This window comes from Seriola dumerili, unplaced genomic scaffold, assembly GCF_002260705.1.
Source record: "Seriola dumerili isolate Sdu_G_001 unplaced genomic scaffold, Sdu_1.0 BDQW01000189.1, whole genome shotgun sequence".
Lineage (NCBI taxonomy): Eukaryota > Metazoa > Chordata > Actinopteri > Carangiformes > Carangidae > Seriola > Seriola dumerili.
In genome coordinates this window covers 2,490,995-2,557,169 of record NW_019174444.1, presented here as the reverse complement: position 1 = coordinate 2,557,169, position 66,175 = coordinate 2,490,995, and the positions used below count along the sequence as shown (strand labels likewise).

Here is a 66,175-nt window from a genome sequence, read left to right as displayed (position 1 = left end):
AAGAGAAGTGGAGAACAGATTCAATACAGTTGACTTTAGACAGAGTGGCCACTGTGGCTGCAATTCTTCCTCACTGTAGATGATCTCTGAGTCTTTATTTACTGCGTGTCGTTTGATCTGGGTGTTCTGGACAGACTGTTCCATTGTGATGGAAGGAAGGATCTACTGACACAGATTTGATGGGAGCAAAAGGGGGCGTAGGAGGGCGAGTAAAGTAACAGTGAGTTTGGATGGAAAACTCCACTTTCTTGCATACGGACATAATAATGGTAAATCCCACTGAACACAGCTCCTCTGAGCCATTCATGAGACTGTTTCCAGTTCACTCTGCCAAGTGCAATCCTCTGGCTCGGACTTCCTCCTACTTCTCATTAGAGCCACAACGAAGAGAGGGAAGCACTGCAGCTAAACACACACACACACAGTCACTCAGAGAGACAGAGAGAGAGAGAGAGAGAGAGGAGGAAACTAAACACAATGGATGCTGGCGCATGGGAGCCTGGATTTCCTGGGTTTCCCACACACAAGTGTACAATCACAAGCTCACAAACATATACACTCATTCGGAAACACCAAAACATGCTGTCACACACACAGACACACACACAGACACACACACACACACACACACACACACACACACACACACACACACACGTGAACCATCATGCGACATGCCAAGATGCTAGGGTCTAACGAATAAATCCATTTCCCTATTCACAACATTAAAACGGTGAAAGTGGCCCGAGACTCCGCTGCCATGACTGACCCCGGCTCTGTTTCAATGTTTTTCTCCCAGACCTCAATCTATGATCTGCGCTGCCTGTTTAATAGGACATGGATTATCCGATTAAGGAAATCTTGTGAGAAGGAGAGGAGAAGAAAAAGAACAACTTTGCTGGGGATTAGCGTCATTGTGCCTGCTCACATCACATTCCTGGCTGCTGATTCTCAGCTCCAGGAGAGGACACTGGTTAAACCAGACCACGCCACGATACGTGCCCCAGGACCAGAGACAACACTGGTTGACGCACACAGAGACCAGAGCCTCCATCTGCTCTGGTTCATCAGATTTAAATCCTCACTAGACATAAACACAGGTCACTAGATGACACATGATGATGTGCAAGTGTTTTAGTGTGAAGTGATATAAGATAGAGGTGTAGGATAAGGCAAGTGTCTCAACAGAAAGTATGCAACTATTGTGACACCTGTATTAATCACTTAAAGTTATGATATGTAACTTTTCCACATTGAAATGTCTAAACAACTAGACCCATGTTCTATGGGTTCTATATGTTCTATATGTTGTTGAGTTGTGTTCTTACATTATCCCAGATGTTTCCATCAGTCCTCAAAGCAGAGAAAGCTGTGATTTTGATCATGGTAATGAATAAGCAATTAAAGATGTCACCTTGGGCTTTAGGACACATGCCATTCTTCAGAATTTTCTGCCATTTCAATTAATCAGTTGATTTAAAAAAAAATCATCTGTTTCGATTTATAGATCTTTATCATTTTACTTTTTGGGTTGCCATGTTGTGAAAAACTCCTTTCTGTGACGTTCATCTTCATCCTCAAGATCTGCTTAGCCATATAACTCTTTAATTAATCAGTAACATTCCTTTAATTATTATTCAACATGTTACCTGCTGAAACAACTTACCAACTTTATTTAAATTTCTACATATTCTTTCAAAGTTGGTAACAACATTTTCTTTTGTTTGACTCAAGTCCACGTGCCTCATCTGTCTGTTAACTGCTGACTTGATGACTCACTGGAAAGTGAACAAGTCATTATTAAAGAGTCATAGGTTTCTTGCTTGATAATAAGCCTTCAGGCCCAAAGTTGCAAATATTAGAATCGTTAAAGGGTTTCTTTTCACCAGTAACTAATCAAGTCTTCAGTTATAAATGTAAAGTTGTTAATAAATTGATTCTCATTACTCATTTTGGAAGAAGGCAAGTGATCATTAAAGTCTCGTAGATGAACAAATTTATAAATGTTGAGAGTTAAAGTTACAATTCTTTCCCTTGGATTCTGCAGTTAACAGAACAATATCACCACAAGGTCCAGAAGCTGTTCTGGAACTTTCAACTATATGGCACTATCTTCCTCAGCAGATGGTAAAATTGTTTTGTCTGCTGCTGTTTTCAAAGTCAACAATAAACTTTGAATTTCAACTTTTACCACAGATGGTAAGGTCTTTAAGTGAGTGCTCATGGGAATGGGAATTTTATGGAAAGCTATATTTCTTATAAGAACTCGAAAGAAGATCATGTGATACTTTCGAAAGCTCCAGAACAGCTACTCGACAATTTTGTCAACATTAATAAATGATTACGCCTCATTAGAGAATTGTAACACAACCTGCAGTTCCAGCACCAACCCTAACTCTGTTTCTCTGATCCTTCTGAGTGATGGAGGTACACACTGTATATACAGTATATTTACACTATGATGGAAGTAAATGAAACCTTGAAAGTTAATGCAAACACTTCCTACAGGTTGATGACTCATAAACCGTCTGTCTGTACAAAGGCTGTGGTGGAACAAGCTGTTACTACACCCTCTGATGTAATGTTAGCATGGAACTGTGGTGCAGGAAGTAGTTCTGTATGTTGCTGTCAGAAAGGTGAGAAAAAGACAAAGGCAGACAGACTGGTTGGTCAGAGGTTCATCCTACATCCTTCTATTGTAAAAAAAAAAAAAAAAAAACTCCACAAATTTAGATTCAATTTTGTTCAACATGATTCCTTTAAGAGAAAGAAAAACTTGATTATTTACCTGTTCTAAGCTTTAATTTCTAAAATTTCAGTGACAACTGTAAAAATGAGATGTTCTCAAACTCTGGACGGATGGTGTATACATACACATTAACCTCAGGGAACCTCTGGGTGTCGGCCCATGAAGTATTCATGCAGGTGTGCATTCTTTCTGTGGGTGTGATCTCAAACAACCGTGTTTTTCTGAGCTCATCTGTCGTAGATACCCCCCTTTTGACGCCCTGCAAAGGGCAAGGTTTAAATCATGGATCCAGGAGGGTTTGTATCTACGTGCGTGTGTGTGTGTGTGTGTGTGTGTGTGTGTGTGTGTGTGTGTGTGTGTGAGCAGCTCCTGAGACAACAAGGCTGTTTTTCCCGCTGCTCTTGTCAAAGGTAAACATTCCAGTCTTGGGACGTTCAATGCCAAGCGCCGTTTGATCTCCATCATGTGACATCTGAAAGAGATGGAAACCCCCCCCCCCCCCGCCCTTATCATCATTCTCCCAAACACCAGCCCCACAGCAGCCATACAGGGGATTTGCGGGTTTGCGAACTGGTTCTCGGAGGCTCTGATGAATCCTGATGTGTACATGTGATTTTGAAAAAGAAGGTCTGTCCCTGACCTGAGATAACTCTGCTCTGTTTGACCACAACTCTCTCTCTGATCTGATGACAGCAAAGAAAAGAAAAACCCTCACACAACCTGTCAGATAACACATGTGGCTCCTCCATGAGAATACTTCACATGTTTTAATCCCTCATGTCTCTTCTTCTTTGCATCAACCTGCTAATTATACAGAGGATCCCGTGCTTTTGCTTTGCCACAGCAGCCACACAGCCATATTAGACTGACGTGGTTCCCAAGAGCATGACTCAGATGCAAACGTAAACGTCCGAACAGGCAAACACAGTCAGGATCAAAACAGGTAAAGAACAGCATATCTGATGGAAAGAAAGTGGAAAATGACAGGTATGTATAATAGGAGCAAATGAGGGAACAGGTGAGTGTGGAGGAGGAGCAGGTCAGGTGATTCCTCCAGCAGGAAATGCATGAAATGACAGCAGAATTACAACATGTTTGCACAAACAACTGGACTGAACGAATGAGAGGACGAACAAGCGGTGAGAAACTCAAAACCATGACATAAGACATCAGGCTTCACACACCAGTTTGATGGCTTTTGGAGCTATCTTTATTTTTTATGAGTTGTCGGGTTCAGGAACACAGTGAGAGATGAACATTTAGGGTGGATTGAGGATAAATGTCATGTCACGGAGCCACCCGATCCTGCTCCCAGCTGCCCTGAAGTCCACATTCCCTCGCAAGGATCCAGACTGCAGGCGTCATCCTCAAATCACAGTTCAGCTGAGGACACGCTGAGCCAAACACACCGCATGTACGTCAGGAAAACACGTGACTCTGGTTGTAAAATTTTAAACGTTTGGCGCTTCAGTGACAGAACATTATTTTTGAAGAAGTATTTAGAAAAAGAAAGTGAAGAAGTATCTTTACTTTTACTTTTTTAAATGCTTGAATGTCACTGTTGATACTTTTAGTTAAGAATGAAATGCACTTTTAATGGAGCGGTTTCGCATTATGGTGCATGTACGAACACTCACATGAGCTCTGTTCTGCTGCAGTATGAGCGCTTTTCCTTATTTTAAAGCTCCATATAGTATAAAAGTAGATGTCCATGTCTTTTTTGACTATAAAGCGGGTCTAGGTTCTTTATTAATACTGTGAAAGGATCTAAGTATCTCATCTAAAGCACTCAGTCCACAGAGAAATGCACACAGCCTGTATTCAGAAACTAAGCCTTAAAACCAGCCGTCAGGTATTCTGTCACTTTGTGATGTCACATCAAAGCAGTCAACGCTCTCTGCCATGCCCCAAGCCCCGCCCACCTGGACCCACCATCCAACCTTGCAGGATTTGGCATCTCTGAGTTTTTACCTGAAATCTGTTATATTTTTATTGGATCACTCAGAGAACAGTCAGCCAATCAGAAGAGAGGCTCGGTGCCTCCCGTGCTTTATTTTGAAGTGTTCTGATCAACACTTCGAAATAAAACACAGGAGAAATGTGAAATATGTGATCTTTAAATGCACGTCTTACTTGAATCACCTGTTCATCATAATGTAACACCACCTATAAAACAAAAGTCATTTGCTGATGAAGGCTATAGTGTACGGTTGAAAGCTCTGGAAATAGCTAAGTGCAAGTGGACATTGCATTTTGAACATTAATTACATTAATAAACATGTGTCAACATTGTAGCTGCTCTAAATCTACCCTTACACTTTATTTAATTGTAACATCATAAAAACAACATATGTATATATTTTGATATAAAAACATCTGCAATGCATCCCAGTGCAATCCCCCAGTGTAAACTTGTGTTTTCATGATGAGAACGGGGCTGTTCAGTCGTGCATCGAAGGACTTCCTGTTCAGTGAGAGTGAGAAAAAACAAATGACATCCTGTGCTGCAGCTATAGGCTGCACATGAGAGCACACGTCATGTTTTATTGATAGAAACGCAGCCTCTCTCCGTCACTGACCCTCAGTCGTCACAAACTCGTGATGTCGCTCTCAGACTTTATTTAAACTCAAAGAGCTTCACTTTAAAGTAAATACAGTGCGTCAGGCTCAGGTTTGGGGAAATGTGTTTAAGATTATGCACAAAATATTTCCATTTGATGGAACGGTAGAGCCATAAAAACAAAGTGTGTGTGTTTTAATATTTCCCTCAATGTAAACGACAAATAACCTCAATGTAGATATTACATGTGATGATATATGATACTGTCAGACAGTGAGGGATAAGAGGATTTTTACAACCTTAAAGCTACTTACAGGGAAACAAAAGGGAGAAATTCATATAACACAAGTACCAGGTCCTTCAAAACACTAGACAACAACCTAATCCAAGTTATCTGAAGTTTTCTAAACATGTGGTTTATGTCGGTTTTCCTCTTGGACTCCAACTCATAAATCATGTATGTTAAAATGAAAAGTAGTCAGTGTTTAGTCTGTCACTTTTCAGAACACAGCGCTGGAAAGTAACTATATTTACTCAAGTACTGTGCTTGCATTTATTTTTATTAGTTTTTAATATGTATTAAGTTGTTTTCTTTTTAACTTACACGCACAAATCAGGAGTAGCAATCCTATTCTATTCTACACTACATTGTACTTTCTACTGTACAACAATTTTACCTGACAGCTATAGTTACTAGTTATTTGCTAAAGTACAATGTAGTACAGTCGTGGAAATAACTACAGTAAATACATTTGCTGGACTTTACTACAATTTTAAATTACTTTACTTATATAAATTTTTCTCCAGCACATTTATCTGAGTGTAAATGAAGAATAAAACTGATGATGTGTATGGATCAGCCAGTAGTTATACCACCAGCAAATGTAGTTGTAGTAAGTAAAGTAAAAGTTCTTGTAGTACAAAATGATATTATTACATATATCAGATTAATTGATGCATTAACAGCTAATCAGCATTTTGCTGTTGTAGCTTGTCATCCTGTTTGCAGGATGGAGCCAATTTAACCACTTTATATATCGTTAGGTAGTTTAATCATATTTCGTTAACTGATTAAACATTTTAAATGAAAATCATCATCTGCAAAGTAAATAGTGATATAAGTGAAATATTTGCCTTTCAGTTAAATATACAGAATAATGTGGAATAATGTAGGAATATTGAAGTTCAAGAAGTAGGGCCTATAGATTGTACTAAAGTGTCAGACGCTCAGAGTCAATAGACTTATTTCACCCTGGTCAGCAGACGTTACTCCATTATTTATTTATTAATACTTATTATATAATACTTACTGTGTAATTCTGACAATACAGTACAAACAAGTGCAATATTTCAATACCTCTTTTCTCTGTTGTTTCAGGCATGTGCAACTTTCAACTGTGCAATTACACCATATACTGTTGCATTTATATTCATATTTTACCTATCACCTATTTCTTATAGAGATATTGTTCTCATATATCATAGTATAAATAAATGTTTTTTTACATTTTATGTTTATATTTTATCTTTATAATCCTATTTCTTATTCTCTATTCTTTGCTGTTATTGACGCAGTAACTGTAACGTAACCTCATTTCCCCTTGGAGATCATCAATCAGGAGTATTCTGATTGATTCTGATTATTCGACACAGTACTTGAGTAAATGCACTTCATTACTTCCCATACAGAAATGTAGTAAATGACGTATACTGTATGTCTCTATATTAAGAGTGATATTACCATATATGTCACCTATAAGCAGATATATTATTATCACATATATAAGTTTATAACATAAAAAATATGAAGGCTATATGTACGTATATAAAACATATCTATGATGTATTTATATATGGTATAACATTTTGTGAGGATATATGTTAATGATATATATTTAATTTATATATGCAAGTTAATTAAAACAACATAGGCCTACAGATAAAACCTCTATGTTTTTCTTACTAATTTCTCATTAATTTTAATGTTTATCCTCCAATTCTGGGGAAACTGGTCTCAGACTTTTGCAACCCACTGTATATAATATCAACATATATTAATAGGCTTTGGGGTGGACAATAATAGGGAGGGGGGTCAAGAAAACGCTCTCACGCCACATCAGATTACACTAAAAGCTTTATTTAGCCCGGGGCTTTGACAAATACAAATCTGGGCGTCACGTGAGTGCGACTGTTAACACCAGTTGACAGATGATGCAATCCTATAAAGCAGTTGCATGGAGCCGATCACTGATGCGGCCCAGTGCACCAGAGAAAGTCAAAGTGGGGGGGGGTGGGTTGTGACAATAAAGAAAGGGGGGAGGGGTATGCATTGAGTCTTTCTTAGTCCTTTTGCAAATGGAGGGAACATTAACAGAGACCCGTCCGGGGTCAGCAGTGACAGGACACCAAATGTCTTGCAGCAAGCCGTGAAAACGTGCATGTTGTCCACCGTGGGACCATCAAAGCCTCCAGAGAGCGGCGATGCGAGGGACGTGTCTGTGGTCATGTCAGCGCAGCTCCCATTCAAAGCTTCGCTCTATTATTATCCCAGGAAACGGGTAATTACAACGGGACATCTCCTGGACGTAGCCCAAAGCGGCAGGGGGGGGGGTCACATGCCACATGCCTGAGCCGGTGACTCACTGGCGTAAACGGTGACCCTCATTTGCGCAGCTAGCCTATTTCTGAAAGTTGGGGATTTATTGTCCCCTGTTTGCAGCGCGCGGATGTTTTCTCATGTCAAATGAGAGCCGCGCTGGTTCGCTCTCGGCGGGGCCCAAGCTCTGTGCGCGCAGCGTGGGCGGTGCGTAATTTGCGCTCATTGTTAGTCCCCCCCCCGCCCCCCCAAAGTTGTGTAAGAAGTTCGGGACAGGGCAATTAATGGAAAACACTTATGAATAGACAACGTTGTTTCTAAACAGAGGGGCTCATTTGTGTCAGAGCAAGACAATCAGAACTGCTTCACCCCTGAAATCGATGAAATGAAATGAGCGACACCGCGTGAACTTATTCTGATTTTAACTCATGAAAACAAAGACAGCAGGATTCAAGCAGGCGGCCTGTGTGTTGGTACCGGTATCTGGAAATGTGGGGTATAGTTTGGTGTTGCACCCGGGTGAGAAAAGGGGAGGGGGTCCTTGATTGCGACATCAAACACTGGTGTCGTCACTAGTGAGCGATACGTGCAGGCACTGCCTGTTCCAAAATAAATATTGACGTGATTGTTATATTCAAATGAGCTGCCTAACCGGACATGGGCGGGCCAATCAGAGCCCATCGTATCATTACACCTTCTTTTCAGAAATCATTCATAACGCTGATGCGTCAAACACTCACAGAGGACCCGGCTATAAATACGGCTGCGCGCAAGGCACAGTTAGACATTTTCCCAAAATCAAACGAAAGACACAACTGAGCAAGAACCGTGGGAATCCGGCTCATCCCTCTGATTACCCTCCACCTTGCTCTACATTTTGTTTTCTATATTTATTATCCAGCTCACAATGTTTGCCATGGGTGGATTATATGTGCAGCACGTCGTGGTGGCAGCGGTGTGCTCCGTGCTGGCCACAGGGACGCTGGGGTCCCCGGTGGTGGGGCCAGAGCCGATCCGATGCGCCCCGTGTACTCCGGAGAAGATGAGCCAGTGTCCAGCGGTGGCGCCCGGATGCACCGAGGTGCTGCGGGAGCCCGGCTGTGGATGCTGCCTCGCCTGCGCCCTGAAGGCTGGTGAGCTGTGCGGGATCTACACGGCGCCGTGCGGCTCCGGACTGAGGTGCACCCCGAGACCCGGCGACCCCCGGCCGCTGCACTCCCTCACCCAGGGACAAGCCGTGTGCACGCAGAGCCCTGAGCCAGAGCCGACCCCCGAGCCCCAGACTCAAGGTAAGGCCTATCACCTCCACATTTATGCATCTGCTTCTACCACATCCAGCAAATGCGCTTCACTACGACCCCTCCAAAATCTTTAAACCTTCAAAACCTGAAGCCACATTCACTCAGCCCCGCTTCACATTCATTCAATCTCCTCCTCCTCCAGATCAGGGAGAGCCAGAGGCTGAGATGGAGAACGCTGCCATCGTCTCGGACCCCGGCTCCAGCCACTACCTCCCCGGCCACAGTAAGCCCTACGACCCGAGGGCTGCAGCGGACGCTCAGGAGAGCATGAAAGCCAAACTCATCGCCATCCGCAAGAAGCTGGTGGAGCAGGTGAGTCGAGGACAAAGGATCAGTTTCAATCTGTAAAATCCTCAGCGCGATATGTTGCTAAAAGTTTTTTGGGGGCCGCTCAGAGGAGAGGAAAGGACTAGCGCGCCACAAGGGGGAGCTGGTGTGCTGTTTGAAAGGATGAGGGAGAGACTAGAGAGAGAGAGAGAGAGAGAGAGAGAGAGAGGGAGAATGGGGATGCTTCAGTTTTATGTCAGCTTGATGTCAGCCCACTTGTTTGCTGATAATAATAATAAATTAGTGTTGATCATTATCATTATTATCATTATTATTATTATTATTATTAATAACCCCTCTCTCACCTGTGTCCTGTCGGCAGGGGCCCTGTCACCTGGAGCTGCAGAGGGCCCTGGACAAGATCGCCAAGTCTCAGCAGAAACTAGGAGACAAGTTGACCAGATTCTACCTCCCCAACTGTGACAAACACGGGCTTTACAAACCCAAACAGGTCGGTGTCTTCTTCAACATGTGTATGTGTGTGTGTGCATGTGTGTGTGTGTGTGTGTTTTGGATTCATAGAGCGCCACTCAGCATGAAAAAAAAATTGTGTGTGTGTGTGTGTGTTTGTGTGTGTGAGAGAGTGTGTAGCCAAGATTATGTCAACCACAGCTTTTAAATGATTGTGAGAGTGTGTGTGTTACAGGCAGGGATTTGTTCAGTGTGTTTGGTTTGAGGCGTGACCGTACATGTATGTTTCTTGTTTTTTAGAATTCTGACTTTAATCTCAGACAGTCAGTATTCTGAAGATTAAACATTAAAGAGACTGAATTCTGACTTTAAAGTTTTTAAAGTAATCCTTTTCTGTAGTTTTTTATATGCAAATGTAAATTAAATGATTTCTGCCCCCCCCCCCCCCCACTGCAGTGTGAATCCTCCCTGGACGGACAGAGGGGTCGATGCTGGTGTGTGATCTCCTGGAACGGCAAGAAGATTTTAGGCTCGACCGACCTCTCTGCAGACGCAGAGTGTCCCTGAAGGGATCAACCACTGATTCAGATCTCACACACACACACACACACACACACACACACACACACAAAGAAGAAGAAGAAGAAGCCACTGATTTTTTTCCTTTTTGATAGCTGTTTATTTATTGATCTTGTCCATGGTGGTGTTTAATTCAGGTACACTGTCATTTCGGGACTGTGCGTCCCCCTCACCCCACCCCCACCCCCCTCCTTCAAACACCCGTCCCAAAGAGAAAAAAAAATCTATTTTTGTTTTTCTGAAAAAAGGAGATTTTTTTAATATTGATGCATTTACTTCTACTCTTCAGCCTTATTTATTTCAATTCTACTACTTTTTATTTGTAATTATTTCATGAGTATTTATATCATTTTTTGCCTTATTGTTATTATTATATTATTATTATTTTTGTGAGTGTATAAAGTGTATATATGTATCTTGGCCCTGAGTAACTCCACTGCTGAGTTGAGCTCGCTCTACCCTTAAGGAGTTGTCTGGAGGTTTGGTTTGGGACAAACCAAGCAAGAACAAAAAGCACTGAGTGACCAAATGTCATTTAGAAGAATTTCTAAATGTTGTTTTTATGATTCATTTTCACATCGTTGCCATTATTATGTCCTTTTTTTTGTGTGTGTTTGTTTGTTTTGTTGTTGTCTTTTTATTTTCTGATGTCACACATGATCAAATCTTGTCTGAACACAAAACTCTCAGTCGGGAAATCCTTAATACAGTCTCAGAAAACATTTCCCATGGTTCCATGGGGCTGCAGATAGCATGACAGGAGGTGCCTCCCTGCGCTGCCTCTCAGACGGGTATTTCTACATTTACCTACCTCCAATATTTATGTGTCTGCTGTCAGTCGTGTTGATGTATCTGTCAAAGAAAAGACTTGCTGTTTGACTTTACAAGTTGCCGTTCTCTCTGACCAAGAACACATGACCACAAAGAGCGAGTCCGGCGGCGACCCGCGACGCGCTCTGCTCTATCTACATGCTGCTGTTGGAGAGAGAAATATTATTAATGTGAGTGTATTCCAAAGTGACTAACTGCTCACTCGTGTGTATGTACACTTTTTGTAATTGAGATGTAATGTAAGAAAAAAAAGGTGATATATTTAATAAAAACATTAACCTCAGCTATGTGCCTCTGGCCTCTCCTTCACCTCAGGAGGGGTTTTTTTTATCCATAGGTGGCAAAACATGAGAATCACAACAGTTTCATCAGGATGTGATTGTGAAAGTCTGTGTGTATTGTGTGTGTGTGTGTGTGTGTGTGTGTGTGTGTGTGTGTGTGTGTGTGTGTGTGTGTGTGTGCGGATTCACTCCCGGAGCCACATTTTTCTATTTCCAGTGTGTTTGTGTAGAGTGTTATCACGGTGATCTAAAGTGGAGGTCCTTGTCTAACTTTAGACGCTTCGCCGGGACATGCAGCTCTGCGCTGCCTTTTGACCCGCGCTCTGTTTGCCTTGGTCGGGCACAGGAATTCGCCTCAACCTCTCGTGCCCACTGCCAGCCTGCCTGGCACCACCAGATTTATTTTTATTCTTTACAAATTGAACCTGTGCTTTATCCTTATTGACACATTCCAAGACTGAGGGGAGCCTGATTGCATTCAAGGACTTCAGCAGGACCAGATGTATGTGTTTGATCGGCTGCAGAAATTAAGCTGATGAGAGGACGATTGAACTTTAAGATGCTGCTCATGATGACATGAAGTGTCATGAAGTTCTACATTTTAGGCCTACACCTATTTTATTGTGCATTACCTTCTTACCAACCATATTTATTCCAGTTACTATTTATTGACTGTTGCACTTCATTTTGCTTGTCTGGTGTTTTTAAAGCGTATGTAATGTAAATGCACAGAAATGACTATTAAAGGAATTCTGAATCCATTCCTTCGCAGTGATATAAAAAACATCGAGACAAACCTCGAAATGAAGGTTTGGACTATCTCAAGTAGAAGATATATTAATATCTTCAAGTTCAATCACAGGTAAAAATTTGAGAGTTTTATGATATCCTGTTCTCCAAAGGTCATTCATCTTTCCAACCTCTATTAAAGATTAAAGATAATCCTGTGAACTAATCATTCTTTGTTGTGCTTACTTGATTTATCTAAGGCAATCAGTTTCCTAAATCCTACTGAGTAAACACAACTTTTCACCTATGTCAGACTAACCTGTTTTACTTTAGTTGCTACAACTTGGAACAACTTCATGAAATGAAGTAAACACAGCGAAATTTTAAGTAAACTTTACAAGTGAATATGAAATCAACATAATTTACAATTAATAGCTATATTTACTTTTTCAAGGCAATCAGTTTCCTAGATTCTTTTTAAAGTAAGCTCAACTTCTCACATTCTACAGTGAATGAAGATGCATAAGATCTCTAAAGATAATTCATTAAACTGTGCCAGGTGTAAGACAAAAAAAGGAACATTTATGCATATGTAAGAAATTGCACTGTTTCTATTTACTAAACAATTTTCATCTAGATAAAAAAAAAAAAAATGCAGATTATAAATAAACATAACATACTTTGCTAAGAAATGCATATTCCTATGTTGGAAAAATGAATCTCCTCCAACTTTTTGGATGATCCTGGACCAAGTAGCTGAATTTTTACCTTTGGAGAGATTAACTTTGGAAAAACGTAACCACTATTGTATTTTTCCAGACCTACGGTTTCCACTATTATATCTATATCCATTATATATATATATCCATTGTAAATTAACGACATATGATGTTGCTGTTAGCTACATCTCAGTCACTGCTGTTTGGTATTGTTGTTTTGTTTCTTTGCTGAGGTTTATTGATAGATCCAATAGTTATTACTGATTATTGTGAAATAAAAAGAGATGGAAAAAAAGAAAACAAACCTCAGAGACAGTGTCTTAAAATGTGTTCACTTTTTATTTAAAAAAAGACATTAAATACAAATTATATCTTGAATCAAAATCATTTCCTTTCTCTGTGTGACTTCTAGTTTAGTATCATCAAAAGCTTGAATCAAAATAACTCTTTGAAGGATAAACTTGAAATAAAAAACAAAAAAACAAAACACATTTACCCGTGAACAAGAGAGATTCTTAACGTGACCAGCAGGGAAAAAAATAAAAAGTGACATTATTACAGGAGTGTGACCCTGGTTCTGCAACTAACAGACTGAGGCTGGGATGGCCGGGTGTGTATGGAGAGAAGTGACTTAGTGAGAGGTGAGAGGTTCACTGGCCTTAAGAGGCAGTGAACTCAGATGACCAGAAGAGACCTGAGTGCCTGACTGACACAGATTCTGCCCCCCCGAGGCTGAAACTCGCCTGCTGGGGCACGGAGCTTACAAATGACACTGCTGAGCAACAGAAGGAAAAGGTTCATTAAAAAATATAACATTCATTAGTGATTATATTCCCCAAAATACACTGAATCATATAGACTTTACTGTGCAATCGGTGAGTCACTGAATTGTTCATAAGAAAACCTAGTTTGGATCAGCTTATAATTCTTTTAGATAAATAATTTTTATTTTTAAGTACTGTACATGATGTCTAGTCAGACACGTAGCTGGCCAGGAAATAATAATAATAATATATATAAAAAGACACACTTACAAATATCAGGGAGGGAATAGCTTAAACATATTTGTATGTATGTTCCTCCCCTTTACATCAAGTCTTTGAATAGATGGGATATAGCACCAACAGGCTGGTTGTTAAGTTGTTGCTGTCTATTAAAGGAAGTGTACAGCCGATTTTCATGCTACCGAGCTACTGGGCTACCAAGCATTCTTTGTCGGCACTCTCTCCACTTTTCAAGTCTTTACACAGGATGTGGGAGAGCATCGGGCAGGAAGCTCCTCAGGGAGGACCACGCCTCCTCCCTCAGACCCCCTACCACTTGTGTGAATGCATATTTGGTGCTGTGTCCACCTTGTGGAGATTTGTTGGCATACGATCATACGAGCATTTTTTTTTTTTTTCAAAGAAACAAAAACAACAACAACAACAACAACAAAAAAAGAAAAAAGTTGCATTGAATGGAAATTTCTGAGGGGAGTTTTGCTAAGTTTGCTGTCAGAAGTCCTGGTGTAGCTTCGTTTTTTTTTTCTTTCTTTCTTTCTTTTTTTTTTTCCTCTCAGGTTATTATTGTTTTCTTACAGTATCACACTGTTTCATCTGACATTACCTCGAAGGAAAGGTATGCAGATGCAGATAGGTCCAATTGTCTTTAACTGCATGCACTGACGAGTAGCGGCGCAGCTAAAGTGCTTTAAGTGCTTGTGCTTGAAGCATAAGGGCAGCTGGCACCTGTGGCGGGGCAAGACGGTCACACCGAGCTCGCCCCGTTTAAACAAGTCTACACCAGGTTGCACCACTGACAGGAAGAGGACCAGAGGTGAGCAGGGTGCTGGAGGGGGGGCTGCTTGGGTTAGTGGGTAGGAGGCAGGGACAGGATTAGGCACATAGACGCAGACAAGGACAAGGTTTTTGGGGGTAAAGACATATAGGACTGCAGGACCTCAGCACCGGAGCTTCATGACGGACAAGGGACAAGGACAAGGACGGAGCGAGGTTCGAGCTGTAGTGTGCTTGGACAAACAGCACCCCGGGACATGGGTGTGGACAGGAACAGCAGGGGGCGGGAAAGAGACAGAAGACAGACTAATCTAACCAAACTGTTTCCTAACACCGTAGGGCAGCGTGTGAGCAGCTCAGAATAATACCTCACCAAAAACCTGTCTGAGTCTGAAATACTTGCCTCCTGTCAGCTTGAAAAGCGGCTCAGAGAAGGTGCAGTTAGCTCGGATCCACAGGAATCACAATGGATTGAATCAACAACTTAAGAGTCACAAAAGAAGCATCAAAATGTCCACGGAAACTTCTCTGACCACGACTGCACTTTAGTGTTGGCAAAAAAAACAGCTAAACACGACCTACATATGTTGCTCATTAATTTAGCTTTTTCTGTCTGTTGCAAACTTCAAATATAAAGAGCTAACCTCATAAGGTATTTATTAGGTAGCCTGATAATCAGACTGAATTGTATGTTTGCATTATTGTTTGCTTTTTGGGAAATGGGGTTATATTGTATTGCATAACCACTAATACCCTTTTACACCTTAATTAGCAGGTAGAAGCAAGTTTTTTCAAACCTGCAAAAAAAATGAACTCCTTTTACACTGCCAGATGAGGTTCCCGAAAGGACACACACAACTGTAGAGAGCAAGAGCATGCATGCACGCACGCACACACACACACACACACAGACGCAGGGGAGGAAGAGTAAACTGCTAGCCGCCGTGCAAACTGGTAAAATGAATCCGTCGGTGCCTCCGTGCAAGGCGCTTTAATTGGTTATTGTTTTTAAAACTTATTTCGGGGCTGTCGCTCACTCTTTCATCCCTGAGTGCAGTGTAGTCATGGTGTTTCTGGTGTAACAGCACCGTGCTGACAGGTGACAGGTGTGTTTACAGTGTTTGTGCTCTGAAAAATGGAAAAGGGGTGGCGAAAAACTTGCATGTTCACCCGTGGTGTTGTGTTTACATCAATGCCGATCGGAGCCGAAGCCGATAAATACCTGCATCTACTGCAGAGTCATTTGACCCGGGTGTGAGTGCCGATTGAACCCTTTTCCATTGCTGACAAAAGCCTAATGTTAGTGGGTCTTAGTGGGTTTTTTGACCAATGGAAAAGGGGCTCTTGTAGCGACATTTCATGGACACTCTGGTGGCAGATGCCAAGAAAATGTTTTGGTTTAAACTAAAGAAACATGCAACTTTAAGAGTTGTTATTTCTATAAATCGTTGGGGTGTAGGTTGTTGAAGGAAGATGACGACTCCATTGATATTCCAGCTCACAAAGCTCCTCAAATGCTGAGAAGCCATTGATGAACACAATCAACCAGTGGAAAAATAAAAGAGATGAAGGTCTGGAACCAGGCCAATATTTTGGCAAAATCTACAGCTTGATCCATGTTGGTCCATCCTTTCAGTTTGTTCCTTCACAGCAGAGTCCATGTCACACTATCCACACTTGGCAGAACTAGTTTACTTTACATTTAATGTGAGGCTATCAGCCAACGAATCAACAGCGAAGAAGTGGATTGTGTAGCAGGAGCAGTTTCAGAAGTTTGTATGTTTTAATGCTGTTTTTTTTTTTTTTTTACTGGGTCATCTTCAAATCATTTTTAGCTGCTGTAAATCCAAAACAACTACAGCCGCTGTAGCTACAATTTTCTTAGAGCCATGTACATTTCAAGCTTTCAATACTCAGAAGGTAAGTTTTCAGTAAGGTATTCCTTTAGTCGAGGACCACAGAGGGTGGGGGAGGGAGAAGGCTCAGAAAGGTCGATGTTTAAGGCACTGTAACTGCCTCCGTTCCCTTCCCAGGGAAAATCCAGAGGCAGCAAGGAGGGCCTTTTGGTGGCCATCATGCTGGACAAAACATCAAAGCCTAACTGTCCCATAATCCTTCACTTCAAAATGGACCCTGAGCCAGAGAGTGTTTTTGTTTTCTGCATTGTTGAATGGAGCGGGGGCTCGGGATGGGCAGTCTGACATCTCTAAACTGAGCTTACAGTATTTATACAAATAAAGCATCCGCTCACTCATGTCTGTGTGAGCGGATGCTCACGTTATGTTACATTTCGTCACGTAGGTGCTCACACATAAAGACACACGCAATTAGCACACACACATGTACAGACAGACAAACACATAGAAACGGTGGTGGTGCGGTTTTTTCAGGGTCAGTCACAAACAAAGTCCTCTTTAAAGTGAGTGGAAAAGTCCCTCCTTCCTCTCTCTCTAAAAGAATAGTGCAGATGATAGGATTCTCTCTTTCTTCCCCTCTTCTCTGTCAGCTTTCAGCTTTATCGTTTTTTTTTTTTTTTAAGGAAAGGATAGAGGTTCCCTAAGCACAGGCCAGATAGCTGTGATGGACAGGAGTCTTGGCCGGTCGCACAGGCTGTGCTCCACCCTTTCCCCCCTCCCCTCCCTCTCTGACAGAAATGGGACCTGAAATCAAAGGTCCAGAGCTCCTTCAAATGTTTACATAAAACTACATGCAAGAGCAAAGTAGGCTCTCTTTCTTCCTTCCTTTCTTTCTCTCTGTCTTTATCCCCTCTCCTAACCCCAACCCCTTTATTCGCTGTCTTCCTCTCTCCATCCACTCGATGTCCCTCCGTCCCCCTCATTTGCTCTCCAGGTTGTAGCACTGCGTCTCGCCCCGCTCCCTGCCATCCAAGCCGGGCAGAGGCTGTCCGTATTTGTCCACGCACCAGCAGTATCCCCGCCTCCTGCCTTTGGACGGACGGCACTGCAAAAAGAGGTGGAGAAAAAAAAAAAAAAAATTAAATTGCTTTTTAGCAAACATGTTTGACATGCAGAGATGAGCGAGAAGGACTGCACAGACAGGTGACGGACACATGATCGTCACTCGACTCGCTCCAAAGACCAGCATTTCCAGGGTGAGGAATTATTCTCCTGACAGCTTTATCAACACCGCCTTCAATGTGCATGTGTGTTTTATAACAACACTCAATCTCTCTGTTGGCTTTTAGATTTTGGATGACTGTCAGGAGGCCGAGTTGTGCCTCAGCAGAACTCCAATAAGACAAACATCTCATCGATCATGGACAGGAACGCTCTGCTCTGCTGCACATAAAAACTATCAGAGATAATGAAGATCAGAGCCGGAAAGCTTTGTCCATGTGCAACCAGCATGCTGCAGAGTTTGTCCTATACACGAGCTGTGGAGCAGTTTATTTCTCAGGCGTTATGTGCTCCTGACCAGTGATTAAAAAAAAAAGCAGATCATTTTGATAGAGAGGGGCTGGGAATGAGTGAACGAGAGTGAAGGAGTGTGAAGGTAAACATGGAGTTGCTAAAATATTTGCCAAGGCCAGATGGAGGGCTGCAGGGAAACCAGCGCTGCTATTCTGGGAAGCTGGCAGACACTCAAAATCATCTGGAGCTGATTATGGCTTGCGCGTGCACAAGCGAGCGAGTGAGCATGTGCGCACATAAACACACAATCTTTAAACATGTAGGTGCACACAGAAACAGGTCGCATGCACTGTGCGTACGCGTACCCCCCACCTGCTTCCACACATGTGCTCACACGCATGTACGCAGTAATATCAGATGTCCCGCAGGGGGCTGGGCTTTGTAGAGTGGCAACTTTATGAGCTCCATTTGGGGTACACATGAAACGACACAATCAGTCAGGCCAGGCTAAACTCTGGCTCAGAATAATCCTCCTCCGACCCATTGCCGCCCCCCCCCCAACGCCCCGGGGGAGTGGTGACAGATCGGCGAGGTGAGCAGCCACAGCCTAGACACGCTTGTCTCTCTCTCTGCAGTGCAGTACAGTAATGTAGTCCATAAGTATATATACATAGTATATATATTTGGTTCTGTGTAAGATTAAAGTGCCTCCTTTTATATATTTTATATTTTACTACAAACATCTAATACTTCATATCACAGCCGGTCATTCTGGAAACAATGCTACTGTGTTTTACCAATATAAATGCACTTTTCTGCCCTCCGCTGACTTCCATTCTTTTCTGTATGGTATGAAACTTAACTTAATATTGCAATAAAAGCACTGATTTTGCATTTATTTCCATTTATTAAAACAAATACGTCACAGTTTTGCTGACAACATCACCACAAGTGCTTTAGATTTTTGTCACTGTTTTCCATTCATTTCTGTAGGATGTAAAAATCAATTTGCAGACTCGCAACATCAGTTTCTTTTGTTTATTTGCTTACTTTGCAAGAGTTAGATAAGATGATCAATACCACTCTCATGTCTGTACATTAACTGTGGAGCTCTAGCCACGAGACGATTAGCCTAGCTTAGCATAAAGAAAAGGAGCAGTTAGCCTGGCTCTTACAAACACCTCTAAACTTCACTAGCCTTAAGTACCTAAATATAAAAACAATAATTTGTGGTTTCTTGTCCAACAACAGCCTGCAGCAGTAACGTCCAACAGTCATGTTACAGTAACCACAGTTTATCCACCACACACTGTTGTTTGTTAAGAAATACTTCATTACATTACAGTGTATAGCTCCCTCTGACTCCTTTGGGAGATATTTCCCAAAATGTAGTAAAGTCAAACCACAGTTTCCCACACGGTAACCAACTAGTTTAAGTTGCCTTGACCTTAACCATAATGGTGGCATATCACCCAATATGACTCATTTCTGGAGCAGACACACACTATCAAATGACACATTTTGCCATTGAGAAATGAGAACATGCCCATTCTCCATCCTGGATGAACAGCGTGGGATTCAGAGCACTTTTTACCCTGCAAAAAAAGACTATAATTTCTAAACAGCTTATCCGATGTGGATGTAAACACCCTCAAATTAAAGCTGAAATCAGCACTTTAATCTCAAAGTCATTGTTTAATTTAAATTCCTACACCCAGAGGGGGGTGCAGAGCCAAAACAAAACTCTCCTAATACTTACAGACTGCATTGTAGGCGGCTGTGCAGCGACACCGAGGAAGACAGACAGACAGGCTTTAGAGTGTGACCAGGTGTCTGTTTCCGGCGTAGTCAACATCCACGTGCAGCCTGAGTGCATGATCAAAGGCAGCTTTATAGAGACAGAGGCCTATTAAAATACCTCGCCAACTACTACTGCAGCAGTCTGGGGGCAAGTACGCAGGCCAACACGCCCCGTTCTCACACACTCACATCATCCAGGGACTCTTTTTTGATGAACTCAGTTTTCCTCCTACCTACATCTCCTCGTCCTCCTCCTCCTTGTCCTCTGTCTCACTCTGTTTTCTCTCTCTCTCTCACTCTCTCTCCTCTCTCTCTCCTCCCTCCATTCCCCCTCATGGTGCCATCGTCTGAGTCTGCGGCCAGCTTCTATTTTAGCCCCGACCCAGCGGACGAGTCTGCGGAGAGGAGCTTAACATTGTGTTCCTCTGCTCTGGTTAATGATGATAGAGTCCTGCATGTGCCTGGTGTGTGTGTGTGTGTATTTGTGTGTGTGTGTGTGTGTGTGTGTGTATGGGAGGGTTGAAAAGCCAAAGGAGAGGCGGAAGGGAGAGGAAGAGCAAAATGTGCATGTGTGCATTCCCCTGTTGCTTGGCTACCTTTGAATTTCCGTTCAGTCTCTCTTTCATCTGTGAACTATTAGCAGTCATCTCAAGCAATCCTTTCTTGCCTGCTTCAATCCACACACACACACACACACACATGCAAACACACACACACACACACTGTAGGACAAGCCAAATTTCCACTGAGAACTGGACGTCACTTTACAGCTTCCTAATGAAAACTTAAAGACTTGTAGAAGTAACACTGAACACAAAGCGACACTGAGTTTAAACTTTTTGTTGTGGAAATGTCGTGTTTTTATACATTTTACACAATTACACTGTTCTCCTTTTAAGAAGGTGTAATCAAGTCTATTTGACCTCTTCTACATTGAGCAATGTGGAACTTGGAGCATGTTTGTTGATGGTGGGGAACTTTTGATTAATGGTGCAAATTCACATATTGCATATTATTTTTTTTAAAATTGGTAATATGATATCAGGTTGTAACCGTTAGGTGCTGTCCACATAGAGTGACCTAGATTAGTTAGAAAAGACACAAATACTGGAAACAGCAACCAATGTGTTGTTTTAACACACTGAGTAATAAAATACAGTACATCTGCTTTGTAGCGTCCATGTTGTTTCCACGTTCTGACTTAAAAGCACAGGAACACAGCGAAGTCTGAAGAACAGCTTCCCAACTCAGGAAATGGGAACATCCGAGGCACAAGTGAACGCAGCATTACTTCTGTGCAAAAATGATTTCCAAAGTTCAGCTGACGTTAAACACATGAAGTGGATATCTGGTAGGAATCCCTAAGACTTTATAAACACCATAGGTTTGGAAGAGAACCACACGGTTTGGCTAACTCAAAGTGACGTCTCATATTAACTTTGGCTGAACTTTAGTCTATAATGTTACAATATATATTTTCTACGTTTACTCCTGGCATCCACACTACTCCTGGATTTTTGAGCCTCTAAAATGGAGACTTTTGGAAACGCCACTGGCACTGTTTTAGGCTACATTCACATTACTACGTTTTCATTTAGATGCATCTCTTTTGCTTCGTTTTCACCTCTCATCCCGGTTTCTGAGTTTCCGAGCACCAAAAAACTGAGACTTTTGTAAACGCTCCTGGACCCATTTCAGTTTGAAAATTCCGGGCTTGTGTTGTAGTCTGGAGCGGCTGACCTTGGTGTCTTTGCTAGCAGCTGTTGTTCAGTTAAATTCTACATTTTAATGCTACAACTTCTTTGCTGTTCCTCGTTAATAGTATTTTTTACAACTAATCAACTGCAGAGTGGACAATCTGCTTCCTGTTTACACCGGCGTGCACGTGGTCGCTCATGTATGCATGCGTTTTCAAGTGATAGCATGGACGGAGATCATTTGAGATACGGAACTAAAATGGTCGTCTGGTCATCTGGTTTTCGTTTTCGAAAACGCTGTTTTCAAATGAAAACATAGTAGTGTGTACGAAGCCTTAGTTTGAAAAGTCCAGGGTTGCATTTTAGTCTGGACGGACAGAAACTTAGACCTTTGGGAACTATGATGCAGATACCGTCGTTTTCTTCCTGATTGGGTGAAACTGCATCTGTTATCTGGTATTCTTCCCAAATTCGTGGATTCGATGGATAATACTCCTGGTACCTCTATAATATGTTGTCATATTTGCTTTGCGACGACTCTCAATCAGTGTTTCCGCCACCAGGACGGCCCTATACTCACGTGTTTACCTTCAGTAAGAGTTCTACCTCGTCATCAGTCCAGGTAGAGAAATCTCTAATCATACTTTTCGTCATCGCTGTTCCTTGTTCGTATTCTTTTCTGCAACTAAGCAACCAATCTGTATCAGTCTTAAATCCAAGCTAACTGTAGTTGTCGTGCTCACTGCAAAAGCAGGCCACAAACTTTTCAGAGCAACTTTCAACAATACATAAGGTGAGTAGCTGATACTCAAAACACAGGTCCTCAAACATGCTGACTGATCCCAGCACCCTGGACCACAGGGTCTTAAACCCGGGTCAGCGCAGACCTTGTGCCCTATATTCTGAACCTCTCCGGCCCGGCACTGGCCCTGCGTGGTCCACATGGCTGTCACTAAAAAAGCCCACTTCATCCACCCCACGTGTTCATAATGCTACCTTTATGGGGTGTGTATACATGTGTGTTGTGCGTATGAATGCGTGCGCTTGTGATGCAGGTCTTCATAGCTAATAGCAGCGCCTCTGGGCTTCACTGACATTAAAAAGAGCCTGGTCTGACCACAGGATAAACACAAGCTCATAAAATGCAATGCATGTGTGTGTGTGTGTGTGTGTTTGTGTATAGGGGCACATGTATATGTATTTGTTTAAAAAAGGTGCATCTGTGGGTGTGTTTGCAAGTGCACTGGGAGCAGCTGCAGGATATTAGTTTTTCTAAAAAAAATAATAATAAAAAAAGTGAATTCAACTCCAGAACAATATGTTTGGTCCTTCAGGAAGTATGGAGCCACACAAACTTCAAAATAAGAGCCTAAACATTACTTTACACAAAGTGCAAAGAACAGGGACAGACTGGACCAGCACAGATCGATATAAGTAATGACTGGATGTGGTGAAGAGATACAATGTGACATGAAGGGAAGAAGAAAATCATTTAAATTGGACAGGTGATGTCTCTTTATTAACAGAAAATTGATCAGTGATAGGTCTGACAGATCATTTATCAACTAAAACTACCACATATTTGCATATTAAAAATTCTGTAATACAAGTTGCTTCTTTCCTTCACTTCATATCACCGTAAATTTAAAAACATTTGGTTTTTTTCAACTGTGGGTGAGAAAAAAAAAGCAATTTTATGATCTGGGCTTTGCAAAGTTGTGATTGATAAATCGCATATACAGAAGTACAAACATGAGGCTTAAAGGAGTGTAAAATATAATCTGGGCTTAAACAAAAAGAAAAAAAGCAATAACAATCAATAATGACAGTATTATTAGGTGGAGATCTAAACATATTGTGGTTGGGTATTAAACTTTGAGTATACAATGAAATTTGTCCATAAAATCAAGTATGGAGCAGAAATGAAAGTTGGGATTGGGAGTTCAGGAGATTGTTACTGACATATCCTTTGATATTCTTCATCTGCATCACAGTTTTTATTTCTTTATTTTGGCAACTCCTTGCACAGCTGCTCCTGCATTTCAGTTTGTTGTAGTTTGCACAATGAAAAAAGGGATCTTGTAGAACATGTGTTTGTTTTTATAGTGTTTGGTATTAGTGCCAAAACTCAGGTATCATATTTTGCATTGAAATTGAAAAATATTACTCTCTCCTAAATATTATGCAACAGCCATGGCCAAAAAAAAAAAAAAAAAGACTCCATATCCCCCAGCGAGGAGGAAGAAGGGATGGATTAGAAATCCAAGGAGGGAGCAGAACGAGGGAGAGAGACAGAGTGAAAATAGCTGTCTGAGTCCCCGAAGGTTGGCCAGTTATTATAAAGCCATTGTGGTCAGTGTGTACGTTTCCACAGATCCTTCTGAGTCACGCTCAATAAGTCAGCCCTTATGGGCCTGGCACTGTCAGGACCCAGGGAGGGAGGGAGGGAGGGAGGGAGGAGGGATAAGGGTACGCAGGCACCTGGCTCACATCCTTAACCCACTGCCTCTTCTTCCTCCTCCTCCACCTCCTCCTCTCAACACATACACACGAAACTCTGAAAGAGTACACAGACAGACGCAGACACTGTCGTCCCATTCACAACCCTCTGCTGGGTGATTCCTGGCCAAACAAGGAAGGAAAAGCCAGGTGGGCGGAAGGGCAGGACAGAGAGAATGATGGAGCGGGCAGATGGGACAAAAGACGGGTGGACGACTGTAGGCAGGGCACAATGGGGGTAATGATGGGTGGGTGAAACGATGAAAAAGAGAGAGAGAGAGAGAGTGAGACTTTGAGGGGTGTAATGAGTGGGTCAGTGTCGGGCATGCACGGCCTGAACTGGGATACTGAGCCAATTCATATAACTGCTGCTAAAAATAGGTTTCTCTGTAGCTGGAGGTAGGGCTAACCCTGCTCAGACTACTCCTACAGGCCTAAAGCACTCACATTACCCACAATACACACACACACACACACAAACATACATGCTTTTTCCTCGTGATAATTGACCCATAAGACATTATTTTACCCAAAATCTGTAAATATAGCAAACAAATAGCAAACAAATAGCAACAAGTAGCAACAAGTATTCCGATGGGATCAAAACATTCCTGCAGCATAATTCGAGCAATTTCTGCAACTTTCTTTAACCGACAATCATGTCGCATTGTCCGCTTCACAAAGCAATTGACCAATTGTGAGGAAGTGCAGGAGGTACAGTTTTTTCTCATGCAAGGAGAAAGATATATATTTATTTGAACCATTATAGGGTCTCTTTCCTCTCTACGACAGCAGGCTGTTTGCTCCACCTTCGAGTGCGTCTACTTTAAATGCGCTCAGACGACTCATCAAGTTCATCTTGAGCCAAAATATGGTTAAACACACTGTTTCTGTAGCTTGCACATTGGTGACTAGCTTGAAGAACAAAGCCATAAGTGATAACTGCAAAGAGAGCGACAGTGTGAGGCCAGAAAAATGACTGTTTGCAACACATCATGTGGAGTGGAGAGCGAGGAAGCCAATTATGCTGCAGGAGTAGTTTCTATTGTTGTTTTCGATCTTTGTCCTGCCACCATTGGACTCCATTGTAAACAGCATGAATCTAATTTGACCACATAGTTTCAGTTTTCAGTTCAGAGACTTTTCCAGGAACCCAGAAACCCTACAGGAACTCTGGACTTTTTCCCTGCATCTCAACCAGATGGACTTCTTTCCAAGTTTTAGGTCCTAACCGCTAAAAAGTCCCCACTCAGGAAGCAGGACTTTCTGGTAGCCCAGGCTGTTGGACTTAAAATCACTTACTGATTCTGCAGCTTCTACCTAACTGCAAACAAGAAGTGGCGGCAGTTACAATCAATATCCGGTATAGGGAGGAACAGGGATTTAGCAAGCAAAGAGGAACTAAACTGAAATTTAACATTTGCTGATTGAGGTCAGTAAAACAACCACACAAAGAAACACTTCTAGCTCTTAAGGAGCAGTTGGAACCCAAACCTGAAAAAAACATACACTAAAGGAACTCTCTTCTTCCTCTGTAAGTCTCAGACAACGACTATATGTAGTGTTTCGTCATGTGTGAAAACTGTTATCTAATCTGTTAATCCTCAGAACAGCAACACACACTGTTCCTGAGTATTTTAGTTTCTGATGACCTTTCGTTTCTGGAACCTCTTGGTTGAAATCAAGATTGGTTCTCAGTCACTTCCTGGTACTATTTGGTGGGTAAGGTCCGTATGAAAGATGAAACTAGCAGCTTTAACCGTCCACCTTTCAACAGTCCCCGACTATACGATATTAAAAGATTTTGGCTGGAGAATCTGCTTGAAGATACCGAAACAGCTTGTGTGCTCAGTCCTTCACCCCACCAAACCACCCCACCCACCCCCCACCCCCCATGCTTGCTCCCTTCTTTTCACAGTATTGTCACCCTAGACGGTTCACACGGTCTCCTCTTCACTGTGTTTCCGGTCATAAATCTCTGCAACACACCGTGAAGGCACATCCCCTCAGATGGATTTAACACAACACCCTGCACCCCACCGGCCCTCTGAGAAAGGGGTGACAAGGGCTGGCACACTGCTGCACGTGCGCACACACACACACACACACACACACACACACACACACTCACACACACACACACACACACACACACACACACACACACACACACACACACACTCACACACACTTAGACCAGAACTGATACTTTCCTGGTAGGTATTTGTTGATGAAATCCAGTAAAAGAACAAGGAAGAGTCTGATTTTAATAAAAGTAACAATGAAACCGCACTTTGGAGACTTTGGGGAAAGAGTGAGGTAAGAATCTGAGAGGATGATTTTATTCTGTGTGTGTGTGTTAGTGTGTGTGTGTGTGTGTGTGTGTCTGTTATGGCTCAACGCTCGAGTTGGTCTCTGACTCATGGTGCTTGTGGGGTTTTTTTGGTGACTCATGCGTTTCTCAGAATGGGTTTCTAGCTCTGTGGAATCCCTCCGATAAGGCTCCCAACCTCAGGAAATGGGATGGTGGTATTTATTTGACACGCTGTATGTCTCTCTCAGAAATAGCCCCTCCCATCCACGCACTACCTTCCCGTCTTGCCACTCCTCCCCTCAGGTCAGCACATGTCACCCACCAAACTACTCCAACAAATTTCAGCTTCCTCGTTTTTTTTTGGGTTTTTTTTTTTTTTTTTTTTTTCCCGTCTTGCAAATGAGCAGGCTATGGGTGGCCCCGAGTCGGCTGCACCACGGACAAGAAAAACTAAACCAGTGACAGCATGTTTGTTTTTTTTACCTCACCAACAGCACCCCACACCTACACACCCTCACCAAAACTACCGCCATCAAACAAGCGCCATACATACACTCCCCTGCCGCCACATCTACTGTGCCACACACACTCCCAGACCACATTCTTACATCCCTACCCCCCACACCGCACACCCACAAACACACCTGACCGACTTCATTTCCTGTGAGGCATGAGTCAGACGACTGCAGTGCATTTACTGGAGTAATACATGGTTATTAGCCATTCTGATAATATAGTGTTGATGTCGCTGTCAAGGCAACCTGAGCTGCACAAAAAAGGGGACTGTGTATGTGTAGGTGGGTGGGATGAGTCCGTGAGGATTCTTTGGAAGTGTTCAGGCATGCGGTGGGTCTATTTGCATGTCCGCAGGTGTGTGTATGTTTAAGTGTATGTTTAAGTGTGTGTGTGTGTGTGTGAGACAGACAGTGTGTAAGAGGAAGAAACAGCAGGGAGAGCCATTCACCTGTTTTTTCTTGTAGAAGCCCTTTCTGTCACAGTTGGGTATGCGGAAGCCTCTCGGGTTGAGCACGTTGCTGATTTTAAGACTGTTCAGGATGCTCTCCATCTCCCGCCGACATGGTCCCTAGCAACACGGCAAACACACCCCAACGACACCAAAATTACACACTCATCCTTACACAATCACAGAACACGAAGAACATGAGAAGTGTTCATGCAGTCTGAGAAGATTATGGTAAACATTAAAGTATAACAGTATAAAAGTTAACCTCCTGCACCCTACATTACATTTCCCCCCCACTGTATGATCACATATATTCAGAATCTGCCAGTTCATACACACCCTTTCAGATATATCATGCTTACATTGAACAAAACTGAAGGTGGGCATAACTTTTATGGCTGCAACATCACACCAAAATGAAATATTCTAAATATCTTGTGCATAATTTTATGCAAATATCCTGAAACTTGTGATTTTGGCTAAAATTTCAAATAATGGTCTGTAAATCTTAATCATTGGGCTGCACTGAAGAACCCACTGTTTGGTCCAGATTGAACAGTTTTATTCCCAAAATGAGACATCAGTGGTACCTTCTCTAACAAAAATGTTCAAGTGTGTGTAATTTAAAAAATAATGATGTTTAAATGACACTAGATAGCCTAAAGGGACCTGGTGGAGTTTCTAACCACAAATTGCTCTGTATAGCAATGTTTTCATGAGAGATTCCCCATACTGTTTGTATCTTGTGTTTTTTCTGCACGTGCATGGGGCCGCACATGCACACCACCTACCACGGGTTGACAGCGATAAGCATTTTTGTCAACAGCACAGGGCCAGGGTGGCCAGCCATGTGCTATGGAGAGTCAGTATTCTGCAGAGTTTAATTCCAACAAAGGGGATTTCACTGATGAGTCTTTTGATTTCATGTCACTTCTCTTTTATCAGCTCTTAAAAAAGGCATAAAAAAAAAAAGAAAACCTGCAACCTGCTGGTTCTCCATGGCTTAAGCTACAGTATAGTTGGCCTATTAACACTGACAGATGGTAATAAGAGATTAAAGAGATAATAAAATAGGTGGTAATGAAGAAAAGAAGACAACCAAGCCAGTGTAATCATGTTTTTTGAGCTAAGACACAGATTCAATATGTGTGTTAAGCCTTTAGGACACACACAGTGTGATTTTGGTGTGAAGCAATGAAAAAAAAAACGATTAAAACGCCACCAGATACCTTTAAGTAGGTATTTGAAACATGATAAAGACAGGAAATCATTATCATTAAATTTAATGATAGTAATTCATGAAGGCACTGAACCATCAAATACTGCAGTATGAAAAGCTAAAAAACTGGATACTAAACCAGAAGCTGTCAAAAGGTAAATACTACAAGTTAGCCAGAACGCTACCTAGCTAGCAGTTTCCAGCTGCTCATCACACTTTTTTCCACCAATGATGTTTGATTCATGATGTCTGGGCAAACACTATTGATTTCAAAAATTAATTTCAATCAAATAAAGATTTAATTACTGTATGTAGGCTATAAGTTAGCTTGTGAGCTAACTAGCGAGAGGGGTCTGTCTGCAGACTGCAAGAGAGGGGCGTAAATCAGGCAGAACCACATGAGATGTCAAAAAAAGATCTTGCGATCAGATTGAATTACTGTATTAAGCCTGTTTCTCCGTGATTTCATAAACAATTGCCACTAATGCACATAAAGAGAAATAACAACTGGATTATAAAAGTAAGGTTTCATGAATAATTGCCACCACTCCCCATAAAATATGATAAGCTGTAGGGTGATCGACGATCATCAGAGTGATCACCGATAGCTACTGCCAAGAAATGTCAAGATGATATTTGGCTTTTTCCCATTAATTGTATTGTATTGTAATTGTATTAAGTTATTATTATCATTATTCGTAGTACTGAATTAATATTACATCTAATTTGCCCTGCGATAGTTTCACATATAATTGATGCGCGCGCACACACACACTAAGCAGTTTTAAGCAGAACTTTGGGACACTGAGAGAGAGAGAGAGAGAGATGAAATAAACAGCTGTTTCTACATACCTCCTCCTGCTGATCTCTAGTGAATATTGTGAATGCTACAATTAATTGATGCTTTATTTATTTGTGATGACATTTTGTTTTAATAGCCAGCAAATGTGAAAAGTCACTCTGGGAAGTATTGGAGGAGTGACACATCCATATTACTACTGCGTATCCTGTCTGTCGCAGGGGCAGCAGTCTGTGCAGAGCTGCCCAGACATCCCTCTCCTCCATACAGCTTTACTAACTATTATAGAGAGCCTCTCTGTTTGGACTGAGAGTGAGCTGCCAGCCACCTTAGACTGGTTAAACGGACCTGTTGCGTCTCATTCACGAGTTGGAGCTCCTGTTAGTGCCGGAGCCTCCGAGTGAGATGTTTTGGATGGTAAATGAGTGCTTTTAAAACATATTCAGTGGTCCAACAGCGCAGCTTTAGCTCATCAGCATGGCTGCCGAGCTTAAACCCCTTTCACGTTGGACCAGAAGGCACAGCAGCAAAACGTAACATGAAGTGGGCGTGGCATGAAGTGGGCGTGGCATGAAGTGGGCGTGGCATGAAGTGGGCGTAACTGCAAGTATTGCAGCCTGCAGATGGATCCTCTTGTAACTAGCAAGCAAGTTGAGACTAACAGTTTTCAGTCTCTCCATGACAGACTCTTGTTTCATCGAGTGAGTGTGTGATGTTAATGATTTCTGTTTTAGATTGGCCAACATAATCAAATTTTAATTTGTCCAAAGGTAAATATTGTTTAAAAAATACAGTAGCTAGCTAGCTCTCAAGCTAACTAGCTAGCTACACAGCTCATGATCGAACTAGCTAGCTCAAGAGCCACTGATGACATCATTTTATAGAAAATCAGTCATTTATTTTATGTTATGTGGTAATTTGTGAGGGACCATTTATAATTTTAATCATACATTTGATGTATTCTACCATCTACTGTATCTATGAACCTCTGCCATTTGATAGATAGATAGATAGCATGTGAAATGACAAATGTCATTGCCTCTGGGTGTGACTTACATACTCAGTCTCCCTCTTGCTCTCCAGGGAGAAGTTGTGCATGTCCATATTGGCTCCTCCTGACACGGACTCCACCTTGTAGCTCTGCGTCTTCCTGTTCTGATCCTTCTGGATCAGCTTGTTGTGCAGCGTAGGCCTGGTGTCTATCGACCCTCGTCTGTGTCCGCCCTTCACAGTCGCCACGCCGGGCAACACAGTCATCGTCTGGGTCACGTTGGCACAACCTTCTTCTACCTGATTTTCACCATTCTCTGTGTAGGGAAAGGTAAGATGAGCACAGTTTATAAACTGTTTCATACTTATTGACACATGTTGAAGTTGAAGTCCGATTGGTAGCTTCTGATTTGGGTTAGATTAATGATGAATTTAGAGGCTGATTCTCTGTTTTTGTGCCACTAAAATTGTGAAAAAGTGATCATATTAGAAATCTTAAAACTCTTTAAACCCACACATAGATTTGTGAATCCTATATTTTAGCTTTGTGAACAGCTTCTTCTGCATTGAAACCACATTACACCATTACACTTCCACATGTCAGATCTGGACTTGATTAGGAGTAAACTGCAGGGACTGTTAAAATTCTCTTAATCTTAATGTCCTATGTGCTCTGAATGCAGAAAAAGCAGTGAAATCACTGTTTTTCTGTGTTCACAAATAGAGTGCAGGCTTCACAGATTCGAAAGTGTCTCTGGGGTCTTCTTGTTAATCTAGTCCAGGTTTGACAAGTGTAAGTGTGGTTGTTTTTAACTTAGACCTGATCTTATGTGGTTTTGATGCAGAAAATGCAGTGAAACTGAAATTGGTTGTTGTGTTTTCCCCCAAGAAATAAAGGATAATAAAGGATTCACAAATCCCGAAGAGGGTTTTAAACAATCTTAAGGCTTTAATTATGAGATTGTGCAATAATACTTTTTCACAGCTGGTAACTATAATTTATTTTTGTCTGAACTTTCCCCTTAAACTCTGAATCGGAAGCTACAAATCAGCATCGTAGATTTGTTTTTTGTTTGCAGTTCTTATAAAATACCATGATACAATATGATGAATGGCTGCTTCTCTTGCACTTAATCCAAAAGAGAATTCTAGGCTGCCTTAGAGAGGCCTGTTTAAAACAGACGAAATAAAGTTAGCTCATTGCCTTGTGGGCTGTTTGGAGCCAGAAATGAAGCCAAGTAATAAACAGAAACATGACGATTTCATATCCACAAATTTCCACAGTATGCAGACCAAGAGATAGAGTCACAAAGAGGAGTCTAAACAAGGCTTTTTAAGGACGCTGTGAAGCAGAAAATGTTGTGTGTGTTTACATGTGTAGGTTGGGGAACAGGGGATTGGGCCTAAAAGAGGAGGAGGTTAGGGCAGTAAGAGGTACAGTGGGAGATAAGGGAACAGATATATTAATAGCCCGTGGTGCTGGCAAAGATTCCTGTCAAATCGGGGACCATCTGACCGAGAGGAAGAGAGGAGGGGGCTCCAAACACTCCTCCCTAATATAGGAGAGGACCAAACTACCCGCCATGTGCCAGCTGGTCTGCCACACCACCACAAGGCCACAGTCAAAGACGCTAACCGAGCTGGGAGACGACGTCCCCAAACAGGCGGGGGGGACGATGGGAACACACATGCAGTGGCTCACACACACCCAAACACAGTTTTAAACTGTTAACTCAAAGCAGATTTTGTGTTCGAGAGCTGCGGTGAGGGCGGCGGGCGGGCATGTAGGGGTGTAACTCGTGTGGGCAGGCGGGCTGGCAGCCCACCCTTTCTCTGTGACCACCTGATCAATTAGTGACGTGGTGGGGCTCCACAGGCTCGCCAGAACTTAGAATAATAACACGGATGTCAACAACAGCATCAACTGCATCGACAGAGTGAAAAGGCAGCAGATGCTCTTCAACCCGATGCAGCCTCCACATGGTTTTCTCTTAAACTCTTAAAAAAAAATGTCCAGAAATGTCCACAACCGAGGACAAAAATATTGAGCCCTGTTTAAAATTCCTGCAAGAATTAATTTTTATTGTCAATATAAACTTTTATATAACCTTTCTAGGAAATCTGGGGTGTTTTAGATAAACACATTACGCAATTTGTTTGTATAATGGCACAGGGGTAAACAGCACAAACTGCGGTGAGGAGAGCTTGTTAATGTCTGGGAGGAGAGGCTGCTCTGGAGCTGGGGACTGATGGCGGTGGAAACCAGTGGGCTGCAGTAACACATTGTGACCAGCAGGGGCGCTTGGGATAATTTCCCACCTCTTTTTTTTCCCCCCATCTCGAATAGTGGAGATAAGTATGTAAATAAGCATGCATTGATACGTGTGTCTCTGCTGTAATTGATTATGTGCTGCCTCACAGACGTGGGAAGAGCTATAAGATGGAACGATTTGCTCCCATTCAAGAAATAATGTTATGTTTGTCCTAAATGCAAATAGTGAGAAACAGGTATAAAATGACAGGGAAGTAAAAAGTGAAATATTCAGACTAAATGAAATAAAACAGCTTGGATAAGTTGCTGATGCTCTGCAAGTGGGTGTATGCATGTTGTTGGAGGCATGCATGTGTGTGTGTGTGTGTGTGTGTGTGTGTGTGTGTGTGTGTGTGTGTGTGTGTGTGTGTATGCATGACAATGTGACTGCTGAGTGCTTGCACACCACACATGACTGTGGCCAAACCAAATAACCAGGAAGAAGAAAACACACAGAGACGCTCCTGGAGGCCTGACGTCAGCAGTGCCCAAACACACAACTGTGTGTATTCACACCGAGGTGGCATGTGTGCCGTCTCACCGGTGTGAGCAGCAGGCGTCCATTCACATGAGACACCATGCAAATGAGATGTCTCAATATTATTCTAGCATGCACAGAGGCAAATATACACTCATTAATAACGGGGCTCTGATTGTGTGTTTTAGTGTGTGTTGGCTGCTTATGGAGAACTCAAGAGAAATGACCCACTCCCCCTCAACCCCTGCCTCCCCCTCCCCTTCCCTTTACCACACAGCTGAGATGTTTTGGCCCACATGGAGCGGGAAAGCTGCAGCACATATTTTCATGCTGTGCACAAAAATCCATGAGCTTTACTTGAAGGAAAATAAGGACATTACAGAAGACAAGGACATGGTCTACGCACAGCCTCGGCTAAATACTGTATACTTACAGTATGTATGTGGCATTCCTTAACTATTGGTTTGAGGGAGCCAGGCTGTTTGTGTGTGTGTGTGTGTGTGTGTGTGTGTGTGTGTGTGTGTGTGTGTATGTGTGTGTGTGTTAGGGAGAAAGAGAGAAGAAGCAGTGTTGCCCTTTCTTAAAACAAACAGTCTGCATATGCCCAAACGTCAAAATCTTTTGATTTTATTTTACATTTTGCATAAGGACAAAAAAAAATGAGCACCAGGTGGGAAAGCAACGGTTGATTGCTGCGTCAACCTCCCAAGCTCATAGCTGCTGTTATCCTCTAAAAACTTTCAGGAGCCTATGGGATTTTGTTTAACCCGTGACCAGCACATCACTGTGCAATGTCAAACCTCCCCTGTGAAAAGCCCACGGTCAGGGTTGGTGTTTTTACACCGCAAAACAGCCCAAAACAATACATTTTCCGCATGTGTCTTTGTGCCTTGTATCTTAAGTGGATCAGTCTAAGCACCCTCATCTCATCCACTATCAGTACACCGCACTTATCAGTGTTTCCATGAACAGGGAGCTCCCCAGAGCTGGTCAGCAAAGAGCACCACCTCATGGGGAGAGCGCCTGTCAAATCCACCAAATAACAACACGCACGCACAAAAAAAAAAAAAAAAAAAAAACCCAACAATAAACAATAAAAGAAGCAAACAAAAACATCGCTTTTTACCTGGTTTTTGTGCCGGTATGAGAATGCTGTTGAGTCTTTTGGACGGAGCGCTGGAGCACACTCCCCGTCCCTCCAGCAGAGCTTGTAGGGGTCGGCTCTCCCCCGGCTGGTGCTGGCAGGTCAAGCCGGAGCCGCAGCGCGCCGTGTACACTCCACACGCCTGTCCCTCGCCGAGGGCGCACGTCATGCAGCAGCCGCAGCCGGGCTCCCTCACCCGCTCCGCGCAGTCCTTCGGCAGGGGCTTGCACTGCAGGAGCGCCCCGGCGTCGCACGGCTCGCATCGGACCACCGGCCCCACAGTGCCGACGAGCCGGGCGACCGCAGCCAGCGCGGCGGCAAGACAAAGCATACACAGACCGGGCATTCTGCCGATTAAGCTGGTCACAAAGGGACAGTATGTGAGTTGTCACGTAGGCTTAAGGGGACTCTCTGTGACACAGCGAGCCGGCTAGCCTTCTCCATCTGTATTTTCTTTTACGCGAACTTCTGGTTTTATATAGGCGGAAAAAAGAGCCAACAAGTCACACCCCTCCGTATGAATAATGTAAACGGAGAGCCCCGATATGAGGGACCGCTACATCCAGTCTGAAGAGAGAGCTGCTCCCGCACTTAACTCTTTTAATCACGTATAATAATTTACAATAAATTACAGGATGTTCATCTGCAGCGCTTTTTTTTATACTCAGGCTGCTCTGGAGAAAAAAAAAAAAAGCAAAAGCAAAAGGTGTTTGTTTCCATCTTGAAATCTGGCCTCTTGTCACAAGACAGGCGAGTTATGAGGGCTGCAGATGGCATGTGGCTGGAAGGTGTTGGCTGCATTTCTCCTCACTGATCACTTATATAGGTATTTTATATGTTACAGATCAGATGCAGATCTACAGAGAGAGAAATAAGCTGCACCAGGGAGGGTTTCTTCCGTGCTGACTGTTCCCAAACCTCTGGAGGTTTCCACACCACTGACTGGCCACATCCCCTGCTGGCACCAGTGGTATGTGAGTGAATGCCAATGGTAGTGTACCCCCCCCCCACCCCCCACCCCCACATGCAAAACATTCCTCTGGGCAGGTGTGTTGGTGGCCTCCATATTAACCCACTAAAACAATAATTTCTTTACATGTAACCTCTGCACGAGTGTGACCACGTGCTCTGGGTTGTAGGAGCCGCAGTGTTAGAAAGAGCATCACCATCAGAACAGCAGCCACAGCCGCTGAGCACGTGCAGACCAGACTGAATACTTGACCCCTTTTTGCCCAAATAGTTTCAGAAGCGGTGCTCACCTTTCACATACCCCGAGCAGACCTGGTGATTTGGCACTTTGCATGGCCCCCCTAAACCCCACCCCACACACACACACACACACACACACACACACACACACACACCTCCTCTCCTCTCCTCTCCTCCTCGACCCCACAGGATTTCAAATTATTAGAAAGAAAATGTTCAGATTCTGCAGGCTCAGCATCGCCCCCCTGTCCGGCATATCCTCCTGTTCTGCAATAACAAACGCGAGAGGGGGGTACACACTGAGAAAATAAAGCAATCAGTATCGGCCATTGTGTGATTTCCACCACAGAAGCAGAAAAAGTGTTGAGACTGCATTATGAAAAACAAGCAGAGGGTAAGGAAACACCCCCGGAATAGCAAGAAAGTGTCTACGGCTAAGATTAGTTTTCTTATTACTTGACATTTTTTCTCTTTCTGCATTTTTTCACGTCTAAAATATTCAGCTTCTGACCTTTGGCTTGTTTATTGTCTGCCCGTCCGTCCAGGGTGATTTACCTAAAGCGGCCCTACAGTCTAAACTAATTCAGCAAAAAAGACATTTGTGGGAAACTGTGCCCCCTTTGTAAGGATACAGTACACTCCTGGTTTATTTGGTCATACTATAAAGGTGGCAGGGTTCATTCTGATGTGCTGTTATTGCTGAAGATAGCTGCTGAACCGGTCCTCAGACAGCATATAAACAGCCTAAATGGATACAACACTCTCACTTTGCTTGATTAGATATTGTGCAATGCAGGAGAAGACAGCATGTGGTAAAGGTCAACAAAGCAGAGCATAACCACAACAATCACCTCCCCTGCACATCCAGATTTCAAGATTCAACAGTCAGAGCAAAGTATGTTGTAATTTGCCTCGGGACAGTTTGGGGTATAATAAAAAGACAAAATGAGATCAGATAACCGCTGGCACAAGCTTGCACGTCTCATTTCCCAAACCATATGTTTGACCCGTCTCCGCTGCAGTCTCAACAAACTGCAATAAGAGATACTATTTGTCTTACTCATTGATCTTGTCTTCATTTTGCGTCTGCACTTTTGTCTTTCACCCTCTTCATCTTCCCCGCCTCAAGCAATCTGATATTCTCTCATTATTAATCTCCCCTTCCTTTCAGCGTCTGTGTCCCCAGTCAACATTCCTCCAAGTTACGTTCCCACAATGCAGCACATTTCAGGCCGTAAATCATTAATTGGAAACACAAAGTCGGTGACAGTCCTCAGTAACACTGGCACAATGCGCTTTATAATTTGAGGTTTTGCGGGAACGAGAGGATCTGGACTGATTTATTTGTTTCCTTCTTCCTCGAGTGATTTGAGCAGCAAATTTCCTCGCTGTCGACATATGCTGCTCTTCATGTATGTGAGCTATACCTTCAGCACGGGCCGCGCTGGCTGACCACGTTATGACCTGCATATCACTTCATACTAGAGCAGGCATTTTACAGGCTATGCGCCATGGATCATGTTGACAGCACTGTTATTTAGTGTTTTGTCACTTGGCCGACTTTCAAGTGCATCACAATCTGCTGCAGCTGGTCCACAGTACGAAAGTGGGTCTTGTTTGGATGTTTTTGCCTTCTTAGTAACTCGGCGTGAAGGTTGAAAGTCATAGTCAGTTAATCTGACTGAAAATGTTAACTCAAGGTTGACTTGCCGGCTTTTTTTTTCCTGCAGCTTTTGTCCACATCTCGTGCAGTTTGCTCTGCTGTCATGGAGCTAGCTCAGTTGTCATTGCGTGACCTCAGTAGAGACCGGAGAGACGACTGAGCAAACTCCATCTACAGATCAACACTGTGTACGTGTGGTTGGAAGTTGAAAGAAGCCAAGAATGAATTTTTCTCACTCAACACTTGTATTAGTTATGATAACATTTTACCCATCAAAGGAAATGCTGAGATCCGGGAACACGGTAACTTCACTACACCAAAGTTCAATGGGACAAGAAGCATGAACAGTTTGGCCGGATCTAAACTGTTTTATTTTAAAGCAAAATTTAAAGTCAGAGCATCTGTAATGTCGTAATAATCATATAATAAGTACGGCGTGTACAGTAAATCAAAGTTGATGTAGTGTGATTTCTTTTTAAAACAGTTTGGATGATAATTTTACAGTTCTTTATTTTCAATTCCAGATGAATATGGCTAATCTAACCTGTCCTGAACACCTGACCACTCGTGTTTATTGTCACATAAGACTTGTTTTTAGTGTTTTTAGTTTTCCTGGTTCGCTTACTAACAGTTACTTTAGTGAGTGCAAGAGCTGTCACTAAATATCTGATCTGTAATGATCTGTTCAAATTCAAGTCTCGGTTTATCAGGTTCAATGTGATTGAACTCCGCACAAAGCAAATGAGGCGGGATCAGTTAGCGACTGGTAGTGATATGTCTCGCCCCGTCCATCACTGACATGAATGGGGAGTGAAATCCAGTGTGACTGCAGCCATAGTGTATTTTTGGATAGGCTAAATGGGGTGCGTTCAAATCAAATCCAACAAATACAAAACGTGTTAGTTGGAATTTGTTAGAACTTGATTTTTTTTGGGAGAAGAACAGATCTGACTTGTAATAAACCAACTTTTAATGAAAACGAAAGTTCCAGTTCCAGAAATCTGATATAGCCATGTATAATTTTGTAAAAGGAAGGAACTCAAACCACAGAAGGAAAACAGAACAAATCACTAGCCGTGTTTCCATCGCAGTTTTGTGCAAAATAGAAGTGATTTGATTTACGAATGGTCTGTGTTTCCACTGAGTGACTTTATGTGAATAAAGCTGGGTTTGCTCCTCTCGCAATATCATTCCAATTAAATAATAAATCCGCCACAGTAGCCATTGTAGTATTTAATCAAAGGCAACGAGGGCATTAAACCCTTTGTATCTGGCAGCGGACACGTATTGGATTTTTGGGGGGAAATTGCCTGCAATGTTTTTGGATGTCATGTGACTTGAATGCAGAAAAAGTGTTTTCATTTCACTTCACTCAAAATATTGCTTTCTTGACTAGGCTGAAAAACTACTTTAACTCATTTCTTTGCAGCATTTGAGTTTTTTGGAAATTCACAAATAGTTTATATAATAATAATAATAACAATAATAACAATAACAATAATAATTTCATATAGCGCATTAAGTAGGTTAATAGAAACATGGCCACTAAAACGTATCCAAACTTTTCCTTTTGCAATACACTCTTCATCACAGTGAAATTAGTTGACTGCTTCCTCATGTTTCCTTTTTAAAACATTTTCTTAAAAGAGTAAAAGAGTCGAAATCAATTAAGCATGTGTCTGTCTGTCCTTTGATTTTCTCGACTGGTATTGCCGAGGAACCGAGGAAGCGTAGTGTCGCCTGTGAAGAGGGAAGTTTTTTGGATGGGCGGTTGGTGAGACCATAACCCTAACCCCTCCATAAATAATGATGTGAGTTTGTAAACAGAACCCATTACTCCCATCAGGCTACCGACAGGCACTGCACTATAGTTAGACTGGTTAGGCTAGTTAGACTTAAACAGCCACACGAAGGCATTTCTTATCAGCAGAATGCGTCCCAGCTCGGTAAACATGCTTATCACGCAGCCCAAATCTTTTAAGATAGTCTGCTGTGCATCCCACTGCTATTATTATGCTGCCCAGCCAACACAACCACTTTCAATCTGAACTTTTTTTTGTTTTTATTTTTACGCAGTTGGGTTGATTTCCCATCAGGAGAATGAATAAGATGTAATTTTGTTGAATGATGTTGACTGTGGGTTATGGGAAAAAGCATAAATAATGGGTTCTGCCAGCTGAGGAAAATCATTTGGTGCTCCTTAACTCAGCTGGGGCGCTCACAGCGAAAACAGGCCTCGTCCGCGTTGGGGGGAACATGGAGATCAGCTAATGAAGCGGGATTCATTTCAGCAGGCTGATAATTACATCTGGGATGTTCGGAGGCCTTTAAACTGACTATATAGCGTGTAGTAAAATCTGGTGAATTTGCAGCACAAAATGTAAGGCTTTATTGGTAGATGTTGGAAATCTGCTGCTTCCATCATTGTCAGAATTGACATCTAGCATTACCGCTTAATGCTTTTAACTGTCTTTTCACTTTAGTGGAGCAAAGAAGGTGGGATGTAACCGAATGTCAGATGCCAACTTGGGTGGTAGACATCTGCCTTTGTTAACCACCGTCCTCAGACCCCATTAATTTGGCTGTTTTGAGGTTAGGACTGACAGTTGAATCGTTTTCCAGAAATTTCAAGCCCCATAGTTGTTACTGCAACTGTATCTGAATCAGTTAGAATTTCCCTTAAGGTTCTCAGTGGAGTGAAAGCAGGTAAATACCTGTGTCAGAGCAGTCCTGTTTAGTTTTTATGTGTTTTCCAACTTGCATTACCATGAAATTTTCCACTATTTCCACAACAGCTTTCAGTGATTTGGGCATGTGTTTTCTTGGAAAGCACAGGCCTGACTTTAGAGTAAATGTACCAGAAATTATAAGTGTTCTCATTATAACATTTGTGACTTTTATGGCACAAGTTGTGCTGCTGTAACAGAATGCCACCTCTTTTTCGAGAGATAATCGTGCAGCTTTTATTGAGATCTATTAAATGCCACACATGCTTTTAAAACCAGCCGTTCTTTATTGATTGCTGTAATGGGGGCTGCTCTACAGGAATGAGCTCCTCCTGTTATATCTGTTTTCAATAAATTGATGGAATGAACATGGCCTGACCGCTCTCTGTCACTGTGTGCATGACATGTTTAGAGAAACATCTGGAGGCAGGAAGAGAGAGACAAGAAGAGGAATGTGCGGAGTTAGAAAGGTGAAGAAAGAACCAAAAAAAGTTAACTAGCTGTAGGTTTTTAATCAAGGCAGCTGCATGCGGGAGCAACGAGAAGCCAAAGAGGTTAGGGTTTGAGCTTGTGTAATGAAGTGTTGTGGTGAAGTATGTGCCGTTTGTTTGGGCTGGAGTTAGATATGCCTGGCAGCTCCCAGCAGGAGGTCTGGGTCCTGCCCAGCAGAGGCTCACTCTAATTGGTCAAACAGGCAGTGTGGCATCTTGGATTGATCCCATGCCTGGAGCCAGGTACAGCGTACTTAGCAGCATATCGAGGAAAGATCACAGTCATGTGCTCACAGTCACTGACTGTCTTTAGGTCAGCAGTTCTCCCACGGGCCAGCCAGGCGTAGGAGGAGGTGGTGGTTATGGGAAGGGGAGACAAGGCTAGACAATCTCGCCTGACGCTCTCAGGTTGACCAACTCAAGTGACACTTTCCTGAGAGTGGGCCAATTCCAGGCTACTAAGAGGATCAGTTTCCCCTTCCTGTCCTGACACACATACCCAGCTAGCGCCACTCAGATGTCTTCAGGCTCGCCACTCACCAGGCACAGCCGCTTCACACACTGTTCCACGCTTTCTAAAAGCCATGTGGTCCTGCAGCATGGATGGGATCAGAGAGTGTTTCACTGCAAAGACAAAGTCCTCGCTAAGAGGATTGAGATCTTAAACCTAACTCTCACAAAGTCTACCTGTGACCACGGGTAGGCAGCAGGCAAAGGCCACAAGTACAGTCCATACAACTTCACACACACACTAGAAGACAGTCGAATAGAAATGATTTTTGAGAGAATACATTGGGATTGAGACTAAAACAACTGTGGGGGGAAGGACAGACAGAAGGAAAGCATGACAGTAATGGAGAGAGACACAGAGAGGTGTCTAATCTTGGATCTTGGAGTGGCAAGGCCAGCATGTCACATGTAGTGAAGTCACCTCTGGAGAGCCTGGCATGTGCTCCAAGTCAGTAGATCTGTTCCAATAATCTGTATCTGTATATAATCTTGGGACAGCAAGATGACGGGAGATACTGAAACCATTTGCTAAATCAGTTGATTGACACAAATCACACAAAAGTTCATTGCAGATATTTTTTTTTAAAAGTTTGTGAAGGTTCAGTGAAGATATGTTGATTTTCTTTTAAATAACCACACATGAAATCCTTTTAATTTCCACTATTGGGGTAGTGGCATAAATCTCACATACAGACCTGTAGAGTTAAAGGAGCTATTTCTAAGTTTTGCTATTGTTACATAGCCAACATTAGCATTAAGAACAGTGTACTTCCCAGTTTAGAAGAAATATTGTGAGTTCAGCATCAAACTTAATTCCTTTACTCACTGAGAGCTGTCTCCAGTGCTGGAAAGCAACCCTTTTGTTTTGCTTTTATTTATATCACTTTTGTTCTACTGAAGCTAGCATGCTAACCAACTAGCCCGAGTCTGGTTGGAGTGTCACGTCACTTTCTGATGCCAAGTCAATGTAGCATCCGGGCTGCCCTGAAGAAGTAGCGTTGCTTAGGCGTATTTTATATTTTGTCTTGTAAACACAATGATTGTTGAAGCTCTTGGCAAGACTGGTAAGTAAGCAGTTTTTACTGCTAATGCTGGCTATATAGCAATAACATTTGATTCAACAACATTGTTTGCAGCCACAGCAAACAACTACTTTTGCGAAAAAAGCTCAGACAAACTGACTGTACAATAGCTAGCAAGCACCAAATGGCAGAAAAAGTTATCAACTAGCTGGTGAAAATGGTGGAGCATTTAGCAGCTAAAGAGCCAGATATTGCCCTCAGGAGTTGAAAGTGAAAAACCAAAACTAACAAGCTAACCTTGTTCTAGTGCTTGTTGCACTACCCCAAGCTGGTAAAATGAAACAAATTAGTGCAAGTTTAAAGGAGCTATTTGTAAGTTTTGCTATTGCTACATAGCTAAAGTAAGCATTAGCAGCTGTTTACTTACCAGTCATGCCAAGAGCCAAGCACAACATCTTCAGGGCTGGATGCAACAGTGACTCCTCGCTATTGCAAAGGGACTAGATAGGCCAACTAGATCGGGGCTAGCTGGTTTGCATGCTAACTTCATAAAAACATTCAGTGCTGTGTAATTGTAATGATCAACATTCAGACACCTGAAACATCTCAGTGGAATAATTGTGACTTATTTCCATCTCTAAAAACAGTCTAAAAATAGCTATACAGAAAAACATCTCAGTATCGGTATCAATCAGTATCAATTTGCCATTTGGGTTAACTGATCCTTTAAAATGTTATTACAGGCAGATGATGAAAAGCAAAGAGAGCTTATGGATTTGAAATTAAAAGATGAAAGCTAAAAATAACAAACAATCTTTTTTTCTTTCCCTCTGATATAGCGACAGGTGTTAGCGCTGCGGAGAGCACTACCAAAAAAGCAACAGTGCAGCCCATTATGAACGAATGTAACAATCCCAACCCCTGTATATTTTGACACATGTTGGAGCCTGACCTGACACTGAGCAGGTGTGTGCCAGAATGGGCTAAAAGGCAACATGTCCTGCTCACCAGCTGCAGAGTGGCTCCGGCTGAACCCTGCCGCCTGCTAAACCTGTGTGCCTGACGTGCTGTTTGGATTGCGGGTGACTGATTAGGTCGTGATGTGGAGCCCTTCCACCGCAACGTGTCTTAGCTGCTGCACTCAGGCGGCTAACAGCTGCTCTGGGCAGCACCTAGCCATGTTCTAATGGATGGCTTCCGTGCTGTACATGTGGAGGGGCTGACAGGCTGTATAGGAAAACTAAGGTGTGGCCACGGTGCTCGGCATGTAAGATAATGTACGGAGCACCATCTCAGAACCCCACTATATCAGATTCTGCTGTTGAAGCAATACTGTTAGCTGCAGCTAACACTTTCTTTATTGATTAACATATTGATCATTCTTTTGTATGTATACAATGTCAAAGTTCCAAGAACATAAGATGTTTTTGTCCAAAGAAGGGTACAAAACTGAAATTTTTTCACTGTGCAAAAAGAAGCAAAACTCAAATTTCAGAAGCAAGAACCAGTAAATGTTTTGCATTTCAACTCGTTAATTTTAATGAAATTGTTGTCGGTTAATTGTCTGTTGAGAACATAAACTATACCAAACCTCTACCAAAAGGCCAAACAAAATGTCCTTTCTCACTTAAAAAAAAAAAATCAGAACCACACCAGAGAGTGCAGACCTCCACCAAAGCCACTGTCAAACAACACACACCAGACTTCAGAGAAAAAACTTTAAATTCATCATAAATGATCCGGATCTGCCCCAACATTTTATGGATTCTTCCCTGGCCCATACCACGTCCCTCCACCGAGTTCGGTGCAAATTGGATCAGTATTTTTGAAACCAAACAACAAACAGATCCACTCGCCCACTGTGGCTTTGAACAGTTTGTTACCTCAGACTCAGGGTCAAAGCAAAAACAAAGCACCAAAACATCCAAAGAAAGTTTCGCAAACCACTCATGCAACATCATCCAGTCTCAGTAATCTTCGCTGTCTTTCTACAGACACAAAAAAATGTATAATATGTCTATAACTGGTTGCAACTATGCTAACTTGGTTTGGTCACAAAGCTGGTATTTAGCTATATTTTGGCAAAATGTGCTAAATGTATTATATGTTGTGTATATATGGTTGAAATATGCTGCTTTTATTCTTATATTTATATCTGTCTGTCATTTACAGCTAGCTAAACAGCTAACAGAGTCAGAGGTATATCTGTATTTAGTCATTTTTTTGACAAAAAATATTAATGTTTGGAGCAAACTGAACACAAAAATGGACAAAGAAGAAGCGAATAACGCTGCAGGAGTGGTTTTAGAACTTTCTATGAATAATTTGATGCTTTTATATTGCTACTACTAAAAATATACTATATTACTTATAAATATACTATATTACTAAAAATATTTTTTTTAGCAGATTATTTCTTTAAATTACTCAACATATGTGTGTGTGTGCTTACTGTATGTTCATATTCACACACATGTCCCTGTGCTCCTCACATCAGTGAATCTGTAAAGGGCACGCAGAGCTCGGCAGATTGTTTAAGTGAATAGAGAGTGAGGGTGTGTGGGGGGAGAAATTAATGGTTCCTCCAGCTTATCGGTATCGAGTGAGGCGGTAGTGGTGGTTGTTGGGAGGGGGGGGGTGGGCTGTAAAAGGTTGGTAAAGTAAATACACTGTGCTCCTCTGTCAGCAGTGGAAAAAGAGAGAAGAATGAAAATGTAATCTCACTCCAGCTTTTAAATCTGTCTCCCCCTGCGAGACCTTGAGAACAACACGTTTCCCATCAAACGGCAGATTAATCTTGTGTAACTCATGCGTGGTCACATCCCAGTCCTCTTGCAGTGCTGGGAAGGGCTGTGTGGGACTCCACACGGCGGGGGAGGGATGACAGGGGAAGATGGGAGGAAGGGCTCAGAGTGCGCATCATATCATCTGATTTGTGGTGAGTGGTGGTGGAGCTGGTGGTGGAGGGGGGAGAGAGAGAGAGAGAGAGCGAGAGAGAGCAATAATAAAGATGCCGGGAGTGAAAGCAATATCACCGTCTGGGCCAGCGACTCTCTGAAGAGCTGTCTCCTATAGGTTGTGTTTCCATGCCACCTGCTCTGCATTACAAGGCTGCAGAGCTGCTGACAGCAGAGTCTGGAGGCTGGTGTTCACATGGTCTGATGAACAAACCGTGTGGGATCAAAATGCAAAACTGAGAAAGATTTCAACAGAGTAAACTTTGTTCCTGGATTTTTAAGACTTTTAACCACATTTCCTACATGGAAATGAATTATTCAAACGGACACACATTGAGGAAACTTCAAAACATGATAACAAACAAAACAGCTGAGATAATCAAAAGTAGACATTGCAGATTGAGATCCATTGTGCCAAAACATTGGGAGAAGATATCATCATATCATATATCTTTTTTTTACAGTTTACAATGTTTGTAATTAACAAGGAGATTGATAGTTGATGGCAGTTAATTTTGCATTTTCATTAGCTAACACCATGTGCTCTGTGTCTTTCCTTTGTGCTGGTGGAAGTAAAGTGATATAACATGTAAGTTTCAATTTAAAATTAAATGTTCAATGATGCCATACACTCCAGTTTGAGAGAAGAAAAAATCTGAATGTCAGTTACACATCCAGCCTGCTTTATTTTAGTTAAAGTTAGCAAGTCTTCATGCCTTCAAACAAACTAAACTGTGTCACAATGTGTCATAAAAAGTTCATACCTGTTCTGAAAGGCCAGACTCAAAAAACCTGCCTCTTCCTAGCTGCGTCCCACCGCCTCCCCGATCTCTCTCCAAGGATTTGGATCTAGTGTTTGTATCATACAAATTGAGATAAAACACATAATAATAATAATGATGATAATAATGATAATTATTTATACAGCACTTTTTAAAACAAGTCACAAAGTGATTTGCAGACATAACTAGACCCATTAAAGTTGTAAGTCGTGCACACCCTTTGGTGCAATTCATCTCCTAATTTTCCTGTCTCTCTCTCTCTTCCCTTTCACTGTTATATTAAGACAAACAAAAAGACTGAAAAGTTCAAACCCTTCCTACTTAATTACCTTTACACACCTTGAAAATCTTTGTGTGAAGTGGAAAATCTTGTTCTGAAATTGTCAAAAATTGTCAAAAATGTCGCTGTCACTCGCTCCAGGAAATAGACGACACCACGGTTCGCTGTTACTAATGGATTTATTCATCTTCTGCACCATCACCAACGCCACCCCCGTCGAACCAAGTAGATACACAATATTGTACAAAATAAACACACATGCATATTACAGCAAACTACAGAAACGTTAATACAAACATGCACGGCGACACATAAGCATGTAACTAAACAAACCTTGCTGGCTGCACAAGAGGGAATGAATGGACCAAAAATAAATCTTACAAATAGGCAGTGCGTCACCTTGGACTTTAAACTTTACAAAATCTAACTTTCTTTCAACTTCATGTAAAATTGTTACATGAAGTCCCCGTGCAACACAGGCGCAAACTTAGTTCCTATGCCCTGCATAGCAAATACAAATAAAAGAAAATGTATCATATAATCATATATCACAAAATAAATCATGCAAATAATGTGTGCAAACAAAACATATCAAATGACAACATAAATATATTTTTATGGCAATTAAAGTCACAGGTTACAAGCACTGTTTAAAGCGTACCTAGGCCTGTAAGTCAGTACCTGTGGTTGCTTTTGGTGACATATCATCTAGTTATCTTCTGTATTGCATGAAGTGCTGGCTTTTGATAACTGATAACTTTGATAACTTTAAGAAGCCGCCGATCCTGCGAATCACTGATTGAAATTTGAATAAAACAGAAGTTATATCACTCTAAAGTGAAACAGTCCACAAACTGTAGGCTGTAGGCTTATTAAAAACTAGCTCAGGTACAAAAGTCTTTACACGAGCAGACCAGTGTGAGTCTTAAACATTAAAAATCGGAGAATATATCACGATTAGAAACGCAGTTGAGGCCGAGATGACGCAGGCGCTTCTGTTCAGTCTGAACAACTTGTACAAGTCAGATTCATATTTCCTGACCATATAGTCTAATGTATTTTTGCCACGACCACCTGTGAAATTCCTCATGTGAACTTTATTTCTGACACAAAATATTTGGGAGCTACTTGACATAATGTAGAAGAGAAAGTGAGTGTGAGAGAAAAAAAAAACACACATATATACACACACACACACGCACTGTCATGCACGCACATGGGCTCATCAAGGCTTACACACACACACACACACACGCACACACACACACATGCACGCACATACATATCCTTTCTTGGAAAGCCACAAGTTTCTAATTATATCCTGGGTTTCAAATAAAAAGCGTTTACAGCCAATTCGTTTGCGTAAATGCCATTCCTGTCTGTGTGGAGAGATGTAACCATTTCTACCCCCGAGACAATAAATAGTTTATTGCTTTTATTTGTCATGGCTTTATGTTGTATTGCCAAGCCCTCAAAAGAATAGAAAAAAGCATATTTTCCCACTAATGACTGTGTGTGATTTACAGAGTCTGTCTTTGACATGGGGGTGTCTGTGCTTTCAAACCGAGTATAATTAGACCTCTGGAGCTGCATGCGGCGCAAAACACATTGGACAGAAAACGCTGCGCTTCCCAGAGACACTCTGCTGTGCGGTTTGAGTACGATGCTGCTGAAAAGTCGGTGCATGAGAAAAAAACGCCCGGAGGTTTCCCTTTCAAGCACACGCACGGATACATGCACGCACGCAGAGGTCAATGATATCTGAAACAAACATAATGATTGGCTTTGACACACTTTCAGAATCAGATACAAGGGGAGAAGAAAGAGCATATAGATTGGCTCAGCGGGGATCCAAAGAGTTAGTCAAGCATGAGCTGTTCCCTGCCGAGCAGAGAAAGAACGGATTCCCCTCCCTCCTTTGTCCTCGCTGACCCTGAATGCTCACCGAGTGATTTTAACAGGTCACAAAGGAGCAGGAGTTCACACTTTTCTTGACACCCCTCACCCCTCTCTCACTCATCCTCCTCCTCCTCTCTCCTCCTTCCTGTCTCTCTGCCTTTGTCTGCCTCTCTTTCACTCTCCGTGTGGATGAGAGGGGGAAAAAAAAAGGTTAAAGAAGTGCTGAGACGTTTCTGTTTTGAGTCCCCGTCAAGTGATTTCTAATGACACACTGCTCTCGTCCCCACAACATGTATTTTAGAGTAAATGAATCAGGCAGTACATGGCCTCATTAAGTTGAAAGCGGCGCGCTGTGCCGCAAAAGTACATGGTGCTCCGGAGCCGGGGCCGTTCACACCGAGAGGCAGGCCGAGCTGCAAACTCCGACATCACACATGTGCAAATAGGGATTGTCTGTGTGTGTTTAGTGGTGTACTCTCTGGGAAGGCACGAGTGTTGAGCAACGGATCAACTGAGAAATAATTTGGGATTTTCACTTTGTTTCCTCATTTGTTTATGGGATGCATTCGAGAGCCCGTACAACATGCCAGACTTTCAGCTCCCAGTTCAAAGCGACTTGATTTGTTTGAGACTCAACACACCAAACCAACAGCTGGGCCGTCGCTGAGCGTCCGTGGCCAACCATCACTTAAAGCGTCTTGCGGTGTCTCTGACGACGCTGGCTGTAGTTGAACCTCACCGCTGGCTGCTTGGCTGATGATGCCGCTGCTGAGAGGGAGGTGTCTGATATGCTGATTTACTCAATATGTGTGGTTTTGAACTTTTTTCCTCTGACTTTTTGTTTCTTTTTCCACAAGCAAAAAGACGGTGGGCTGAAAGTACCAGTATAAAAAAAAACAAAAAAAAACTGCAGTATCAGCTGCAACTTTCTTGCAAAATGTTCTTGAATTGACTTTTTAAACTGATTCCCAGTTGTTTGAAAATGGTAGTTTATGTTTCAAAATGTATTTTTGGGTTGTAAAGGTGAACATTAAGGCAGAGGATGTACGGAAAAATAAGCAGTCAGCTGGTCATGTACAGCTTTTAACAGAAAACATAAGGCGTGGTCAGTCTAGTTTTGTCAGCACTAGCTCTTTGTGTGTGTGTGTGGGTGTGTCATGGAAATAACAGTTGCCATATTAAATGAAAATTTCAGTTTTGTTTTAGAAATTGGATCTCATTTTTTAGTTTTTGCTGAACTATCTAAGGCTGAGATTTGTTGGAGTTATTTGTTCGTGTCACACGCATAATGAGAAATTCAACAGATCTTCTCCCTAATCTCAAACATGCACACACAGCCACTCGCTGTAACACTGGTAATATGTTGTAGTGAGAAAAAACTAAAGCAGAAGGCTGAAAGAGCCTGGGGGAGAAAATGGTTGGGGAGTCAACATGGGTTGTCTGTCCTTCAGCGAGAACTGTATGCTCACCAACGTTAGCTTCAAGCACTAGAATGTTTACGGTTGCTTGGCAACACCGTCAACTGCTCCAGGACATAATCACAGTAGTAATCCTCCCAATTTTAAATTGTAAGTATCAAACATGTATGAGATTTATCGGGCAGCTTCTTTGAGTCTACAAGCAGTTCCGGAGGTTTAAGACTAGCTCTGTAAAGCGATCACATACTGTAGGCTGCTGACCAGGGTCCTCCACCAGATTTCTCCTCTGATTGTCGGGAGTCGGGGTTGAAACCCTGCAGCCCGAGCCCGGACTTAGAGTGCTATTGCATCTTAAGAGTCAATTGTAGGTTACAGGGGCTCCCAAAGGAACCAATACACTTACAAATCTCAATGTGTCAGGCAAACCTTTTATTTTGTTTCATTTATTAGGATCCTCGTTAACTTCAAGGCTACTCTTCTCAAAGCCTTCGCTACATAGGGGGTGTCAATAAGTCACTTCATGAGCAGATCCAATCCCTGAGAAGCAAGAAGTTAAAATGCTTCCAAGAATCATTCAAGACAGATTGAAATCTGATTGTTCAAACCACATCAGGAGGTTTGAGAGCTGCTCAAGCCAGATGCTGACAAGGCTTAAATGCAGCTGTCTCTGCGAGACGAATACTATATGTAATCTTTACTCCTCCATTAGTGTAACTATGTCAGTAAGCGTAATAATATGGAAGTTCAACGGTGGAAAAACTGTAGTTGCAAAGTAAAAGGGCTGTTTGACGGCAAGATGAAGCTTTAAAAATATTCAAAATTAAGCGTACATTTCAACTGATATTAGCTTTTTTATGGGCATGTAGCTAAAATATGTTTTTCTGCTGACCCCGTCCATAGCAGAGCATTACTCCTGCTGCTTCTCTAAACTGGTAGCACGCTGATCCGAATCTACTGCGGGTAGTGTACTGAATATAGAAAAGTACCTCACACAACCCCATGTCAAAAATAACTACAACTATCACTTTGACTGAAGCTAAAACAAGTTTCAAACATGCAGTCACTCATATTGTGATGTCCTGACTTGTAAAGCTAACTGCTGCTACGATAAACATCACTACAATAAGGCTGTCATGTAAAATGTTATCATAATCAACAGATGATAACCAAAACAACAGCATAGGAAAAGAAGACCCAGGTGCTAGCTTTCCTTTAATCTATTTGGTAAGATTATTTTCTGTATTTCATAGATTTACTTGAGACAAACCTTATATATCAATATGAAAATAACACTTCAGTGTAACTTCAGATATTACATAATTTTCATGTACACAGTTAATGAGTCATATAATTTGATTTTGTTATTGGAAACCTGTTGTTACGTGTTACCCTGTTGTGTTTGCTAGAAACAACACATCGGGTCTGACAAACACAAATGTCTAAATGTGATAAAACTCCACAAATTCTGAAGAACCAGGATGTGATGCGGGATGTTTCACATGACTCAGACACAAATTCACATCATTTACACAAACACTAGAAAAAGGAGGTGAAGTCACTGTGTTTATTCACTTAACTTCAAGCTGTGTCAAAACAACATTGTTTATGAGGCACTTTTCCTTTATTTGGCTTAATTTTACGGACAAAAACAAGAGAAAGAAGAGGAACAACGTCATATGATGACGTTTGTGAGCTCCATTGAAACTGTGACATCTCAAACCTGTGATTTATGCCACAGCAAAGCTTGACAATGATCATAAATGTCCAATAACAATAACAATGATTCAGTGTTTATGAGGCCGAGAGTTAAAAAGAAACAGAAACCATTCATAATAGCTCATAACCCATTCGATCCCTAAACTGCCGCATCATAAATCTAATCTGCAATAAACTACAAACAAGCCAGACAAGGTGAAATTAGGTTTTTTGCTAAAGGAGGGAAGGAGGAACAATTTATTGCATTGATAAATTTCAGCTCCCCATTAGTGGTGGTCCTGCTGATTGTGGGGACAGATTGATAACATTGATTTTTGCAGCGTGTCACAGTCACCTGACTGGCGGGGACTGGTGGAGACAAATCAGGAGGTTTCAGCAGCCAATCGCAGCTCGGCTGTGCAGTCTGTCAATCATCTCACCACAACCAATAGTTCACCCCGCAGCTGAGGCTTGTAGTCCTGCCTCCTCGGCTGCAGTCAAAGGGTTAAAAAGAAATACACTGTGGTCAAATCATCTGGTGGGTTGATCATCGAAAGCCACAGAAGACAGACGGGCTTATTTCACTCGACTGTTCTGTTCCACAAAATGATGATAAAGATTTTCTCTGCCACCATGCACCTTATATTATATACCTAAATATTAAGTTTTGTATTTATTTGATTATTTTATATATTTGACCTTTATTCACCCAGGCATTACACAATCACCCAGTCCTGCCCAGAACAATTATGTTACATGAACCAATACAGACACTAAATAAAGATGGAAAAAAGAGTTTTGAATGAAGATGAATGGCTGTCTCTGAAAGCAGCATTTATTTATTTGACCACACACATAACCATCTTGATATTTAAATCTCTTTTTTTGAGACTTCAACCCTCATAATTAAATTGCATGAACCAATTTAACACTTAACTAAACTAAACATTAAACACGAAATGAAAAAGAGAACGGAAAAAACACTTCATTCAATTCAAAAATAATTGAATGAAAATCAATGGCTGTCTGACCAGGGTGGAACAAAAAAGAGACAAAACTCTTGTAGTTGTTTCAAAGGACAGAAAAACTAGATTTAAACTTCTAATACACATTCATTTTAATTTATTTAACCATAAAATAAATTAAAATGAATTAAAATGAAATTAAAATGAATTTATTTAACCATAAATAAATTAAACACCATGATCTCTTAAAATCTTCTTGGCCAGTCTTGGCCAGAAGAAAGAAGGATAGACGCAACAGGCAACTGAAGGACGTTAATGGAAATCAATAGCTGTCTAGAACAGTAGATAGCAGCATTTATAGCATTTATATTTTCAACCTTTATTTACCCAGTATGGTCTCATCTAAATCAAATTTTTGAGAGTAGGCAAAGTGGCAGCATAGATATGGTCGACAAACCAACACAACATTCAAGAACAAACCTTCCACTGAATCAAATATGAGAAGATAAAAGGATTATAAAAACATATTAAAATACACAATTTATATAAAAATTAAAGCCATTGCAGCAGAGCTCCGATGAGATAATGCAACTCCCTGGAGCTCTTATATCACGCTGAGCACCCGTCTGAGCCGTGGCCATCAAAGGGTTAACCCCTCCTACCCCCAGCATATATACAGTAATGCACTGATCACTAAACACATGTTAGCCACGCATGCAGTTATTCCACGTCCCTCTCTTTACATGCCTTTATTTTAATACCCCCCGCCCCCTGTCCCCTCCTCTCTCTGCTCCACCACCCCCACCTCTAACCTATGTGGCAGGTGGGACATAAAATGCTGGGAGGTCTCAAGGCCAGGACATCAAAAGGATGCATCATGGGTGAGTCACCCCCCCCACCCCAGATCACTGCCTTGCATCATGAAAACAGAGCGGCTGTGCATGAAACACTCGTTGGCAGCGAGGAGAATGGAAAGTGGGATACAACCGGTCACCGAGGAATGTAATCAAAGTGTGTTTTTATTATGTTTTGCAGCGGGGGCCAAGGGACGTTGCGACCCTTACCTCACACGTCATTCTTCTCAGTCACTGTATGTGTGATGCGTGCCTGCTTTGATTTTTTGAGTGTGTGTATGTGTTTAGACGAGTGTCCGCACATTCCTCTCATTCATTACACTAGTGCGCTGGATGCCTGCATGCTTTTGAATGTTTTTTGTTGAGAGAATGTCTGGACTACCATTTGTGGCGTTTGTCACACTTATATGACCATACCACTCTGTCTTTGAACATACATAGAGAGCTGAAGTAGAAGTGGAACTTCAGGGCTCAGTTCTAGATGCAAGAAAACCTTATTAAAGTTAAACTGACATTTGTAATAATGGAAATGACTTCAAGCCACCCTAAAAGATTACATTCCTCAACATGATTTTATGCAGTTTGGTCTATAGCTAGATAAAGATGGACGTAGCTTTTCTGATGTCACCCACAGGGTTCTGAAGAGCAGGTTTGAAGCTAAGAGTTTGCTGCTCTGCCATTGCTGTCTTGGCAGTGCCTGACTCCGCCCCTCACTCCTGGCTAATCCAAATGTGGGGCATGTCTGTTGCAAGCATATTCTTACCCACCTATTACTTAAGTGCCACAGCCTCAATTCTCCATAGTTTTAAGACTTAATAAAATGTCAACAGGTGAGTTATATAAACAGTTGTCATGAAAGAGGAAATTAGCTCTACAGACCAAAACAGGTTTTAGTACCAGGCTGTAAACATGTTTATTTCTGCTGTGAAGTTGGACACTAACCCTAACATGGGAGTCTATGGGGATTGACTCACTGTTGGAGGCAGACTCTTGTGATCATCAGAGGAACTGCAGGTCTTGGTCCTTCAGTGTTGACATTTTTCAGCCTCAGAGGTTGCTGCTTGTGATTCACCCCAAATAGCCAATGTCCCAACTCTACAAATGTTAGCTGTAAGCTACCTAGTTATCAACAGTGTGTGGGGGGGTATGTCAGTCTGTTTGTGTTTGTGTTCATCTCAGACTCTGACTCAACTCAGAACTCACCAGAGACGCCAGTTTTAAACTGATACCCTTTTTTTTTGTCTCTGTGTGTTTATAATCTGATGCCGAATTCAAACAGCCTCAAGTGCAAATTCTTTTGTTCAAGCTGAAACATTTTGAACTCAAACAGACACTTTGCATCCGGTCATACTGCCCTGGTGAATTTGTATCTAATCATGTTTTTCCTTTGACTTTGTGTGTGTATCATCTTACATTGTGTCTGAACACACAGTAAAGAGGAGTGGTAAATATATGACATTTTAATGACTTTTAAAAAAACAACAAACATTTCCCACAAACCCAAGACTGTCGCAGGATAAATGCTACCATCTTTGCAAACTGATGCTAGTCATGGGATGAGCTTCAGTATGATATGCTGGCACAATGTGAATCTAAAAGGACATGGTTTGTCCACTGAAATGCGAAATGGAATGCAAATGGCAGCAGGTATGATGTTGAATCTCTATCAGTTGATAATAAAATACATGCAGCTGCTGTACTGGACCGGGAGTTGAGCTGGAAGGCAAAGCTTTCAGTATACCAGTCTGTCAATGTCTCAACCCTCACCTACGGTCATGAGCTCTGAGTAGTGACTGAAAGAATGAAATCATGGATACAAGCAGCCAAAAATGGATTACCTCAGGAGGGTGGCTGAGCTTTGCCTTAGAGACATGGTGAGGTTGAAGAGCTTGGAGTAGAGCCGCCGATCCTTTGCAACGAAAAGAATGCCTCCATAGCGACTACCATTGGAAGTTTTCCGGGCACCTCCACAAATCCCCAGGGAAGACCCAGAACACAGCAAAGACATTATACTGTATATCCCATCTGACTTGAGAACCCTTTGGGCGCTGAAAGACACTGCTAGGTAGAGGGATGTCTGGACTACCTTGGATATCCTGTTTCCAACGCAACTATTAAAATATTAAAATCTCATTGGCACTGTGCTGGTCAGGTTTTGGAGCACAACTATAAGAATGGATTTGTCAATACCCCTAGTCAAACACATGACAGTAACAACAGCATGCCTTCTTATCTTTATTTAAAGACTTCAATAGCACAGACAGAAATGAACAGAGACATAAGGAAAGATAAGGGAGACAGAACTTACCTACTTAAAAACTTACTGGGTGCTGTAGTTGTATTGATGTGAACAAGTGAATCAAAGCTGGTAAACGGACGTTGACTTAAATGTTTTTTGTCCATCATTGTTTAACTTAACTTTATAAAGTTAATCAGGTGGTAATACAGATCAGCTGCAGGAAAGTCTGCGTTGTTTTACCTTTTAGCAATAATGTGAGTGAAACAAAAAATTAACACACAGTTGATGTTTACTGTGATGCATTAGAAAACTTTAAGCACGTAAAAAGAGTTTGCTTACTTATTATCATACCAAGAAATTAGTGGAAACCAATGGCAGCTTGAAAGAATAGCAAGGACTCGGTCAAATTCCTAACAAACGTGCATGTTTTGATTAGGGACAGATTTCTATCAAGTTAAAGTAAGTTTTTGTTCAGTTCTTCCAACTGGAAGCAAAGGTCTTGGCCAAACATGGGATCATCCTTCTTTCATTTTGCTTCATCGTGTTTGGGATTGGTGTTCTGGTAAATAGAGAGTTTGAGATAACAGAGGATATGAATCACAAACATGTGACACACCATCTCTGACATTCATTAAAGAGGGTTAAGCATGTTTTCCACCCTCATCCTCCAAGATGTTAGTCACCCAACAAACAAGAACAGAACCAGTAAGAGAGAAAAGAAGGGAAAGGGTGAGAGCTGAGTGATGGATAATAAGCAAGGCGACTACACTGAGTAAGACAAGACTGAGGTCGTCTGAAGGTTTTGCAACTCTTCCTCAGAATAACCTTCACATTCAGAGGAGCGTTTCAAGGGAGCATTTCAGGAATAGAGGGGGACAGTTTGCCGGTCACCTTTCACAGCAAGCTGAGGAAAGTGAGGAGGGAGGTGTGACACTTCCACCAAGTAAGGAAATGCGGGAAAGGGGGAGGTTAATATGGTAGGAATCCAAAAAAGCCAAAATATCTAAAAGGTCCCCCATGAGTGAATGCCCGTGCCACTTTGACACAACACCTCCCCTGCCTTTGCATATCATAACACAGTAGACGGTGTCAGGCATGCACATACGCTACCCTTACACAAATGCCATGAGCCACCATTGGAGAGTGGAGGAGGGTGACAGAACAGGAGAGAGTGAGCGAGTGAGCGAACGACCAAGCATAGGGGTTTAGACAGTGCCATTTATAAAGCATGGCCCTCTGCCTGCCTCATAAAATGTGCATTATTCTGGGAAAGCAGGAAACCGGCTGGACTTCAGGAGAGAGGGAGACAGAGTGAGAGAAAAAAAATGTATACATATATATATATATATATATAGAGAGAGAGAGCCCTTTTTTCTCTGTTTCTTCCCTTTCCAGCGTTCTCATTCTCGCCCACCTTCATCCCTGTAGAGAATTTGCTCAAGGGAGAAGATACTGGAGCCTCCAAGCCCACACCACCAGACCAGGTAACAGCTTTATCCATCAGGCTGGCAATATGCTCAGTTCTTTCCCTCCTGCCCCCAAAATGTCTGGTCTGTAACTCACCCATCCCCTCCTCCTACTTGTCCAGCATTGCCAGCCATAAGAACTTGTAGAGAACACTACTGACATATTACTTGAACATCTTTTCACCACCTTTTGCACTTTATTTATAATCATTACAATATTGTTGTTGATCTGTCCTTGATTACTGTCCCCACCAACCCCCAGCTTAACTTAAATATACTTAACTAAATATTCATATTCTTTATTTTCTGTGTTTTCTGTCCTAGTATTCTTAAACCCTTTGTTGTTTTGTTAAGTACTTGTATATGCCTACACAAACAGCATTTCCCTCCTTTATACGTTCTGTACATACGGCAGAATTGACAGATGATTTGACTTTGACTTTAAATTTCACCATCATTCCTCTTCAAGACCTTCAGAAACGTGAGTCCAGAGTTTAGCCATGGCCCTGAATTTCCATCACAGCCACGTTCTCTATGTTCTTGAGCTGGAAGGCAAAGCTCTCAATTTATTTTTCGCCACCCATGGTCTTGATCTCTGGAAACTGACAGCAAGAATTCGATGGTGGATACAAACAGCCAAGACTTAGAGCAGTCCAGAAAGTAGACAGATGCACATGATCTGCACTTCAGAGTAGAATTGCTTCTACTTTAAAAGGATCTTGTTAAGGTAAGTTGACATCAATGCCCACTTTATGCAGTGACTGGCCAGGTGTGCAGATGTGTGAAAGCAAGCAGGATGTGATCTTCTCTCCCAGGCTCTTTTTCATTCCACCATCTGTCTTTGTGTGTTCAACACACAGCGCCACACTTTGAATGCCTTTGAGCATTGACCGTCCATTAGTGGACACTGTTATCTCCATTTTTTAAAACAGTTTATTCTGTCTCACCACCATCTTTCACTTTCTTTTTCGCTCCACCTTTTAAGTGTGGCCATTTGAAAAAGGTTTAACATTTGCCTTTAGGTATTTGTCAAATGATGCTAGGAACTGCTCAGTTTTATGTCTAACCCCGACCTCTTGGAAACCTTCCTGAGGTTTTCTATGCGCATCACAATTGTAGAAGAACCAGACCATGTTAGAGAACTTGCATTCCTACAGTATCTGGCCTGGGAAAGCCTTGGATGTGGCTGGGGAGGACACGTGGGCTACCTTACTCAGCCTGCTGCCACCGTGACTTGGATGGACGAACTTCCTGTTTGGAAGTGCAGACTCTTACCTGATAACGTGCAGCATAATGCAAAAGATATTATTCTCTATTACTGAGCCCTAAAGGTCTTCTTACCTAAACTAGGGCTAGGTGTTGTTTGAAAGTTTTCGATACCTGTGCTACAGTATCATGATACCCATGTTTTGGCATCAACTTCTAAACGATGAATTAAACAACAATCCAACTTTCAGTACTCAATGGTTTTTGATACTCATTAGTCAGTCAATACCCAATCTTACACAAAATCCATGAAAGTGTAAGTGTCTTATAACTGCATATTACTACACTAGGAAAATAAGATTGTAAGGACTTAAAAGTCGAGGAGAATTAGGGGCTTTTCAGTGCATGGGAAGATCCACAGAAAAATACGACTAATAAAGGGGAAGAGTTGTGATGACAAGAGCTCAGTAAAGCTGTGCAATGTGGTGTCATGGCCTGCTAAAAAAGTTAGGTACATGTATGAATGACGGCAGCGTGGTAGAGAAGAGAGAGACAGCTGATGTCTCCTTATTCTTTTTTTCCTGATTTCCTCCTCTTCATGCCAGTCTCCTTCGTCTTCCCCCAGGGCAGCAGGAGGTTTATGTTTAGACAGGATAGAGTTCTCCAGGGCCAACATGGATAAAGCTCTCCCTCCTCTCTGCATGGTGAATGTGTCAGTGGAGAGAGTTATAAGCCCTGCCCTCCCCACCACCCCCACCTACTCCTTGGCAAGTGGCAGTCAGTCAGCTGATTTGTGCTGCTGAGGGGATTTGGTGTTCCACGTAGGCTATTTAAAAAGCACCAACACCCCCCCACCACCACCACCACCACCACCACCACCACCTCTCTCTCTCTTTTCCACTCACTCACTTTTTCACTATCTCGTGCAGTGGCTCTCTCACAACCACATAACATACCCCTCACCCATTCCCCTATATTGCTCTCTGCACTCCCTTCCCCCATCCCCCTTCTTTTCAATCTGCCTGTTTTTCTGCTCACTCCTGCCTCAACATCTTTTGCTGCATTTATTCCCTCTACTGTATCTCTGTGTCAGTCCAGGATAGTTCTTCTATTTCACAATGGACAATTTGAAACACCAGGCTGAGAGCTAGATTTGTACTTCTCTCATGTGAGGGTATGGAAATTGATTCACCGTTAGACATAAGATTTAGCGCCTTAATTGTCAAAGACGTTCCCATATGTACATATGACATATGACAAAGTGGTTGGTTTCCAGTGCTTTTCAAAACAACCCAATGACTATTCATAATGATGATGTTAATGTGAGCATTTTCTGATCTGACATAACGTCTGGCTGCATTTGGGGAACTAAATCTACTTTGTTAGTGTAAAACGAAAACAATGTGTTTTACTTTAGTTTTTTGTTTCTACACTACCAGTTCTTCATCAGGCTAACGTTGTTCCGCCTTTGATGGGATGTGCACATGTCGAAAAAGTCTGTTCTATCATAATTTCTAAGACTGCATGATCTTACTCCATTTTTTTTTTTATTTTAATATATTGAGTTATGTCGCAACAGTTTGATTTCTAGAGCTAAACAAGACAAAGTAACCTGATGAGCCCCATGATCATGGCTACCCTGTCCCCCATCATGATATAGTAGAGACTCATTGCTGTGAGTCTAGGTCCACACTGCTGTGTGCTATGTTTTACTGCTATGTTAAAACAATCTCCATTCATGCGACTGTTTTAGCTCCGTATCAGAAACGATCTCCGTCTCCATTTGCGAGCCAGTGTAAACAGGAAGCAGACTGTCTTCTCTGCAGTGGATTAGTTACACAAAATACTACGAATCAGGAACAGCAAAGACTGTTGCAGCATTAAAATGCAGAATTTAACTGAAAAACAGCTGCTAGCAAAGACAACAAGGTCACTAACGCTTGTAATTCGTTATTCATGTTGTGTAAACCACTGGTAGCAAGGATGAGACCCAATCAGGGAGTAACCGTCTGTATCTACGTCTTAGGTCAAAGGTCTTAGTTTCTGTCCATCCAGATTACAACTCAACCTCTGAGTTTTCAAACAAAAACGGGTCCAGCAGCGTTTCCAAAAGTCTTCGTTTTAGGGTCTTGTAAAACTCCAGAGTAGTGTGGAAGCCAGGCGTCAATGTAGCAAAAGAGATGAGTTTTAAAACTAAAACATGGTAGTGTGGGTGTAGCCTAAATCTACTTTGTTAGTGTTATAGAAGACTGCATTCATGCTTGTTTGGAGGAAACTGGTAAGAATTGTCACATAAACCACAGTCTCACTCGTCAAAGTCTCACATTTATCGACAAACGTGCAGCACACATTGGTTTTGTCGCAGATCATTGACTCTCGAAATGCACACACACATAAGAAAGAGTCAAGTATCTAGAGAAGAGAAGAGGACGGTGTCATTATCGCTGATAGAAATCAGATATTTTTCTGCAGCAGTATAAGCCTGTATTCAGACTAACATTACTGTTGCGTCAAAAACCTCAACAACCTCTATAAGCATTTCAGTGAGGGAACAAGGTTGGCACAGCAGAGGTCATGATGCGGGGGGGATTCGCCAAAAAAAAAAAAGCTCTGCAAAAATATTGAAACTGGCTCAACTTTTGCCCAACGCAACAAATACGTGCGAGCACTCGTGTTGCCCTCGCGGTCGTCACAACGAAGGATAAAACAACCGGCACCAAGCAACTTTCAAGAGTTGCAAAATCCAGTCTTGTAGTATTAGCAACCTCTGTGTTGTGCTCTGATGTTTAATAAATCTTCAAACTCTTGGCTTTGTTACTCAAATCACCTCACATCCTCAGTCATATTCACAGTAATCACCTCATCTGCGCTTGTAGCAACGTGCCTGCACTAGCACAGCCTCAGTGCTATTTTCATTCTGACCGTCCGCCAACAACAGTACATTATTTTCCACCTTTGTTAGAGGAGTAATCATTCACATGACCGCAAAGACGATGGTTGTCAGGGTCGCAGGTCGTTTTAAACCTTTGAACAAACATGTGCCGTCATTCTTCTGATAAGTAAACCTAGCACCGTTGCAATACATGATGAACATGTCTTACGCTGGCAGGTTCAGGGTCATCAGGTTTACATTGCGTTATTCCCTCCTGTGATATCGAGCGGTGTTTACGGAGATCACAAAATATACATTCGTCAAGTGTTTTTGAAACACGTGATTTTGATTTGCTGCATGTTATTTTCACTAGTTACAATTTCTCTCAGCATTGAAACATGTAGGAGAAAACACAAGATGCCCAAGTTGACCAAGCACAGTTGATGCAGGCTCTTTGTAGTATCTCCATATCCCTGACATGTCATTTTGAGGAGGTGCACATCAGCTCCTACAGCCTCCTGATCCTGATCCAGAACTATAAACCTGGTTTAAGATGTAGAGATGCACATAACTAAATGATGTTAAGAGGTACAGTGAACACTTCCTCATTGAAGTGAATGGGCAAATGGTCTCAGACTCTTAATTACTTTCTCAATGAGAATTTGTTTTAATCTACGCTGCACATACTGTATGTATGCATGCACATAGACAAATTGACAAACACACATACACACACACACACACACACACACACACACAGATATAGATATATCACACACACTGTAACATGTACCCCTTCCAACCCTGTGAATGAAACCATGCAACACTGCAGGCTTTACATTCTGGGAGTGTCTCCCGCGCCTCGACTCCTCTGTCAGCAGCGGCTGCATTTACCCTGTTACATTTACAACGGAAACAAAAACATGGCCTTGGGACTTCATGGCAATATATAACACACACAGGAGTGTGTCTTGCTCTGTGGGTGTGTGTGTGTGTGTGTGTGTGTGTGTGTGTGTCGTCTCTGAATACATGTTTATAGGTGTGCATGTCTGTGAAATTTAAGGGGAAAGACGGAGGAAGAGTTATCTGTTATTTCTAAGAGGTTAGTGCAGATTCCTTAGAGTGAGACACATACAAAAAATAGACCAGGGAATAAGAGGAGATACCAAAAATGGACTGAGAAAACAAGAGAGAAAATGAGTGGCAGAAGGATCTGGTGGAAAAAAAAGACATTAACAACATGAACCAGCAGGCAATGACTACATAATACATACTGCTTTGTTATTAGTGCCCCGAGTTTCAAACATGAGGTAAAAAACACCAAATAAGCATGCTAATAGAGATTTTCTTCAACAAAGGAACCTTCTTAAATGCACTGAAAACTCTGGGTTATAAGCTCTGTGTCCTTATAAGGCACAAAACTGGACTGTGTTGAAGTGTGTGCAGGGGTGTGGTGAGGTTTATCAGCGTGTGTTTTAGCTACTGGCTGGCAAAAGCTTTCTGCATCTGACTCAAGTCACAACTTTGATGCCTTCAGACTTGACAGAATCAAAAAAAGACTTAATGACTCATGACTTTAGTTGGATGCGAGTCTCATGACTTGAAAGATGTGATATACTCCCCAAGCCCAAAGAGGAAGAATCTTGGCTGGTGCTCAGTGACTGAGCAGACACGCAGGCCAGCGTTCACACTGTGGATGTGCTGGAAGCTTTAGGAGCAGAATAATTATAACTTTAAAGCAGGAGCTAGAAGAATTAGTTGGTTTATATTTGTACAAGGACAGAGAGAATAGAGAAGAAGGGGTTACACACTTGAGACCATCTTCCCAAGAAGAAAAGACAACATGTTCATGCTCAAGAGACAAAGCCCTCCAGTGGCCATGATAATTATGACAAGAGCAAAGGAGGAAGTCAGGTGACGCTGCAGAGCGTCAACAGGGAGGAGGTCAGGGTGGACGGATTAGTCGACAAAAAAGGTGGCGGACATATTTGGATTACTAAATGGAGTAGCTTGTGGTTTGTTCCTTCTTATCTATATTATTTTTATATTGAGAGAGAACAAGTTGGTGTCATGGTCATCGCTCAGTTATGAAATCCTCCCACAGTGTCTCTCTTGCTGACAGCGCTGTCAGCCGGACACCAGGCAACTGTTTATACATCCAGCAGGCACACAGGGTTATCATTATTATTATCATCCCTTTTAAGTCCAGTGTTCGCTCTCCTTTTAGCTCTAGTTTGGTTTCTACCAACTCCTGAGAAAAACATCTGGGGTAGGTTGTACAAAACACCTTAAGTTTTCTACTCAAGTATGGCACTTAAGGTTTAATTTCTCCTTAGCTGAGGGAGTTACTTAAGGAGAAACTCTTAAATGGTTTCCTAAATTAAGGGTTGCAGCAGGGAAAGAGGTGGGTGTCTCCTGGTCATGGAACAGAGAAGACTCAGAGGTACCTTTAGTTTTTTTTCCTTACTTTGGCTGCTATCATCTTGTGGAACAGTTTAACTCACTTTAAGATGACTTACTTTACTTACATTGATTCCTTAAGTAAGTAAGACATGTAATGTAAGGGTCTGACAGGTGGTGGTATGGATCACTTTTGATAAGAGAAACTTAACTTTTCAAGCATCTGTTTTACTTTACTCCACACTTCATCTGCTTCAATCAGAATCAAAAATGAAGGAAAGAAAGAACCAATTAGAGATGAGGAGGAATTAGACTGAGGTAAATCAGAGGAAAACTAGAGAGATCGATTCAGGAGGTTACTGTAACTGTTTTTAAAGATGCACATGTAAATATTTGAACTTGTAAATACGTAAATGATAATTGTATCAACATAAATATGTAAATAATGAACACACTGTAAATATATTTTTAGTAAATTAATTCAAATATACAACATGAATTAACATCTACGCTTTACAGACATTTTAAGGAAACCTTAAGAATGAAATTTAAGGGTGTTTCGTGCAACTGCTTTTATTTTAAGGAAAACTTAACTCAGACTCAAATCTTAACTTAAGGTGTTTTGTGCAACTAGCCCCACAGGCTCTTTCGCTTTCTGCTGAAAACACCTTCCTGTTGTGGCTGGAAACAAGACTGATGAGAGTAAATCTCACACAATGACCATAAAGAAGCTCACGACCCCCTTACACAAAAATATTGATAATTTAAACTAAAGCAACAAAGACCGAAGAGGTGAAAGCCTTGGCCACCAGCTGCATCGAATTGTTGTAATTACAATTCATGTGACTCAGGTATGTATTAGTGATGTGCATGTAGTGCCGTGTGTTTGTATTGTTTGATATAGTGGCTATGAGAGGAATGGAAGCCCCTCCAGGACGTCTCTGTGGGGTTTATATCTTGATGATTAAGGCTGCAGATTAACGGCCGTGGCCTCAGAGAACCCGCACATAACTCACAAACACAAATATTTGTCTGAACATATATGTATGAAAGAATGTAGGTGTGCTCCTACAACATGTCACATGAAGTTCACGTTTAACTCGGCCCTTTTCGTTTTCTTACACTCCACACACACCTGTGTGTAAGTGGGTCATATCTGTGTCCCCGCCCCCTTCCTCAACCACTAGCCAGTCCAACACCGAACTTTTCTTCTTGCTTCCTTTTTCGTCCACTATTCACCATTCATCTCCCCCTTTTTCTTCATTCTTCTGTTCTTTTCCCCCTTTTTTTACCTTTCTTCCCACTCTCTCTTAAACTCTTCCCTTCACTTTTATTCTCCCCATTTTGTCCCTTTCCGTAGTTCTGTCTTCATCCTTTCTTTCTCTCTCCTCTTCACTGTCTTCCCATTACCTTTCCCCCTCTCTTCCTTTTTTCCTCTCTTAGCTTCTTTCCATTTTTGTCCCCTCCCACTCTTCTTTTTTCTATTTTCTTTACTTTTTCTTCAACTTATCCTTTCAACTTCCCATTTTTCCCGTTCTCTCATTCTTTTCTTTTCTTCTATCATTTTTTCTTTCTTCCCTTTCCTTCCTTCTCTTTTCTTCTTCCCATTTTCATCCCCCTCCATTCTTCTTTTTCTCTTCCACTTTCCTCTCTCTTTTCAGCTCATTCATCTCTTTCATTCTGTTCTTTTCTTTCTTTCTTTCTTTCTTTCTTTCTTACTGACATTAGTAGTTTCATCTCTTTAAGATGTAAAGATACAGGACAGTTTTTTCTTCATCCACATCCCTCCCTCAATCTCTCTTTTATTTCTCCCTCTCACTGTTTAACTGTGTGTGTGTGTGTGTGTGTGTGTGTGTGTGTGTGTGTGTGTGTGTGTGTGTGTGTGTGTCTGGCCGTCTCTCCGGGGCTGTGGGACAGCCACTGCCTCCGTCCTTCGTTGTCCTGCTGGGCAGAGCAGCTGAATAAGCTCATTGTCGGCCTGTGGAGAGTGCAGGTGCACCTCTTCTTCTTCACCTCCGACCCTCGGCCCTCAACCCCACAAAGCCCTTTGTGAACCCTATTTACTGGCGACTCCAATGAAACTGCAGTCCATTACCAACATCTCCTCTCTCCCTTTCTCTCCCCATTTTCTACTCCTCTCAAGAAACCAATTAGCGACAATACAAGTAGGTTAGACTCTCTATTCAGAGTGGGCATTGTTGAACACAATACCAGGAAGCATTGTGAGCTAACAATTAGTGGCAGTGTAGAGTGTCACTGACATTGTTGGGAGTTGCACAAGGCTGGGTTTGTTCCCAAAGAAGGAGTTAGACAGGGGTGGAGGAAGAGAGCGGAGGGGGTTCCCAGGTGCTGAATTAGCCCAAAGCCGGCCCATGTATCCCGGTCACACAAGGCGCTTATCAGCGGCAGGGCTCAGGATACGGGAATGTGTCCCTGAGAGGGTGTGCCGCTTTCTTTGGGTGTAGATGTTTATGTTAGAGGTAACCCTACCTGGATGGGATTGTGTGCATGCATGCATTCCTGTATTTGTGGTTGAATGAGTGTATGAGCTGAAGTGTGTGAATGTGCATCAGGTTACCTGTGTTTTTCTCTTTTCCTATTTCACTTTGTTTCTCTGTGCACAAACGCAGTTGATTGGGCGTCGTATGCAGATATGGGAGCGCTCAGAGAAGGAGATGTTGGCTTAGGGTCTTCCCCCGACCTTCTGGCCTCCAGGTTGGAACCCGAGTCATTAGCCCATGCTAATGCTAAGAACAGGCTAGTCACCACGTGAGGGGGCTGACGCAAAGAGGCTTCGCCCGGCTGGTGACTCCGCGCTAGAAGGTCACGACCAGAAGGTCAAGGGTTCAGCCATCATTGTTATCCTGCCCCTGCACCTTACAACCCCTCCCACCCCCACCCCCTAAACACTCCAAACACACCCCCAAACACACCCCTGTTGCAGCATGACATCATAGCTCACGCAGCCCGGGAGTGTGGAGGAGGAGGGCCGGGCCAGCAGCGTGGAGACGGAGCCTCTGACAGCTGACACTGGCTGGGCTCGGCCTGAATACTCGCCTCTGTTCAGTAATGAG

General features: G+C 42.2%; 2 protein-coding genes across 2 annotated transcripts; one reads left to right on the top strand and one right to left on the bottom strand.

Moving 5' to 3' along the window:
* Positions 1-8,655: 8,655 nt before the first annotated feature.
* LOC111227525 (insulin-like growth factor-binding protein 1) lies at positions 8,656-10,655 on the top strand. The gene is made up of 4 exons (XM_022753055.1): positions 8,656-9,194; positions 9,349-9,518; positions 9,856-9,984; positions 10,401-10,655. Exons 1-4 carry the CDS (start codon positions 8,813-8,815, stop codon positions 10,509-10,511), a joined length of 792 nt encoding a protein of 263 aa, XP_022608776.1. The 5' UTR covers positions 8,656-8,812; the 3' UTR covers positions 10,512-10,655.
* A 5,333-nt stretch (positions 10,656-15,988) lies between these two features.
* On the bottom strand, positions 15,989-34,859 carry LOC111227515 (insulin-like growth factor-binding protein 3). Its single transcript, XM_022753039.1, has 4 exons — positions 34,430-34,859; positions 30,581-30,831; positions 27,507-27,626; positions 15,989-17,822 (listed from the first exon to the last, which is right to left on the bottom strand). The coding sequence occupies exons 1-4, from the start codon at positions 34,791-34,793 to the stop codon at positions 17,697-17,699; spliced, it is 861 nt and encodes a 286-aa protein (XP_022608760.1). The 5' UTR covers positions 34,794-34,859; the 3' UTR covers positions 15,989-17,696.
* Between the last annotated feature and the right edge of the window lie 31,316 nt (positions 34,860-66,175).

Bases quoted from the DNA above. Each gene is read 5' to 3' on its own strand.
- LOC111227515 (XM_022753039.1), bottom strand. From the start codon at position 34,793: ATGCCCGGTCTGTGTATGCTTTGTCTTGCCGCCGCGCTGGCTGCGGTC. The intron at 30,832-34,429 runs GTAAAAAGCGAT...TTCCCTACACAG, and splicing joins CATACCGGCACAAAAACCAG to AGAATGGTGAAAATCAGGTA. The intron at 27,627-30,580 runs GTAAGTCACACC...CCGTGTTGCTAG, and splicing joins GCAAGAGGGAGACTGAGTAT to GGACCATGTCGGCGGGAGAT.
- LOC111227525 (XM_022753055.1), top strand. From the start codon at position 8,813: ATGTTTGCCATGGGTGGATTATATGTGCAGCACGTCGTGGTGGCAGCG. The intron at 9,519-9,855 runs GTGAGTCGAGGA...TCCTGTCGGCAG, and splicing joins GCAAGAAGCTGGTGGAGCAG to GGGCCCTGTCACCTGGAGCT. The intron at 9,985-10,400 runs GTCGGTGTCTTC...CCCCCACTGCAG, and splicing joins GGCTTTACAAACCCAAACAG to TGTGAATCCTCCCTGGACGG.